Source organism: Chiloscyllium punctatum, chromosome 1 (assembly GCF_047496795.1).
Source record: "Chiloscyllium punctatum isolate Juve2018m chromosome 1, sChiPun1.3, whole genome shotgun sequence".
In the NCBI taxonomy this organism is placed as follows: domain Eukaryota; kingdom Metazoa; phylum Chordata; class Chondrichthyes; order Orectolobiformes; family Hemiscylliidae; genus Chiloscyllium; species Chiloscyllium punctatum.
In genome coordinates this window covers 146,179,755-146,251,843 of record NC_092739.1, presented here as the reverse complement: position 1 = coordinate 146,251,843, position 72,089 = coordinate 146,179,755, and the positions used below count along the sequence as shown (strand labels likewise).

At 41.2% G+C, this 72,089-nt stretch overlaps 1 protein-coding gene across 1 annotated transcript; it reads right to left on the bottom strand.

Annotated features, from left to right (window-relative positions):
* Positions 1-12,981: 12,981 nt before the first annotated feature.
* Positions 12,982-45,120, bottom strand: LOC140481095 (pantothenate kinase 3-like). Its single transcript, XM_072576758.1, has 7 exons — positions 44,654-45,120; positions 27,752-28,104; positions 25,007-25,260; positions 21,226-21,402; positions 20,668-20,791; positions 17,840-17,965; positions 12,982-14,297 (listed from the first exon to the last, which is right to left on the bottom strand). The coding sequence occupies exons 1-7, from the start codon at positions 44,955-44,957 to the stop codon at positions 14,247-14,249; spliced, it is 1,389 nt and encodes a 462-aa protein (XP_072432859.1). The 5' UTR covers positions 44,958-45,120; the 3' UTR covers positions 12,982-14,246.
* Between the last annotated feature and the right edge of the window lie 26,969 nt (positions 45,121-72,089).

The following is a 72,089-nucleotide window of genomic DNA, read 5'->3' as shown; positions in this document are numbered from 1 at the left end:
AGGCATGGTACATTGGGGAAACCGAGCAAAGGCTATGGCAACGGATGATTGGGCACCGCACAACAATCAACAGACAGGAGTGTTCCCTCCCAGTTGGGGAACACTTCAGCGGACCAGGACATTCGACCTCAGACCTTCGGGTTACCATCCTCCAAGGACCTTGGGTTCATGTCACACTACAGGGGACACCATTGCACTATACACACACACAGACACACAAACAGGCACTCCTAAAAACACACACATAGACACAGACACATGTATACACACACATACTCCCACATGCACCCTGTCACAGACTTAGACACTCTACACTCACATACACACACATATATACTCTCTCTCACACACTCACAATCCACCACCCCAGTCAGACAGACAGACACACACAAACATATACATATATGTTTGTGGGATGAATTTGTACTTGCAGAGTTATTTGTACTTTGCTCAAAAACTGCATGAATCCATGTCAGACTCTGTTAACTCACTTTTTAGGTTAGAATCAGTCTAAACATTATGGCACAGACAGAGAACACAGGGGGCTAACACCTTCAACATATTGTCTAGCTAACACCAATTGTTACAGTTAACCTGAAAATGTAACTTTTAAAAAATAGTTTTGCGATTTACACATGAAAGAAGTGAAACTATCATGGTATTCGAACAGATGAAAGACTCAATAGACAATCAAGGTATTTTTCACTGTATAATTTCAGTGACATCACACTGTAAACTTTTGCTATAAATTCTGTGTCTTACATTTGTGTCCTCCACAACTACCTGATGAAGGAGCGACGCTCCGAAAGCTAGTGCTTCCAATTAAACCTGTTGGAATATAACTTGATGTTGTGTGATTTTTAACTTTGTACACCCCAGTCCAACACCGACATCTCCAAATCATTCTGTTTGCAATCTTTGCAATATGTAATCTAGTTCACAGACAAATCAACTCTAGATTACTTGTAACTTGGGTTTCAACTTGGATGCATAAAGCCATAAGCATTTTTGTTGCATCTGGCACCTTTCAATCAATAACCTTTAATGAAAAGATCACAAAGAGATTGAGGATTTCTGGTTTTGACCTGTTTATACTCTGACATCTAGTGGCAGTGTGTACCTTCTCGTAATCTGAGGTGATGGGAAGAAAATAGCACATGTCCAATTGCCAACGCAATAGTTGAATGTGCAAACACTGCAGTAATATGAGGTTAAAGTAAGTGAGTCATGCAAAAGAGTTAGTAAAGCTCCTTGGGTCGTTTAAAAGGAATTCTAGAACTAGCTCTCCCTATTAAAACTGACAGGAAAAAGTTGACAGGAAACTTTGAGAAATGTTTACAAGTATTTCTCTTATATTCTACCTCAGACTTGAATATTTTAAATACAAAGCTACTGAGTTATTTTTAGATCCAGCCTTAAAAAAAAACAATTACATGTGCCTCTGACTTCGGCCTCCTAATGTTCTACCATCTGCTTTGAAGGAAATTAGTAAGAGGTCAAAGAAACAACAGAGCACAAAATGCTCAACTTGTATAAACAGTTCTAAGACATTCAAAGTAACCAAATGTCTGTGCAGTCCTTACTGTAAACTTGTAATTCAAATGAGTACATAGGAAGTTGAAAAGGAATTTGCATTCCACATCAACCTCCACAACCACAAAGTTGTTCCTTCCACTGAGAATTTAAAAGTTTCCTTGTTTCATCAATCTCCAAGTTGCTGTTGGTGTTCGTTACTGAAACTTCCCCAAGCTCTGCAGAATTGAAAATTGAAAATTGGCTGTAATAATCCGAAAATTAAAAACATATGGAGCTGCTGGATCACTGCCTGCAGCCACTTTTTTTTCTGGACTGACAGGTGGTCTCCTTTGCCGACAATTTGATCAACTGACTTTTCCCTCCAGGGAAACTGGCTTTTAAATTCACTGCATGAGCATGTCATGCACTTTAGCCAGAGTTCCACTCAAGCATGTAAATAATGTGCGTGGATCACTTATATCCACTCACATTCAGAGGTGGGACAAGAAGAGGCACAAAAGAGAACATCGGTTCCTCATGGTTCCAAAGAAGGGCCACTGACCTCGAAATGTTAACTCTGCTTTCTCTCCACAAAGTGACGATGCTGCTCCTTTAACACGATTATGCTGTCTTTGGCTTTTTATCCCCCCAGCGGGATCGCAAAAGCAGCGATTCCAAAAGGTCTAGGTGAAGGGTTTTAGGGCCAGTTTGATTATAGCTAACAGATACGGCAAAAGGCTTTCAAGTTTAAAAACAAACACTTCTACAATGAAAGGAGAGTGGGTCAGATCTCCCAGCTCAGCTTTTCTCTGGTTTGGTCTGGTTTGGTTTGTTTATAGCAGTCTGGCTGTTCATTGAAAGCAGTCGGTCAGTTTTCAGGCTGCAAGTTCAAGAAACAGCTACATGGACGAGGGTGTTCCATGCTGCCACCTCTCTGTCTCCTGTAAGATCCTATGTTTGATTTCACCTTTTGTGCTAAGGGGTGTTTATGAGGATTGTTGCAAATATTTGGAACAGCATCATGAAGTGGGAATAATCTGTTGGGTTTTCGGATCGGTTTAGTTATTCAATGTTCTGTTCTCTTTTGCCTATGTTTCATTTGGTAATCTTGCAAAAAAAATGCAGTTTAGTTTAAAACTAAGAGGTTTAACCAGTTATATCACTCCTGGAAAATCCACTTCACATCAGCTTAAAACAACTAGCAAAGTTAGGGTCCAGGCTACTTTCTTGAAATGTTTTGAGGGGGTCTGGCCTGGTCCATAACAGACTAGGGTCTCATTCAGGATTTGTTCTATAGTTCCAAATTGGGATTAAGGTTGTTGGACTCAAAGGCTGCGATGTTAGTGTTGGGTGTTAGTGTTTTTGCTCTGGGTGTTGAATTTAGTTAGTGTAAACAGTACTTGGGATAGCAATGGCTCTTTCAGTCACTAAGTTTCCGAGGGGTGGAAGAAGTGACTTTGTTGGTTTTGTAAAAGGTGATTAAGGCCAAGCTGTTGGAATTAGCAGACAAGCTGGAGGAAAGGACAGATAATCTGTGAGGAAAGGAGAGATAATTACAGCAATAGCTCAGCATTTAGATTTGCTGGAAACTCCATCAAAATCTTTGGAGATGGCTAAAATTCAACAGAAAATGAAGCAGCTTGAGTTAGAGGCAAAAGAAAAGGAAAGAGCAACAGAAACGAAACGGTTTGAATTTTGATTTAAAGCAGACAAAGGAGAGAGAAGGGAGAGGAAAGGAAAAAAAAAGGGAGTTTGAATTTCAGAAACTGGCACCGAGACAACAGTTCAAAATTCACTTCCTGAGGTATTGAGAATTCATGTGGAAAAGCAGAGAGTGAAAACGGCAAGATTAGCTGTTGAAATGGCTGATGATTATGAATTGGTCCATAAATCAAAGTTTGGCTTCCAAAATCAATTTCAATCCATGAGAGATAGAAACTGGGGAAAAGAGAAATCCTCATGTGGAAAGGGAAAGGTAGATTTTGGTGAAGATCAAAAGGAGAACTTACCAGAGGGTAAAAAGGAGGCTAGAAAGCTGCACCAGAATGTACAACCTGGCTGGAGGTTGGTTAAGGAGGAAGTGCCAGCTCTTCTTAAACCATATACCTGTGGAGGTAAAGTTTACTCGAAGATAAGGAGCAGCAGGTAAAGAGGTTCCAATATTAAGAGATACAGGATCCTCTCAATCTGTGATGTTGGAAGATGAGGAGGTATTTGCCTCTGAAGGACTGTTGCCAGAATGAGTACTAGTAACGGGAATTCATGGTCAGGCAAAAAGCACTCAATTATGTGAAGTGAGGTTAGAGTGTCCAGTGAAGACTGGAGAAGTCATGGTAGGAGTACTGGACAAACTATCAACTCCAGGAATACAATTTGTCCTTGCTAATGATATAGTTGGTTCATGGATAGGAGTGCTGCCTACTGTGGTTGAAAAGCCAGTGGAAACTCAGGCAACTGAACTATTTTGGGACACATATCCTGGGAATATTCCTGACTGTGTGGCAATGAGATCACAAAGTCATCCGTTGAAACAGGGAGATCAAAGAGTACAGATAAGAAAGATGAAATGGAGTTAGCAGTGACCCTGTTTGACCAAATGGTTGACACAAAGGAGGAGCAGATAGATGACAAAGCAGATATCTTTCGCTCAGATAAATTAACAGAGTTACAGCAGAAAGATGAAAATTCAAAGCAATTGTATCAGAAGGCATACACAGAAAAAGAATCTGAATGTATCCCTGAATGTGATTAATGTCTTAAAATAAAGTCTTAATGGAGTAATGGAAACCATCAGACATTCAGGCAGATGAGAAATGGACAGAAGTTCATCAAGTGGTATAGAAAGGAGATGTTGAGAGTAGCACATGAACCATCTGTAGGAGGTCATTTAGGAGTGAGAAAAACTCAAACTAAAATACAAAAACATTTTTACTGGCCTGGACTGCACAAGGATGTAGTTGAATTTTGTCAGACATGTCATACATGTGAGGTAATTGGAAAACCACAGGCAGTAATAAAACACATACCTTTAATACCTATTCCTGCATTTCAGGACCCTTTAACAAGAGTCTTAATTGATTGCATAGGACTCCTACCTCAAACAGAAAGTGGGAATCAGTATTTATTAACAATAATGGATGTGTCCACTAGATTTCCGGAGGCCACTCCATTATGCAGTATCACAGCAAAAAGGATTGTAGAGGAATTTGACAAATGTTCACTAGATAGAGTAATAGAATCATAGAGATGTACAGCACAGAAACAGACTACCCACATAGATACAATCAAATCAAGGGTCAAACTTCATATCAAAATTATTCAAGGAAGTTCTGGAAAGGATAGGAATAAAACAATTCAAATCCACTGTATACAATCCAGAGTTGCAGGGAGTATCAGAAAGATGGCATCAGACATTAAAGACCATGTTGAGGGCTTCTATCCAGATGATAGGGGTAAGGGAATTCCGTTTGTACTTCTTGTGTTCAGAGATGCATTGAATGAATTGACTAAATTCAGTCCATTTGAGTTAGTCTTTGGGCAATAAGTGAGAGGACCGCCAAAATTGAGTAAGGAGAAATTGGTAAGTCAGAATTCAGAGACCATTTATTTGGACTATGTGTCAAATTTTTGGGAATTATTAAATAGAGTGGGGGAGTTGGCTAGACAGTATTTAAATGTATCACAGCATACAATGAAACAGGAAGCAGACAAGAAATCAAAACCTCGCAATTTTGCAATTAGAGATAAAGTGTTAGTGCTACCTCAAGTGATAGGTGAACCTTTAAAAGCACGGTTTAGTGGACCATATCATGTTGAAAGGAAATTGAGTGATGTGAATGAACTATTTGATAAAAACTCCAGATAGAAAAACATCTTACAGAGTGTGTCATGTGATTATACTCAAAAGGTATTTTAACAGGGAAAAAAAGCCAAAGGAGATTGGTTGTAACACAGAGTGAAGAACTGAGTTCAGAAGATTCTGAATTGGACATTCCTCAAATTAAGTTGGACAATGAGGAAGTTTCAAAAATTGGGACAAATTATTGAGTTACCTTCCAGGGGAAAATTGAAATGACCTGAAAGACTTATTGCAATTGCATGGGGAGATGTGTGAAATAAACTAACCTAATTCTGCATCATGTAGATATAGGAGATGCTGTTCTAATTAAGCAACATCCTTATAGGCATAACCCTCGAAGGTCGTTACAGGTTCAAAAGGAGATTGAACGCATGCTCCAAGACAGCATAATTGAAGTGAGTTACAGTGACTGGAGGTCACCCATAATAATGGGGCCAAAACTAGATGGTACCCAATGGCTACATGTGGACTATCGCAAAGTCAATGCAGTTACAAAGGCTGATATATATCCGATTCCACATTTGGCAGACTGTGTTGAAAAAGTGGAACAAGTAACTTATATTTCTAAGTTAGACTTGCTCAAAGGATACTGGCAGATATCTTTGTCCAAAAGAGCAAAGGCAATTTCGGCTTTCGTAATGCCGAATGGAATGTATTGTTTAATGCCATGCCATTTAGAGTCATACAGTCATAGAGACGTACAGCATGGAAACAGACTCTTCGACAGACTCTGTCCATGCCGACCAGATATCTCAAACTAAATCTATTCCCACCTGCCAAAACCTGGCCCATAGCCCTCCAAACCCTTCCTATTCATATACCCACCCAGATGCCTTTTAAATGTTAATTGCACCAACCTCCACCACTTCCTCTGGCAGCTCATTCCATACCCATACCACCCTCTGAGTGAAAATGGTGCCCCTTAGGTCCCTTTTATATCTTTCCCCCCTCATCCTAAACCTATGCCCTCTAATTCTGGTCTCCCTCACCACAGGGAAAAGACTTTGTCTATTTATCCTATCCATGTTCTTCATGGTTTTATAAACCAAAACGCACCAGGCATATTTCAGAGAGTAATAAATAAGGTCATTTCCAGATTATCCAATTGTGTCATATATATTGATGACCTGGTGACTTTTAGTCACACATGGAAGGAACATTTGCAACATTTATCATCCCATGGAGCCATTTGTCCATGTCCAATAACTGAATTGCTAAAGAAAGTCAATAAGCTTCACTGGACAGCACACTGTCAAATGGCATTTGGTAGCCTGAAAGCTGTGTTAACCATTGCCCTAGTATTAGTCACACTTAATTATGCAAAACCATACAAGGTGCCTATTGATGCAAATGATGTGGGTGTCCGTGCTGTGCTCTTACAGGAAGACGACAAGAAGATTGAAAGACCTATTGGGTATTTCTCCAGGGAATTGAACATTTATCAACAGAAATGTTCGACAGTTGAGAAGAAGACTTTGAGCTTGGTGTTGGCATTACAACATTTCAATGTTTATGTTACCAATAATGTATCCGAGACAATCATGTACACTGATCATAACCTACTGAAGTTTGTGGAGAAATTTAGGAATGAAAATGCTAGACTGTTCAGATGGAGCTTATTGTTACAGCCATTCAATTTGAAAATTGTGCATGTAGCACAATGAGAAAAAGTGCATTGTTGAGGCTTGAATGAGAAATGGAGGCATTCGGTGGCAGGAGTAAAACAGAGTGAAACAGCATGTTTGCATGATTATTGTCAATGAAATGTATATGGGTGTTGTAGTGTACTAACAATTTAAGATTAAGGGGTTTCAAAATGAAGCCATCTTTGGATATTGATGGTTCTTTTTTTAAAGGTGGGGAGATGGGATGATGCTGCTCCTTTAGCAAGGTTATGGTGTCCTTGGCTTTGTTTTCAGTGAGGTTGTGAAAACAGCAATTTTGAACAGTCTAGGTGAAGGGTTTTAGCACCAGTTTGATTGTAGCTAACAGATAAGTCTCTGGAAAAAAACGTTCAAGTTTTAAAAAAAAACACTTTTAGTAGTCTGGCTTTTACTGAAAGCTGTCGGTCAATTTTGAGGATGCTGATCCAAGAAACAGCTGCATGGAAGAGAGTGTTCTCTCTCTCTGTCTTCTGTAAGGCCGTGTGTTTGATTTTACATTTTGTGCTAAGAGGTGTTTATGGAAATTGTTGCAATTATTTAGAACAGCATCATTAAGTTGGGATAACCTGTTTGGGTTTTTGGATTGGTTAAATTATTCTATATTCTGTTCTCTTTTGCTTGTGTTTCATTTGGTAATCTTGTAAATAAATCCAGTTTTGTTTAAAACTAAGGGGTTGGGCTAAATGCATCCCTCCTGGAATGTCCACTCTACACTGTCTTAAAACCACAAATAAAGTTAGGTTCCGGGCTACTTTCTTGAACTGTTTTGAGGGGATCTAGCCTGGTTCTTAACAACAGATGCTGCCAGAACTGCTGAGTTTGTTCAGCAACTTTTTTTGTACTAGTATTAACTTCCTGTGCTTGGTTTTATGCTGTTTGCAGATCTCATGTACCAAGGCTGGGGGAGGTAACGCTGTTTCCAGGACCATTTAAGGCCACTCTCAGTTAAAGCTGTACCAAGCTTTTTGAGTCAATAAAACTTCAGTAGCTTCAATCACAAAAGAATGAACATTCCTTTTGGTGTCAGCCCTCTAATGCTGACGTGAATGATCCTGTGCATTATTTGGGAAGAATAGCAGGAAAGGTCTCCTTGTTTTCCTAGCCAACATTTATATCCCAAGTCAAATCAGAAAAATGAATGGCTGTTAACTATCAGATTGCGTGTTTATGGACCCTTACTGGGCACTAATTGACTATTGTGGTTCCTACATTTTAAAAGTGACTCACTTCCAGTGTAGTTCATTGGATTCAATGTCATGCAAAACATTACAGAAATATAAATAAACAAATCATTTCTTTTCCCCCCCTGCCTACCATGGAGGCTGACTGATAGTGTTGCCTCGTTAGGCACATATCTGTGTACCTGGCTAATGGCAGCTCTCGAGAATCCATATTCAGCAGTGGAACTCTGCTGTCAGAAGTTCAGTTTCAGCATGCACTGTTGAGTCCTCAAATGATTCTGATTCCTAGACAATCTGAACTTTCCTCTAATAAAGTCCAAAAACATCCCCTATATTTGCTACTAGCCACATTTGTTTCAAATTGTAACAATAAAATCATAGAATCATAGTATAAAAAGGCCATTTGACCAATCAAGTCTGCACTGACTCCCAGCTTGTCCCATTCGCCAGTCCTACCTCTGTAGCCCTCGAAATTCATCACTTTCAGTTATATATCCAGCTTTCCTTTGAAATCTCCTATGGAATCCATCTCCCCCACTCTCTCAGGCAGTTAATTCCAAATCCGAACAACTCTCTGTGTTTTAAAGAAGATTGTCTTCATTGCACTCCTAGCTCTCTCGCTCACAATCTCGAAATTGTGACCCCTAGTTACTGACACACTAACTGTGAAAACAGAATGTCCTTCCTTAAACTGTCAAAATTGTTCATAATTTTGAATATCTCAATAAAGTTGCCACTTAATCTTCCATGTTCCGAGAAGAATAAACCCTATTTCTCTAAACTTTCCTTGTATATAAAATACCTAATTTATGGCGTCATTCTTGTAAGTCTCCTTTGAACTCTCTCCAGGGCTTTAACATACTCCCTTAAATAAAGGTGCCCAGAACTGAACACAACACTCCAAATGTGGTCTGACCAATAATTTGTGGAGGTGTAGCATCATTTTCTTGCTTTTATATTCTATGCCTCTATTTATAGATCCAAGGATGCCATAAACCACTTAACAACTGTTTCAACTTGCCTGGCCACTTTCGGTGAATTAGGCACTTGAATCCCAAGATCTCTCTGCTTCTGTACTCGCCTCCAATTTGCACCATCGAACCTGCATTGTCTGTCTGCATTTCTTCCACCAAAATGCACATCACATTTCTCTGCACTGAAAAGCATATGGCAGACGTCTGTATGTTTGGCCAACTTGTCAGCTTCTCTCTGGTTTGGTTTTAGCAACCTGGCTGTTCACTGAAAGCAGTCAGTTCAGTCTGAAGCTGCTGATCCAAGGAACAGCTACATGGAAGAGGGTGCTCCATGCTGCCATCTCTCTCTCTCTCTCCTGTAAGACCCATGTGTTTGATTTTACCTTTTGTGCCAAGGGGTGTTTACAGGGATTGTTGCAAGTAGTTGGAACAGCATCAATAAGTTGGGATAATCTGATGGGTTTTTGGGTAGGTTAAGTTATTTGGTTTTCTGTTCTCTTATTTATTTGCAAGATTACTGATTGCAACATAAATTGTTTTGTTTAAAACTAAGTGGTTTGACCAGCTGCATCTCTCCTGGAATATCTACTGTACACCTGTTTAGAACAACTAGCAAAGTTAGGGTCCAGGCTACTTTCCTGAAATGTTTTGAAGGGGGCGGGGGGGGGGGGGGTCTAGCCTGGTCTATAACATTGCTATCATTAAACTGTTCTCCCATTCTCATCTCAAACACCTATCTGGCTTCAGAATTAGGTCCAGCACTTTGAGCAAAATAGTACATCCGTGGCATATTACATAATGTTCACTTTAACTGCTTAACTTTTGATCAGAATAGGTTTTGGCTGACTTGAAAACATTGAGATTTATTACTAGTTTCATGATTTGTCAACCATTGTCATTAGTGACAATACAGTGAACATTTTGCTATAGACAAGGAACACCATTTCACACATATTACAACTTAGCTTTATCAGTTTTCTAATGTACTTCACAGGAACATTATTAATACAGTAACATTTCAGCTCTATAATCAGTTCAATTAAAAAAGGTATCCAGGGATTCTGCCTCCAACACTCTGTATGGAACTCCAATCCACTTACCCATCTGCCAACTCTTAATTGTCTGACACCCTCAAAGCTATGACTCCATTAACACATCATCTAAGTACAAAGTAACAATGTCATTCTTGCCATGATCTAAAATTTGCCTCATTCCCTTCTTCTAACATTTGTTTCAATATCAGTATGATCCAATATTCCTCATTTTAACTATCTCAGACTCTTGACATGTAAAATGGCTCTGCTGATACACTGTCATTTTAGTCTTGCTATGACTTTCAGAGAAATTATAGATATATTAGGGGTGGCACGGTGACACAGTGGTAAGCACTGTTGCCTCACAGTGCCAGAGACCCGAGTTCAATTCCCATCTCAGGCGACTGACTGTGCAGAGTTTGCACGTTCTGTCTGTGTCTGTGTGGGTTTCCTCCAGGTGCTCTGGTTTCCTCCCACAGTCTAAAGATGTGCAGGTCAGGTGAATTGGCCATGCTAAATTGCCTGTAGTGTTAGGTAAGGGGTAAATGTAGGGTATGGGTGGGTGGCGGGTCGGTGTGGACTTGTTGGGCCGAAGGGCCTGTTTCCACACTGTAATGTAATCTAATCTATTTTCTGTCCCGTCAGAGACTTTGTGGAGTACACATTGAGTGGTTCAAGTGCTTATGGTGGTCAATATCCAGTGCAGTCATTTTGCAAATCATTAGATCGTGAATGGAGAGAAGCGAGAATGTATGCAATCCCACCATGGTTGTCAAAAAAGTATCTCATGATAAAAAGATACAAGCCCTCCATTATGGTGTCTGCAGAAATCCATGGGCAAAAAAAAAAGCCCCGAACAAGTTTCTTCCTGCACTAAAGTTAATGCTTTTTTAATTGAACATTGCCTTCTACCAACATAGTAACCATATGAATATGAAATGTCTATAGCTTCCAAGGGAAATTTCACTAAATCATTATAGTGCTCAGGAAAGTTGTCTGTCGAGACTCAAAATGAAAAACGTCCACTTTTGGTATTAAGTATTAAATCGATCATCAGATCTAAAGTGGCTAGCATCCTTCTACTATCCCCATACATACTTGGAGAATGTTGTGTGGCTTAAACACCCTCAATTATGCAATAGCAAGGTTTACAATCTAATTATGCATACCTGTGGAAGGTCATCTCTAGCAGAGTTGACGGCCTACTGGTATTATCACTACACAATTAATCCAGCAACCTGGGTAATTCCCTGGAACCTGGGTTCAAATCCTGCCCCAGCAGACGGTGAAATTGGAATTCAGTAAAAATCATGACCGTGAATGCACTGCCAATTGTTGGGGAAAAACCCATCCGGTTCACTTTGGAAAGGAAACTGCCATCCTTACCTGAGCTGGCTCATCTGTGGCCAGTGTGGTTGACTCCCAACTGCTGTCTAGGTTGGACAATAAATGCTGGCCTAGCCAGTGAAACCCTTATTCTGTGCATGAATTTTTTAAAAATACTGTGTGACCACTTGCTCATCAGTGAGCAGACTGGCAATTTGGTAGACAATTATATGCCAGTAAATGCAGAGTTTGTTCCAAACTGAATTTATTAAGATTATTCAGCTTGATTCTGGTTCATACTGGTGCAAATCTATGAGCTGGCCACACATAGCATAAATAACTGCAACTGTACAAGATGCTGGTTTGACCACATCTTGATTATTGAGAGTCGTTCTGATTCTTTAATCTGAGAAAGGATCAGATGAAATATCAATGAAATATCATTTCATTGGAGCAAGTTTAGTGAAGGTTCACTAGGATAATCCCTGGTAAGGAGGGACTATCTTATAAGCAAAGTCTAAACAGGTTGGGACTCTCTCACTGGAGTTTATAAGAATCAGAGGTGATGTCATTAAAATATATAGGAGTCTTAAAGGACTTCTCAGGGTAAATGCTGAGAGGATGTTTCACCTCATAGGACAGACTTTATTCTGAGACTGTGTTTCTCTGAATAAAGGGGGACCAATTGAAGTCTGAAATGAGGAGAAATGTTATTGGAAGGTTGAGAGCCTGCAACTTGGGCGGCACGGTGGCACAGTGGTTAGCACTGCTGCCTCACAGCGCCTGAGACCCGGGTTCAATTCCCGCCTCAGGCGACTGACTGTGTGGAGTTTGCACGTTCTCCCCATGTCTGCGTGGGTTTCCTCCGGGTGCTCCGGTTTCCTCCCACAGTCCAAAGATGTGCAGGCCAGGTGAATTGGCCATGCTAAATTGCCCATAGTGTTAGGTAAGGGGTAAATGTAGATGTAGGGGTATGGGTGGGTTACGCTTCGGCGGGGCGGTGTGGACTTGTTGGGCCGAAGGGCCTGTTTCCACACTGTAAGTAATCTAATCTAAATCTAATCTACTGTGGAAGCACCGCCCTTCTATATATTGAAGTTGGGACAGACAGATTCTTATCGGTAGTTGTAATGGCCATTATGGGCAAAGAGCAGGAATGTGAATGTGAGGAGTACCTGATCAGCTATGGTCCTACAGAACAGTGGAGCAGGATCAAGGAGCTGGATGACTGACTCCTGTTCTTAGTTCTTATGGTTTTATGGAAATTTACAGCAGCAAAGACTGCTATTTCCCTGCATACTCAGTGGATTCATTCATAGACCCTTAACTAATTCCCACTTCTGATAGACAAACACCACATTAGCAATTCACCAGAGGTGTAAAAGTTGCCACTCTCAAAGTTTAAAAAAGTTCACTGCATTCAGTAGCTTCTGTGTAAAATATATTTATTTTTACATGTGCAGTACAAATAAATAAAGATGTTGTAGAATACACAGCATCATTTCAACACATGTTTTAAACATCGGGATTTGTTAAATAGTATTTTTTTTAAAATAAGCAAATTTGAATAAAGATACATCTGCAACTACAGTATAGTAACAACAGAGATCACATTGTCATAAACTATGAACACAGAGCTCAAACAGTTTACAGTGTTTCTCAGATGTGTTACTGTTATAGTCTTGACATGTTAATTTGAGATTGCCTCTACCACTTATACAAAGAAGAACTTGTAATATATTCCACACTTTCTATATACAAATGATGTTAACACAAGAAAGCTAAATAACTTGTGCCCATATTGCATGTCTAAACAGCAGTAACTCAAAGTTACTGATCAATTCTTTTTCATAGAAAAAAAAAGGATAAATGAAGCACAGTAGCATGGCAGCACAGTGCAGTTCAACTTGCTGAAGCCTTGTTTCTCTACATGAGGTTTAGACCTCATCATCCAGTAAAGTGGGTCCTACATATTCATACCATTAATGCCAAGATTTTACTGTATCTAGTGGGGAAAAAGAAGAGTACGAAGTGGTGGCAGGGAAACTTCGGATCAGGAGACAAGAAAACTGGAAATATTAATGAACAGAAGCATGATAAAAATTACAGGTAGACGAGCTTATTTTTCGTACATCTACAAAAATAGATTTCCAGTTTACATTCTTCATAAATTACACAGATTCATTAAAACTTCAAATTTAGAAGAAATACTGTAAAAATCTTAATTATCAGTTAATGGATTAAGGACTAAAATGGCATTGCTCCCGCTCCACAAGACTTACTTGAATTTTAAAATTATTTTAATCGTACTAGGACTTCCTTTCACACAAACACATATGCTTGCAATATAATGTTTAAGAAATAGCTATTTTTAAAGTTCAGAAAAATAATTCTTACACAAACATAAAAAGAAAACAAATATTAAGACATACACAACGTTGAGTTAGAAAAGCTTTGGGGAATAAATAAAGGCAGAGAAGTGCAATTGTTTTCAGACTATTTCTTATAAAACATGCTCATCAAACAGCCCTTACCTCCCATTCCTCCCTTAAAACAAGAGATTTCAGAGGGATCAAATTACATTACAATTCTAAAATCTTTTCTTTCGTGGTTTCTCTTCAATCTGAAACCATGTTGTATGAGCCACACAACCAAATGAATGTAAGGCACGAGAATACTTCTCTTTTGAAGGTTCAAACAGAGTTGACAAGCTCCAACAAGGCACCCACTGCTCCAAAATAACCCTGAAACAAATCAAAGAAGCAAAACATATTTTCAACTCAAACTATAAGGAGGGACATTTTGCCCTCCACTCCAAAACAGAGACATTGCAAAAATCATTGAATACACTGATTTAAAAAAGACGTACACAGAGAGCTAATATCAACAAAACAAATTATACTTAAACAAAATTGGATTAATGCAGTACAGCATACAAGATTGTGCTATTTTGAAGCCACAGGGCATTTGACAATGGTGAAGCTAATTAGTAATCATGGTGCCATATGAACTTTTTAAAAGGTGTTGAATATTGGTCATTTGGCCCACTGAGCTACTCCACCATCAATATGATTATGGCTGATCTGACTGTGGCCCAAACTCCATTTTACTGCCCACCCTCAAGTTGTATGCTAGAGAATCAAACATTTAACTCAGTCTTGTATACATTCCATGAGCCTGCCTCCATGCACTCTAAGAGAATTCCAAAGCCTAGAGAACCTCATTAAAAATTCCTCCTATATGTCTTAAATGAGATGGCTAATTTTAAAAATTGTATCTCCCCCAGTCCCCAATTCTAGATCTTCAGGCAGGTAAAAAACCTAGCTATGCGATCAAATTCCCTCAGGATCATGTGTTTCAATAAGATTACCTCTCATTCTTTTGAAGTCCAAAGAATATTGGCCTAAATTATGCAACCTTTCCTCAAAAGACCCTTTAATCTTACAGTCAGTTCAGCAAACTTTCTCACAACGGATTCTAACACAAGTATATTGCTCCTCAAGGAAAACAAAACAAAACTGCAAGCATAATTCCAATGCCCTGTACAGCTATACCATGATTTTCCTATGTTTATGCTTTATCCTCCTTACAATAAAGAGAAACCAGTTGTTTGCCTTTCCAGCTTTGTGCTGTTCCTGCATGTTAACTTTGCAGTTCACAAACAAGGACACCCATACATTTTTCAGATTACAGTTCACAAAATGTACATAGTGCGCTCACCATTCAAATAAAACATGTTCCAAGAGAAGCAAAATGTTTCAAATCACTGAATGTCATGAATCTGTGGAATTCGCTACCCCAGAAATTGAATAAAATTTGAGGAGAGGCAGATATTTTTATTAGTAATGGCTTGACAGCCTGCAGCAAAGTGGTGCTGAGGTTGAGGAGGTCAGCTATGATCATATCAAATAGCAGAGAAAGCTTGAAGGGCTGAATTACCTACTCCTGCTCCTAGTTCTTATGAAACATTATGTAACAGAAAAAAAAGCTTGAAAATACATATCTACATTTATTGCAAATGTATTCCCTCATGACTAGAAAACTGGACAAGTTTACATCTAAATTACACCCAATTTTTAAAGTTTTGGGCAATTCTACACAATTAAACAGCACAAAGTAATCTAAATAAATGAGCTGTTCCAAATTTGGACAGTGTGAAAGGCTGTATTCACAAAAACTTTAGGCTGCAAGTACCAGACAGAGACAAGCCTTTGCCTGCTTCAGCACTGTGATTAAGTTCAAAGCAGCATGATGTTTTATTAACTACTTGATGCCAAGATGTCAAACACTAACAAGACCAGGAACCTTGAAACAGAATTTGTGCCAAATTTCTTGAGAGCTACAAATGTAAACAAAACTGAAAAGATGCTTAAACAGGTGTCAGCAACATGTGATTAACATCTTCACTGAAGATCAACCAATGAGGTCAATGTAAAGTAGCCCATGATGTTCCAACTTCTTCATCTGGATTTTCAAGTTGCAACTTGTGCAAACCGGCTAACGACTTTGCATTAGAAATATCACTTGTATGGCATGATTGGTGCTTCTACATTATGAAGCGAATATAGGGTTACTAAAGAAGGCTGAATTTAAGTAGCACTATTTTTTTTTTCTGATGCCTTCATGCACTAGCCACAGCAAGGGCTGCCAAACACCAAATGCAAGGAATAACCAGCTAATCAGTGTCTTCAAACATCGTTGAAAAATGATGCCAAAGGAAATCTCCACTCTTCACATTAAACCACAAATCTTTCATCTGAGAGACAGCACTTCCAGCACTGTGGATCTCCCATGTAATATGCAAGAGCACATTCAAAACCTGGAATTTCGCTCTAAGCCATTACTTCCTGACATATTATCACATTATCAATGAAGCCAAGCTACAAAAATGCAAGAATCTTACCCATCAAGTTCTTTTTGGTATAAGGAGATATAAAAATGGAAAAACATCAGGTTCACATTTTACATTTGTTCCAAGTATTCTCGCATTTTCAGTTTTTCTTTTGACCTTTTGCTTTTAATGGATTTAGAACTAATCTCAGCCACATCTTCCAAACAAGACAATAGCCTTCACACAAAATGAAAAGACTAGGTGCTAGAGCAATAAAATTGGCATCGAACCAGATAGTTTGCACAACATTAAGGATGTTGCTATCTACAGAATTATACTCTCATGCTATGTAATATAGTACATCGTGTTTCCTTTGGTCTAACTTATCCCTCTGTCCAGATATCCTAGATTGATCTAGTCCCATTTGCCAGCATTTGGCTTATATTCCCCTAAATGCTTCCTATTCATGTAGTCATCTATATGTCTTTTAAATGTTGTAATTGTAGCTTCCGCCACCACATCCACCGTGTGTAAAAAAAGGTGCACCTCATGTCCCTTTTAAACCTTTCCAATCTCACCTTAAACTGTAGCTTTGGGCTTGCTTACCCTGGGGAAAAGATCTTGACCTATTTTATGCCCCTCAATTTCATAAGCGTCTATATGGTCAGCCCTCAGCCTCCAATACTTCAGGGAAAACAAATCCCCAGAATATTCAGCCTCGCCCTATAACTCAAACCTTCCAATCCCAGCAACATCCTTACAAATACTCCTTGCACCCTTTCAACTTTAACATCTTTCCTCCAGCAGGGAAACCAGAACTGAACACAATCACCTGATGAAGGAGCGTTGCTCTGAAAGCTAGTGCTTCCAATTAAACCTGTTGGACTATAACCTGGTGTTGTGTGATTTTTAACACCGTATTCTAAAAGTATTCTCACAAACGTTTGTACAACCACAACATGGTGGTTAGTACTGCTGCCTCACAGCGCCAGAGTCCAGGGTTCAATTCCCGCCTCAGGCAACTGTCTGTGTGGAATTTGCACATTCTCCCAGTGTCTGCGTGGGTTTCCTCTAGGTGCTCGGTTTCCTCCCACAGTCCAAAAATGTACAGGTTAGGTGAATTGGCCATGCTAAATTGCCCGTAGTGTTAGGGGAGGGAGTAAATGTAGGGGAATGGGTCTGGATGGATGCTGTTCGGAGGGTCGGTGTGGACTTGTTGGGCCAAAGGGCCTGTTTCCACACTGTAAGTAATCTAATCTAATATGACCTCCCAACTCCTACACTCAATGCACTGGATCAGTGAGGACAAGAGGATCAAATGCTTTCTTCATCACCCCTTCAAGGAAAAAAATACTCGTATATCTCAGGCCTTTTTGTTCAGCAACACTCATTAATAAAAATAAATTAGTCTTTGAACAATCGAAACAACTACAACTTATCAAAAAAAAAACTCACTTCATGCTCCATGAAGAGCCCTTTCAGTTGTCCCTTTGACCAGTAGTCCAATGCATAGGCCAGTAATTTCATGGCCAAGGTGTTGATTCTTAGGAAGTTTCCAACAAACACCACCCTGTTAATTTTCTAAACCATAAGAATTAATGAATTACAACAGTTAAGAATGGCACAATAAATGCATTAGATTACAAAATACATGAAAAATATGAAACACTGGTTTAGACCTTCACAATAAGCAGCACAATCTAGCTAATTTCTCCAAAAACAATTAGTTCTAAGCAGTATAAAAATATTGCTTACTTTTAAACACAAGTTTCCGATAAATTCTTAGAAAAAACATTTTTCAATTACAGTTTTCCAACACAAAGACATAGTAGAATGGCCACTCAAAGATATTAGTAAGAGTTAAGAATGATGATGGAAAGCAAGTTGGAGTGAAAAAGAGGTTTGAGTATAGGACAAAACAGAGCTGTCATTGAATTTATCACTACCTAAGGGACTCTTGTGCAATGGTTCCTTTCTCTCACATCCAATGTTGGAATCTAAGGTTTAAAGGCTAAAAGTAAGCTGTGTGTTTGCAGAAAGAAAGCATAGGATTAGCCTGAACTGAGCTAATAGATTAATACATAATGAAAGATATGTGCACAAAGTTATTCTAATGGAACGTAAGCAACATAAACTGCTTAGACATTACTACTGCATATTAAAATGAGTTTAAAAGTGTAAACTTTATGTATAACTGCTTTGTTTCTGCAAAGGAGGCTTTCATTTTGATCTGCCAAAAGTATCATAGTATTCTGGGATTAGAAACAGAAGCATGCCTGGACATTAGTGATCAATAAATGCAGCATGATCTACAAATCTATTTCTTAAATATACAACTTTAAATTAGCAACTTCAAAAGCAATGAATAAAGGGGGTAAAATAACATTGGATGAAAGCCAATACTGTGGATGGAAACTGGAAATTAAAACACCAAGAGCTTGAATGGAATTCTGCTCATCTGGCAGCACCTATAGAAAGCAGCAGCATTTCAAGTTCAATAGGCTACTTCTCACTTTGAACATATGATTCATATGGTGTAGGGATAAACGCACTGCTGATATGACTTCTAGCATTCTGTCACAGCATCAGTGAAGAAGCGATAATGTAGTTTCATTCATGATGTGCATGGTCTGAAGGGGAACTTGGAGGTAATATGCCCATGAACCTCTTACCCTTGCCCTTCTATGTGGTAGAGAATGACCATAAAATGATAAATAAAATCCAACCAGCAGTTTGACAGGAAGACGACTGAATCAGACACTACTGTGTTACAATGGAGTAAAGGTAACTGCAACCACATTGAGGAAGGAGCTGGCCAGAGTTGACTAGGAGGGAAGCCAAGCAGGGAAGATGGAATAGCAGCAGTGGCAGGGATTTCTGGGGATAATTTAGGAAGTATACCAGAAACTCATCACAAGGAAAAAAAAACAGATGAAGTAGAACCTGAGAGAACTACAGCTGACAAGGGAAGTCAGAGACTTGATGGGTCAAATGGCCTAATTCTGTTCCTTTGTCTTATGGTCTTAAAGAATTAATACTTGGTTTTCAAAAAGGTTTATATTTATTTAAGGCAAATATACCCAACAGGAAAGGTGAGAGGACCATTTCTCACAAAAGTTAAAAACAGTATTAGACCAAAGGAAAAGGTTAGTAAAAAGAGACCAAAATCTGAGAGAGCGAGAGAATTGGGAAAGTTTTAGAATTGAGAAGGAGAACATAGGAATTTATAAACAGAATATACATGCAAAACATTGCAAGGAACAAAAACAGATTGTCAAAGTTTAGTTTTGTTTAGCAAAGACAACTGTTCATTAAAGGCAGAAACAGAAGAATGCCTAATAGGAAATAGAGAAACAGCTGAGAAGCTAAGTAAGTAACTTGTGCCTGCCTTCAGATGCAGACACAAGAGGTCTCCCTGAAATAATTCAGATTGAAACATCTAGTGAGATTGTGGAATTAAAAGAAATAAGTAGTTAATGCAGTGTAACAGAGATTTGCAATGTTTCATCTTCTCCTTTACTCAACTCCACTTTTTAATTTGCCAGTTTTTCATATTGTGTTCTCTTTCCTAGATGCTCTCTTTCCATCTGGAACCATCTAACTAGCAATTAGATGGGGTTAAAAATCAGAGGTCTTCATGCAAAAACAAAAAATTGGACAGCTGAAGATCTATGTGGTTAGTTATTGCAAATTTAATTAATGGAGTTAGTAAGACAGTCTTCAGTATGTTATAAGTTTATTGGACTACAATTATGCAGGTTCATGCAGTATGTTCATAGAAAATTGAAAAGAAAATCCTTTGGTACATTATTTAGTGCTTTTCCTTTACAGTTTCATTAAAGCTCCTGATCTGTTTATCAGTACGTACGAAATGCCCAACTGCATATATGAAATGCTAACAGGGGAAAAGCCATTTACATCTGCAGTAAATGTCTTGGTGCTTTCATAGCCCTGTACAATGCTGCTTGATTTGGATGCTACAAGGCAGCACTGTAAAGAAGCTGAAAACACAAAGCATTACTTCCTCTAATGTGCTTTTTCACAAGGGAGCTGCTGGATGATCGGAGCAAGCCATCTGAACTTTCTGCATGGTTAAACATTTCCGTTCTCCTATCTGAATAAAACATTTTTAAAAAAACATTATAGAAGCATTTACCATTAATAGCCTTCTTTCAACTGTGACAAACAAACTAAAGTCTGATATAAGCCAAGTCCATGCATATTACAAACAACTTGCACAAACTGTCCTTGGAATTACAGGATTTCCAAACAAAAGTTCCAACCTCATTCAGTGCACACATCCTGGCTATGGAGCCAATGTTGTTTGTGATGGTGACCAAAGTAGCTCTGGCCAGATCCTCTTTGTTCACCGCTTCCCGCTTTTCTTTGCTCATCATATTCCCAAAGCTGAAGGAGAAAATAATAAAGTTATACATCTAGATCAAAACAGATTTACTTTCTTGGAAAAAAAACCCATTAATATTTAGTCCCTCTTGCATTGCCAGCCCCTCTCTCAGTTGAGTAACCCATTTTCACTCCATAATTACTGTGCAAGGCATTTAGTTTAATCTGTCATTTCCTGGATAAATGTTTCTAAAAATTAAAATAGACAATGGATGAAGCTAATGTTAGCAAAATTCCTTTCAAGGCACAAATCAGGAATTTCATTTCAAGACCACAATGATCGTTAACATCTCAAACAGTTACAACCAAGACCCAACATCAGCACGATTATTGCACTCCTCCCAGAAAGGTCAAGAAGTGATGCGACTTTTAAAAAAAATGCACATCACATAATTAAAAAAACAAACGAAAAAGGTGAGTAACAAAAATGCTCTTACCTGGAGGCTACAGCCCAGCCTGGAAGCCCAAATCTATCATAGTCTCCGCCATAGATATCTCTTACTAACTTATCCACCTTGGTACTCTCTCCACGTGATGCCATCTCGAGGGCTTCTTCAAAGGTTGAGCAACTGGTCAGCAGGCAGCACAGACCAAGAAAGGTGCCACCTCCAAGACTGAAAGGACATTTTCAGAAGTCAGGTTATGGGAGCAGCTAACTGCTTCCCATTCTTGTACATTTCACAAACTACAGTTGAAATCTAAATCACAACATACAGTAGTTAACTGTATCAGCTACTAAATCACTTGCACCCCCTTGTGGCATACTTTCCGTTAACAGAGGGTGCTATCATTTAGCTTAATATTTGACTGTGGTTGTGAGATATGCATCAGCAATTATGCAAAAATTACTTCAAATTAGCCTATGAGGAACAAGAGAGAAAGCAGAGAAACTTCTAATACTAGATAGACAGAATAAATGAATCACAAAATGGTTACAGCACAGGAGGCCTGTTGTGTCATTGTTCACTCACTGCAACAGCAACTAGACTTGGCCCCACTCATTTCCTTGCTCTGTCAGACTGAGAGTTGCCTCTTTATAGAGGTTTATCCAGTTCCCTTATGAAAACCACAATTGAATGTGCCCCTGCCATACTTAACAGTATGATAAAGACTTTAAGCGCTTATTTCACAAATAGTTTTTCATTTCAATACTGGCTCTTTTGCTGATTGCTTTGAGACATTAACATTCTCGTCACCCTTCCAGACTTGGGAATAGTTTTTCTCTTTGTATAGAACCCCTTAATTTTCAACCTTCTATCAAACCTCCTGCCAGCTTCTCCAAGCTACATAAAATGAACTCTTTCTGGGAACTGGTACTATGATTTTTTTCTGTATCCCTTCTGAAGCCTTCACGTGGTTCCTTACTTCAAAACGAACCTAAACTACAACAGAGACACTTCTACTGCATAAGAGCCAGAGGACAGTAAAAGAAGATAAATTTGTGCATATAACTTCTTTATGCAAATGTTATCCAATGTGCCTCATAGAATATTTGAATTCATGTCCAAAGCACGTACTTTGAACAGCGAGGGTTGACGTATGAAGCAACATAAATAAGGTTTACATAAATTTTAAAGAACAATTGCAGGTGGAGATCTGAAACTAAACAAAAAAATTGCTGGAGAAACTCAGCAGGTCTGGCAGCATCTGTGGAGACAAAGTTAATGTTAACATTTTGACTCGTGACCTTTCTTCTTTCTGAAGTCTAAATAAATTTTCCACCTTTAAAAGGTTTTTTTTAAAATGTCAGCTATTATCTTAGTACTGTAGATGATAAAGTATTCAGAAATTTAGATAACATACCTAATGTAGAGACTGCACAAACTATTTCATCGAAGAGAAAAGAACAATAGTAAGAGTTATGAGAATTGCAATGGTCAAATATGGGTTTTTAAGAGATACTGCAAAGCAGAAAGTCAGAGTTATATTGGGCAGGGCTGAGGTAGCTTATGATTATTACCATTAATGGGTAGAGACTGAAGCTGAAAGTTATGGGCTGGTACGTAGAAAAGTTTCAAATGATGCAAAAAGGGAGGGCAAACACATACAGGATTAGTCAAAAGCATATTTTATTTAAAATGGTGGAGTCAGAGTCATTTATGACACAGTCGGAAGTCACTCAGCCAAACAAGGCTGAGCCAGCTATTTTTACAGCAATTTAGTCAGCCTCACTCACCTTGAGGGATCATTTCCTTCAAGTATCAATCCAATTTCCTTCTGAAATCACTGATCGATTTTGCTTTCTGCACCATCTTGAGCATTGCCAATTCACTTATAAAAAAACATTCTTCGTCTCATTTCCCCAGGGTTCCAGCAGACTCATGAAGGTGGAGTTCCAGGTTACCAAAGTGGAAAACTGTTTTCCACACATTTCTACTACATATGTTCCCCTACATTTCTTTGCCAAACTTTAAAGCTGTGTACTATTAGCAAAAGGGTACAGCTTTTCCGTGGCATTTTATCCAAATCATTAATAATCTGATATACTACTATAAAAATTTATCTCAAATCTCCTTTGCTCAAAGGGATCCTTACAACCAAAATTCCTCCATCCTGGCATAATTCTGGTAACATTTGCACCACACAAATGCCAGGCAATGACCACCTCCAACAAAAAGGCGATCTAACTATCTGTCCTTGATATTCAGTAACATCACCACCTGGATATCCCACTAACTGAAATCCATGAATTACCATTCACCAGAAATGGAACTGGCCATTCCATACAATTAGTGGCTATAACAGAAGGTCAGAAACTAAGAATCCTGAGTAAGTAACTCCCCAAAGACTCTCCACCTTCTATGAGACACACGTCAGACATGTGATGGAACATTCCCCACTTGCCTGGACAATGCAGCTCCAACAACACTCAAGAAGCTTAACACCATCCCAAGGCAAAGAAGCCCACTTGTTTGGCATCACATCCACAAGCATCCAATCTCTCCACCCCCGAGATTCAGGAGCAGCAGTCTGTAACATCTACACGATGCACTGTAGAAATTCAACAAGGCTCCTGAGGCAGAATCTTCCAAACCCACAAATCCTTCCACCTCAAATGGACATGGGAAGCAGATACATGGAAACACCAATACCTGCAAGTTCCCTTCAAAGTCACTCATCATCCAGAGCTAACAAATGGACTACATCCATTCAAAATGCAGCTCATCAGCACCTTCTTAATAAATACTAGCCCAGACAGTGACATCCATACCCCATAAATACATTCTCAAAAATTAAGTAACCCAGTATTCATTGTACTTAGAACTCTGAAGTACAACAATTTCCTACCATTTGAGTAAGCATCAAATATCAAGTCAGAACTTCAGCAAGATGCAACATATTCATCTAGCTGATTATCTTACTGATTTTCATTGAGATGCACCACAGCTAACAATGTTCTTGAAGCAGCCCAATATAGTTTCCAAAAAATATAATTTATTGGGACAGTTATTCTATGCTCAAGATTAAACAGGTCTTTGTACTCCATTGAGTGGTTATTTATTTTAGCAAAGGCCAACATAAATTTTGAATCTCGTCAAGAAAAGTAGCATTAGGAAGCTCTGGAGGATGACAGGTTTCCATCAACGAATGCTTCTCCTGCTAATGTTTTTAAACAAGCAGGTAGCCAAAGAAAAAAAATACAATGGGAAACATTTTACTGCTTTTAAAAACACACTGAAAATGGTAAACATAGGGAAACTGATTGAAGAAACTAACCACAATCTAAAAATAAAGGATCCTAAAAACCACACACCAATTTTGTGAAAATAATTGAGCTACATTATATTTAATATATTACATTTAACAGAATGGCAAAAAAAGCAATTAAGATGTAAAAGCACAAAGTTCTAGAGAAACTCAATAGATCTGGTAATAGGTGTGGAATTAGAAACCCCATTAATATTGAGTTCAAGTTTCCAAGCAGACTCTTTTTAATAAGGAGTGTCATTGGACTTGAAATATTAATTCTGCTTTCTTCCTGATTCTGTCAGACCTCCTGAATTTCACTGCAATTTATGTTTTTATTTCAGATCACCAGCATCTACAGTATTTTGCTTTTGAACAATTAAGACATCCATTTTCCATGTCCATGTCCAATTGGTGGATTCCAAGCTGTAGGAAACCATGCACAGTTGAAAATAAAAGTCTTGTTGCATAATCTTTAAGCTTTCTTTATTGCATAAGCTTTTCAAGATGATTGCTATATATATCACTCACCTGGTGCCAGTTACCCGTTTATAGTTATCTTTGGAGTACACAGCAAGAATACTGACTCCTGATCCGATATTCACCAGCAACAGTGGATATGGATTATCTAAAGCACATGTCTTCTTCTGACACCTTTCAGGATCTGTAGGATGTTCGAAGTAATAGCATTCAGCACGCCCATTGAAACCTATCGAATCAATATACATTGTCCCATGGATAAGACAGTCAAGTTCATCCAGTTTTCGAAGTTGCAGATTAACAATCTACAAAAATTAGACAAACCACTTTTAAGTATAAAGTCAAAAATACTACCATTAACATATCCCAAAATAACACAAGTGCCAATCCAGACTCTGGTAATCCCATCAATGTATATAATAATGAATCAATACTAAATCAAAATGTCAAAATTAATGAATTAATTTTTGAATGATAGATGGTAATTGCTACTTGTGCCAAAGAAATAGAAGACAACTTCCAGTAACAAAGTCTAATAAGTGCAATAATAAATTCCCTGGATCAATACACTGGGGTTACTACTTAAAGTGAACTAGATTAGCCATACAAATATGGTGTGACAACGTTGCCTCTTTAACAAGGTTACGTTGTCCTTGATTTTTATCAAGAAGGGTTATAAAGTCAGTGATGCCAAAACGAGAACAGAAACTGCCTAAGTCAACAATCAGAGGAGGCCTTTAGGTTTGTTTTTAAACAGAGTGGCCAGTTCTCCCAATTCAGGTTTTGTTCCAGTTGGATTTTGTTTTAGCATGCAATCAGAAACTGCTGGGGGCAAGAGTGTGGTGCTAGAAAAGCTGAAAAAATTGCTGAGGACTTAGAGAAGCAGCTACAGTGAAAAGAGGTTTCATGTTTCAACAGAGGTCTTGACTGAACTTACTTTCTGAAACCTCTCCTGTATGGAAGAACCTGTGTTTGAATTGACCATTTGCTAAGGGGTGTGTTTATGGGATGTTGCAGGAATCCGAACAGCTTTGTTAAGTTGCTATTTCAAGTCAGTCGTGTTTTCGAATAGGTACGTTAATCTAAATTGTTTTTTTCTGTTCGTGTTTCAACCATGGTGTGTAAATAAATTGTTTTACTTGAAACAGAATGGTTTGATCAGCTGCATCACTTCTGGAATATGGATTTCACATCTGCCTTTAACAAAAAAAAAGTTAGGGTCTGGGCTACCTTCTTAAAAAGTTTTGAGGGGGTCTGGCCTGGTCCCTAACAATGGCATTGACAAGGGCAGGTTTAAGAACAGAAATTCTGCAGTGAGTAACTTGCCTCCTGAATTTCAAAGCCTGTCTCCATCTATCTACAAGGAACAAGTCCAAATTGTGGTATAATATCTCCCCACTTGTCTGGACAAGTGCAACTCCAACAATACTCAGGAGGGTTAGGGTTAGGGGCGGTCCTCTCAAGTATGTGGATCCGTCTGTAGCCAATCTGTATATAATGAAGATTAAATGTAGTTCCAAGGCAAATTTAAAATTCAAATTCCCATTTAAAAATATATTAACAATGAGCAATAAGACCTGTGATTTTCTCTTGTTGATAGAAGACAAGACAAAGTGATAATTGATTGTTGTTTATTGCTATTAAATGTACTGAATATAACATTTCTAAACTATTTAGATTAGATTACTTACAGTGTTTCCACAGGCCCTACGGCCCAACAAGTCCACACCGCCCCGCAGAAGCGCAACCCACCCATACCCCTACATTTACCCCTTACCTAACACTACGGGCAATTTAGCATGGCCAATTCACCTGACCTGCACATCTTTGTGGGAGGAAACCGGAGCACCCGGAGGAAACCCACGCAGACACGGGGAGAACGTGCAAACTCCACACAGTTAGTCACCTGAGGCGGGAATTGAACCCGGATCTCTGGCGCTGTGAGGCAACAGTGCTAACCACTGTGCCACCCACGAATTGTTATTGAGATAACAATCTTATATTTGCACCTTGAAATGACTGTCAGTGATTTTAAAGGAAAATAGTATTCAGTAAATTGGTATAAATGAACAAAGCAAGAAATAAAACGTTTTTTAAAGAAGTAATTCTAAACTTGTGCTACACAAAAGGAGTAACAGTATATTATGCAAAGGGAAAAAATGAGGACTGCAGATGCTGGAGATCAGAGCTGAAAAATGTGTTGCTGGAAAAGTGCAACAGGTCAGGCAGCATCCAAGGAGCAGGAGAATCAACGTTTTGGGCCCAAGAAGGGCTTATGCCCGAAACGTCGATTCTCCTGCTCCTTGGATGCTACCTGATCTGCTGCGCTTTTCCAGCAACACATTTTTCAGTGTATTATGCAAACCCAGCTTACACATTTTGCACTGAACATTGCATGTATAAATGCTTTTAGGCTTTAACAGAAAACAGGAGAGAAAAGTGAATGAGGAAGATGGTAGTATACAATGGATATGTAGCAGTCAGCAGAGGAGGCTGATAGAAGTGCAATGGTAATTTAAAAATTCATGACTTTGGTCACATTCTCATCAATCCAAAACTTTGTAAATACTAAGACACCATCTTTCAAATCAAGACATTAACACATTTTTAATTAACTCAAGTATCAGAATGGGTCCCTAAAACAGAAAAACTTGTATATATGAATACAGAGTTCATTTCTAAACTGATCATTTCAATCCTGAAATGAGCCATGAAAACAATTTAACAACAAATGCCCATGGTTCTGCAGTCCCAAAAACTGTTGAAACTTGAAAAACAAAATTAAAATATACATACTGTGCGCAAGTCTGGTTCAAATTTGTATGCCCCACCTCCAGTGGCACACAGGGTTGTATGCAGGCTTGAAAAGTGTTTGGCTTTGCCCATTTGAATAAATGCCGGCATGTTCTGAGTAGGAAACCTTATGAAGTGCAAATTGCCTTTGCGTCCACAAATAGTCAAATCTTTGAGTTCAAGATGAACATCACGGATGCCTGTGGATCCATAAGCCACATTAGAGGTCAAATATTTCCGTATACTTCTCAGATTTTCCACTTCTTCTTGTTCTTCCTCAGTAGTAATGTCCTTTGGTTCAAAATAAACCAATTTCACCAAAGTTCCACCAATATCCATGCCAAACCAGGGAAAAGCTACAAAGAAAAAGTTAAAATAAATTCAAAATTCCTTGTGAGGATAACATCTCAAAACATAATAATCCAGCTCAAATCTACTGTTCAGAAACAAGTGAAGTCAGTTGAGACAAACATGTTTAGAACTATTTGTTGAAGGTATACACAGACAGCTGGATGGGCACCAGTGGGATTCAATGACTTAGAAACTATCTCACTCAAATAGTAATCCAAAGGCCAAGCTAACATTCTGGGGACATTGCTTCAATTTCAACCACAGTCAATGGTAATATTTACATTAAAAATATTTGGGACTAAATGTTATCATTATTGACTGTCATTTTGAAAACACACTTGCTCATGAACGTCTTCATGAAATTTGCTGCCCTTATCCTATCTGGCCGATATGCGATTAAAGACAGCAGTGTGGTTAACTCGCAACTGTCCTCAAAGTGCAACTAGAAATGGCCATAAATACCACTCTTGCCAGCAATGCTCATATCTCATTTGGGAATGAAGAAAAAAAAATCTCTAAAATAGTAAAAGGCCCCTAGGCAATTCACAGGAGCCTTTCAAATTGACTTAGCATTGAGACACATTCAGGTTTTGTTTAGGGCAGATTACCAAGAGCTTGGTTTAATAGGGAGAATACAGACACAAGAGTTTAGGATGAGCTCAGGTATATGGAAAATGGAAGTTCAGTCAGGAATTCTCCAAACAATTCTCAATAGCTAGCTATCTTTGTTTAGAAAGAGACTTAAAATGATTTTTAAAAAAATTGACCTATACTGAGATGGGGAGCGAAAATAATTTGTTAAACTCTGAATTCCTTAATTAAAGTTGTTCCATTCACTGCTCTTCTCTGACTGTCACAAGTGTCTTTTTATTACTCCTCTCAGACTACAATAAACTGGCTTGTGAACAAATCAAAAATAAGACACAATTATCTGCAGATGAGGGAAATTTACAGACTGTCTGCCTGGTGCCATGGTTTGAAATACCTGCTTGGGTCTACACAGAACCTGCCGTTGTCGTGATCCTGGAGGTACCAACAATAGTGATAGAACTCTAAAGAGGTTCTGCTTAGACAGTATGAACAATGAGGGACCAAATTAAAAAGCAGAATAATGCACAATCTCTGCTTTATTTACTGATCCACAAGCAAATTGGCATTGGCTAAGCAAATTTTGGCTAAGATGAATGCGGCTTAAAGACTGGCGAGGGAAAAATCGGTTTATATTCTGGGGCACTGGAGCTATACTACAGGACAGTCTTCACCCGAACTGTGATGAAACCAGTGTTCTGACAAGTCACAACTCATGTGGCAGAGAAGCTTTTAAACTGAACAGAGGAGAGGTGGATCTAGTTTGGTAAATTGTACAAATTAAGAGAAATTAAATAGAGCAAAGTAGCAATAAGGTAAATAGTGATCAGAACATGGCAGAAGGGGACAGTGTCCAACAGTACATGGGGTTAGAAGTCACAAAATAGAAAAAAGACAGTAACAAAGGCTACTTTTTAAAATTCACTAAGCATTCATATTAAAACAGATGAATGAGGGCGCAATTAAGAACTGGACATGTATGATTTGATAACCATTAGAGTCAGTGTTGCAAGATAGCAAATTCTGGAACTTGAATACTCAAGGGTACATCATATTTAGGATGAACAGGAAGCTACAATGATAATCACAGATTATTTAAGTCAACAAATAAATTGGATGCGTCAGATTATAAATTCAACCTCAAGACTACACTTGTATTTCTCAGAGCAGCAAATTCAGGAGTTAATCGGGGAGCAGGCTACACTAGACCAGGTACTATGCACCAAGATGGGATGAATCAATTGCCTCAGAGTGAAAGCACCCTTAGGTATGATCATAATAAGATTGAATTGCAGTTTCTGTTTTTTGGGGGGGAGGATGTTGAAAAAGAGCAGGAGTGGATTTAAGAATAGCAATAAAAACTTAAAGAATGGTAAATTCGAGGGTACAGAAATAGAGTTGGCCAAAGCCAACCGACCACAATGTCGAAGAGTGGGTGAACATGGATACAGTGGAAGATAAATGTGGTGCTGGAAAAGCGCAGGTCAGGGAGCATCCAAGGAGCAGGAGAATCGACGTTTCGGGTGTAAGCCCTTCTTCAGGAATCAGGCTTATGCCCGAAACGTCGATTCTCCTCCTCCTTGGATGATGCCTGTCCTGCAGCGCTTTTCCAGCACCACATTTTTCGGCTCTGATCTCCAGCATCTGCAGTGCTCACTTTCTCCTACAGTGGAAGATATTAGGGAGATAGTTTTGAGTATGCAAAATATGCATTCCAGTGAGAAAGATTCTCAAAGGACAGAAAACTGTGTGTGGAGTTTGCACATTCTTCCAGGGTCTGCGTGGGTTTCTTCTGGGCGCTCCAGTTTTCTCCACAGTCCAAAGATGTGCAGGTTAGGTGAATTGGCCACACTAAATTGCCTGTAGTGTTAGGTGCATTTGTCAGGGGTAAATGTAGGGGAATGGGTCTGGGTGGGTTGCTCGCTATACAGAGGGTCGGTGTGGACTAGTTGGGCTGAGGTTTCTACACTGTAGGGAATCTAACCTAACCTAACCATAAAAGAAAGTAGTATCAAACTGAAGGAAAAAATATATCCAATTCATCATAGTTCAAAGATTGGAAAGAAAAGGCTGGGAAAATAGTAATGGAGGATAAAAATAGCATATGAATTGAACAGATATTTTCATCAGTCATCACTAGAAAGGGTACAGGTAGCTTCCCAGAGATAGCTGTGAATCTGGAACTGAAAGGGAGGGAAGAACAAGAAAATTAGAATTAAACAGAGAAATACTGAGTCAATTGTTGGAACTCCAGGTTGACAAACTCCTGACTACTAATAGGTCCTAGGGTTTAAAAGAGAAGTCAGACGTGGGAAAGCTGAAGTGTTGATTTTAATTTTCCAAGACTCATTACATTCAGGGAAAGTTCCTTTAGATTAGAAAATAGTAAATTCTTTACTCAAAAAATATAGGGAAGCAGAATGCAGAAAGCTAAATGCCAGTTAACTTAACATCAGTTAGAGAAAATATTAGAAACTTGTATTAATGATGTTATAACAAGGTAACGCAACATGCTCAAGATAATAAGGCAATGCCAACATGGTTTTGTCAAAGTAAAATAAAGCTTAACTAAGTTATTGGAGTTCTTTGAAAGCGTTCGACAAGTTTCTCCATGGGAGACTGGTTAGCAAGGTTAGATCTCATGGAATACAGAGAGAATTAGCCATTTGGATACAGAACTGGCTCAAAGGTAGAAGACAGAGGGTGGTGGTGGCAGGTTGTTTTTCAGACTGGAGGCCTGTGACCAATGGAATGCTACAAGGATCGGTGCTGGGTCCTCTATTTTTTGTCATTTACATAAATTATTTGGATGAGAGCATAAGAGGTACAGTTAGTAAGTTTGCAAATGACACCAAAATTGGAGATGTAGTGGACAGCGAAAAAGGTTGCCTCAGATTACAACAGGATCTGGACCAGATGGGCTAATGGGCTAAGAAGTGGCAGATGGAGTTTAAGTCAGATAAATGCGAGGTGCTGCATTTTAGGAAAGCAAATCTTGGCAGGACTTATATACTTAATGGTAAGGTCCTAGGGTGTGTTGCTGAACAAAGAGACCTTGGAGTGCAGGTTCATAGCTCCTTGAAAGTGGAGTTGCAGGTAGATAGGATAGTGAAGGCGGCGTTTGGTATGCTTTCCTTTATTGGTCAGAGTATTGAGTACAGGAGATGGGAGATCATGTTGCGGCTGTACAGGTTATTCGTTAGGCCACTGTTGGAATAGTGCATGCAATTCTGGTCTCCTTCCTATCGGAAAGATGTTGTGAAACTTGAAAGGGTTCAGAAAAGATTTACAAGGATGTTTCCAGGGTTGGAGGATTTGAGCTATAGGGAGAGGATGAATAGGCTGGGGCTGTTTTCCCTAGAGTGTCGGAGGCTGAGGGGTGAGTTTATAGAAGTTTACAAAAACATGAAAGGCATGGATAGGATAAATAGACAAAGTCTTTTCCCTGGGGTCAGGGAGTCCAGAACTAGAAGGCATAGGTTTCGGGTGAGAGGGCAAAGATATAAAAGAGACCTAACGGGCAACCTTTTCACACAGAAGGTGGTACGTGTATGGAATGAGCTGCCAGAGGAAGTGGAGGAGTCTGGTACAAATGCAACATTTAAAAGGTATTTGGATGGTTACATGAATAGGAAGGGTTTGAAGTGATATGGGCCGGGTGCTGGCAGGTGGGACTAGATGGGGTTGGGATATCTGGTCGGCATGGACGAGTTGGACCAAAGGGTCTGTTTCCACGCTGTACATCTCTTATGACTCTATGACTAAGTCACTTGTACAGTTGATATAAATGATTGAACAAAGTGGTCAAAGGAATGGTCACTAAATTTGCTGACGAAACAAAGACGGGTACCAAAGTGAGTTGTGCAGAGGACTTAAGGAGCCTACAAAAGGATATAGATAGATTAAGTGAATGGGAAAAGATCTGGCAAATGGAATATAATGAAATTGTCTATCTTGGCAGAAAGAATAATAAAGAAACATTACCTAAATACTGACAGGCTGCAAAGGTATCAGGTTTGCTTGTGCATGAATTGCATAGGTTTAGTATGTAGGCAAAGCAAGTAATCTGGAAAGCTAACAGGATGTTATATTAAATCGCACAGGGAATTAAATGCAAGAGGAGGTACATTATGCCTGTTATACAGGGCACCGTTGAGACTCTGGAGTATTGAGTACAGCACTTAAGTACAGGCAACTATACTTGCAGGAGGACATTAATGCATTGGGAGCAGCTAAGAGAAGATTTATTAGAGTAATGCCTGGAATGAGCCAATCTTATGAAGAAAGGCTACATCAGGCTAGGCCTGTATCCCCTTGGAGTTTAAGTCACTTCTGAGTCTCCTAACATAAGATTCTAAGGGACTTGACAGGGTGGATTTCAAAAGAATGTTTCCTTATCTGAGGGTTGAAAGTCTTTGGAAATCCCTTCTTAATGCAGTGGATGCAAAATGTTATTTACTCTTAATTACTGAGGGAGTTTCAAATTGTTTGAAGATATGCAAGAGTGTAGAGTTGAGGTTAAAATCAGATCAGCAATGATCATATTCTTGTTCCTTGTCCATACATTCATATGGCCTTCTCAGTGATGCGCTGGGGAAATAGGGCAACAGCAAAAGAAATGAACAGACTGTACTTTTGTGTTCACTGAACAGGATACAGATAACATTCCAGAAATCAGAGTGCAAACGATGGAGGGGAACTTAAAACCATCACAATTGCCAGGGAAAAGGCACTGAGAAAAGTAATTAGAACTAAAATCTCACAAATTCCCATTTATCTCTAATCACCGCTCCCCTTCCACATTCCTCACGAAGGGTTTATGCCCAAAATGTTGGCTCTTCTGCTCCTCGGATGCTGCCAGATCTACTGTGCTTTTCCAGCCCCACCCTTTGTGACGTTGACAAACTTCATCCTTGGGTGTTAAAAGCAGCAGCTATTAAGGCAATAGACACATTGATTTCAGATTTCCAGAATTCCCTAAATTATGCAAAAGTAGCATCAGACTGAAAAACAGGAGAAGTGACTTTTATTCGACAGGAGGGAGAAGATAGAGATCATGATCTATAAGTCAGTAAGTTCGCCCAATATTTGCCACAGGGAAAATCCTGGAATCTATTCAGGTAGTTCTGGCTTGGAACTTAGAAAATCATAGAACAAGGGAAACTCTAGCTGATTGCATTATTGAAGTGAAATCATGCTTGACTTATTTCTTGAATTCTTTGGGCAAGTGATTGACTAAATAAAAAGGAATCAGGGAAGGTAATGCACTTATACTGAGAAGGCATTAGATGAAGTGTCTTAAAGATTACTAGCAAAATAAAACCTTATGGTGTAGGCAGTGAGATGCTTTTCTGGGCAAAAGATGCCTGAAGGAACTTAACTGAGGAAAGAACAAACAAGCGGGGTCAGTAAAAAGAACAGAGGAGTGAGGGAAGAGAGAAAAAGAGAGGAGAAATAAAATGGAGAGAGGCGGGTAAAGGATGACCAAATTAGCAATCACAAAAAAGTTGCCTACTGGGACACCAAATTCTGCTCCTTAAAAGTCAAGGGGTTTAGACATGTGGCGGCATACCTTTGGAGCCTTCTGGACAGACACAGGGATACTACCATTGAACCACAAGAGACCCAAAATGTTCACCTTTTAAAAGGGACCTGCATTTCTAACACCTACATTTAATTGCAAAAATTCAGGTCATTCAGGCGTCTGTTAGCCAAGCATTATGACAAAATGGACAGCAGCAGCTCTGCAAAATAGTGAGTTACGTTCTATACTATGAATCAAACATTTTCTGGATCTATCGTACAACAGTGGAAACAGAAGTTATTTCAGAAGATTGCTTGGCTACAATCACATGTGTCAGAGCGGAACACGTGAAGGCAATTCCACTCAGCAGATAATAGAAAAGGAAATAGAAAAAATAAAGAGCCAACAAACAAAAGAAAGGGTGTACAGATCTAAACAGTCTTGATAAGACAGATGTTGAAAAGATGTTTGCTCTTATGAGTCAGTCCAAACCTTGGGAAGACAGATTTAAAATTTGGGGGGGGGGGTTTCACCCTTTTAGGACAAAGTTAACGGGAATTTTTTTCTAAGGTTGTGCGACTTCACAACTGTGCCTCAGAAGATGGTGGAGGCGAGGTAATTGAATATTATGAAGTGGTGGTAGAACAAAAGTCCAAGGTGGAGATGGTAATGTGAAATTCAGAAATCAAGCAGATCAGCCATGATCATATTGAATGGCAGAGTTAGCGTGAAGGGCAAGTGTCTTACTTCTGCTCCAGATTCACATGTTCTTAATTCTGCTATTATTACAAAAGCCACTCTTGCCTTCCTGATATTCATTTAATCTTTCCCCTATTTATATTTATTTACGTTTTATTTATACACCTTGTGCAAAAATGTGCAAATCTATTTCTTTGAAAGTGAAGTCAGCTCCTTCAGGTTCTAGGATCTGACTCAGCAGCCACAGAATCAATGGTCAGTGACACTGAATTTCCTTCATGGACATTCATACTCATTAGTGAATGATTGCTGATTAAACTGATTCTTCTGGAACATACTACCATGCCAACAAGTCAGGATAGGCTTAAGAATAAAAGCAAAGTACTGTGGATGTTGGAGATTTGAAATATAAGCACGAAATGCTGGAAAAACTCAGCAAGTCTGTCATCTATAGAGAGGTGCAGAGTTAACATTGAGCTCAATATGACTTATTATGGAACTCAGTTTTAAGAGTAGCTAGCGTGGTATAGTACCAGTAGAGCAAAATACACGAAAGGGGAAATAAGTTTGTTAAATATTAATTTAGAGGCAGAGTTATAGATAGTTATTTACTCAACTGTGGTTTTTATATCAGAGTATTGATCATTTCAGATATTTGTTCCAAATTCAAAAGAAACTCCACGTTACTTGCACATTTATGCTTTAGAGACAAAAGAATGCTGACTCAACTTTGGGAATTATCCCACATATACGCCTTCACAAACACAAAATAATCAGGGCTGAAAATTTTCTTTGTTTGAACAAAAATGGAGTTGATCATGTTTTCAAACATTTCAAGAGTACACAATTTGCAAAATAAATTGCACTTGATTTATTACATTTTTTCTGTTTCAGCAGTAAAATAAGTAGTTTTTATCCAAATATTTGCCCACCCTCTAACAGTGGATGCAGGAAGCTAAATTAACTACACTTCAATATATTCTGTTAACTGACTTGGCGCAAATTTGAGAGATTTTCATAGATTAATTTCTCTTCATAAAAGTTAGAAAACACACACTAAATTTTATACAGAAGTAATTTCTACAACAGAATTTCTCCAATTCCCAGGAAGAAGCAGAGAAACAGTTAATTTAAGCATCTAATTGCACTCTTTCTGCCCCTACACTCAAACAATTCTGAAATTTGTTTTGGCTCAAATTTTCTCCAACTCTGTCAAGTATTGAAAAAAAGTAAAGGCATGATTGCAGAATTAGATATTACACTCCTTCCCATCAATCAAATGAACTCTGGCTTTCAAACTTTAAGCATATCTTTCTTCTAGTCCGAACCAGCAGTCACACCCTTTTTAAACACAGAAAAGGATAATCACTTTCAAAAGCAACTCTCAAGCCAGCAGCTTCCTGAGCGGCACATTAAACCTTCAATTCTATTTGGAGTTGGCAGTACCTGCACAATTGCTTTTACACAGGTTCAACGTATAAAACTCTGTACTGGCAGATAAAATTTAAAATTGAAATTTCTAACCTCAATACAGGTAAATAGGTGACAATTGCCTAAAGCTCTTGAAAACAGCTGGCAATGTATTGATGAAACTACAACTCAACATGTTCAAGATTTCACATCAAGTATGTGACTGAAGGTCATAAGAGAGGCACCATTCAGGCCTCACAGTTATGCTCTGGAAATATTCCACATTCGGATTAGAAAACATGAACAAAAACAAATGCCAGCTACAGCAACAAACAATATTCTGCAAACAACTGAGCCTCCCATCCTCACAGTCAATGCAGCTGAGTGGACATAGAACGCTGACTGTTTACAAAATTGTAATGACTTAGTTCAAGTTATATTCTGCACAATAGCCCTCTTTCTAGCACGTACTAGAAACAGGAAATGATCTTGTGGTGCAGCCATAGTATCCCTGCCTCTGAGCTGTAAGGCATGGGTTCCCACCTGCTCCAGAGCTGTATCAGAACAGGCTTTCCAGAAACACAGGATGGTTTGCCCCACTTTTCCATGGGACCACAGCTCATATGCAGTTTAACTCAATATGCTACATTTGCTCCATACACCTTAAAATCTTTGACAAACAGGTAAAGATCAACTTAAGATTTAACATGAAGAAATTGAGGACTGCAGATGCTGGAGGTCAGAGTAGAGAGCTGGGTGCTGGAAAAGCACAGCAGGTCAGGCAGCATCTGAGGAGCAGGAGAATCGAGGTTTCGGGCAAGTGCTTCCGCCTCCACTGACGCCACTCACCTCAATATTGCCAACAGAATTTCACACGACATGTGTTCCGCCACTTCACGCCCTTGTGGATCTCACACTCACCACCACCACCACCATCCCCCCCACCCCCAAACAACACTGAGTGAGCGTCATATAAATGATATCACCCTCTGTCTCCACTACCACTCCCATTCCAGTTACAGTCTCCACACCACACGCAGCTCCAGCCCTACACCAGTCCTATATCCCAGCCCTGCCGTTTTTTCACCACCCCCCAGACCTCCCCCTCACTGAGGACAAATAACCAGCCCTCAGTAAAGGCCTCACCTTCATCCCCCTCCTCTTCCAGATCAACGAATTCAACACCCGTTGCGACATCGTCACCTCTGCCTCAGGGCTTACATTTTCCACCAAGACTCCCGCCCACCTTCTCCAGCCTCCAACACACCCCATCCACCTGGACATCATGTGCTGGTCTGTTACCCGCCCTCGATCTCTTTATTTCCAATTGTTGCCGGGACATTGACTGCCACAACTAGCCCACCACTTTCACCCACTCCGACCTCTCAGCCTCACAACACGCAGCTCCCCACTCCAACCCCAACCTCACCATCAAACCAATGGAAAAGGAGGAGGCACAGTGACAGTTTAGCGCCTTACTGCCCCGGTCAACCCATTGTTTCAGCCTGCTCCTGCCTCACCAATCTCATCTCCACCTACCTCGATGCTGTCCTATCCCCACTGGACCAGGAACTCCACACATATGTTCGGGGCACGAACAATATCCTCCATCTCCTCCAAGACTTTTGTTTTCCCAATGCCTCATCTTCGTCATAGACATCCAGTCCCTATATACCTCTATCCGCCATGATGAAGGCCTCCAAGCCCTCAGTTTCTTCCTCTCCAGGCGTTCCCATCAGAACCCCTTCACTGGCACTGGTGGTTTCGTTGAACTGGTCCTCACCCTCAATAATTTTTCCTTTGAATCCTCCCACTTCCTCCAGGCAAAAGGGTTACCCTTGAGCACCCACATGGGCCCCAGTTATGCTCATCTTTGTCAGTTACAGCGGCACCATTCCCTACCTTTTCCTTTGTTATATTGATGACTATATTGGCGCCAACTCGTGCTCCCATGAGGAGGTTGAATAGTTCATCAACTTCAACACATTCCACCTCTGACCGCAAGTTCACCTGGACATTTCACATACTTCACTCTTCTTCCTGGACCTCTCCATTTTCATCAACGGTGACCAACTCAACACAGACATCTTCTACAAGCCTATTGACTCCCACAGCTACCTGGACTGCACCTCCTCCACCCTGCCTCCTGTAAAAATGCTATCAGTTATTCCTAATTCCTCCACCTCATCAGCTTCCAGGAGGACCAATTCCACCACAGAAAACAACAAATGGCCTCCTTCTTCAAAGATGACAATTTCCCCTCCCACGTGGTCGATGATGCCCTCATCCACTTCTCACACCTCCATCTTCAAACCCCACCCCTCCAACCACAGCAAGCAAAGAAACCCCCGGTCCTCACCTTCCACCCCACCAACCTTCGTATACATCGCATCATCTTCCGCATTTCCACCACCTACAGACGGATATCACCAGAGATATATTTCCTTCCCCTCCAATTTGCATAAAGAGCATTCCCTTAGTGACTCTCATGTCAGGTCCATGCCCCCTCCTGGCACCTTCCCCTGCCACCGCAACAATTGCAAAACCTGCACCCACACCTCCCCCTTCACCTCGATCCAAAACCCCAAAGGAGCCTTCCACATCCATCAGAGTTTTACCTGCACTTCCACATGCTGTCCCGTTTACCTCTTCAGTCGAAGCAAAAACGGTCAGAAATACAGTATAGTTTTACCTCCTTCATCTTTATTCAGGGCCCTGGAGGGAGAGAGAACGATCGCTCGTGTGTACAGGGACATGAGTTCACGGTCTTCTCTGGATCAGCAGTTTCTCAATGAACTATATAGTCATTTTACAGGGAGAAGCATCCAGACAAAGCAACATACATATTAATTGGGTGACCATTACAATCAACGAGTATCAATAGCAGAGATCAAGCCCTTTACTGTTACACAATGAATTTTCTTAATCTTGTTAACTGGATTCATACAACGGATGTTTCCTTGTTGGCTGACCTTGCATACTGAATGCTTCCAATCTTGTGAAATGGCTCTACATAATGACTATTTTTCCACCTTGTTAACTCATTACCCTTGCCTCCAACACCCCATTGTTAACTGTAAGTTCTTATCTGATCTGAGTCATGATCAGCTGAACCTCTTGTTTCACAAAACTCAGAACTTAACTCTTTCCCTGCCTGCTCATACCCAATACACATTCTCACACACGTCATTTGCTATATCCATTGCGCCCGATGCGGTTTCCTCTACATCAGGGAGGCAGGACACTTACTTGCAGAACGCTTCAGAGAACATCTCCAGGACAGCCGCACCAACAATCCCCACCGCCCCGTGACTGAACAATTCAACACCCCCGCTCACCCCCCCACCCCCCCCCACCCACAACTCGGCCAAGGACATGCAGGTCGTGGGGCTCCTCCATCGCTACACCCTAACTACCCGACACCTGGAGGAAGAACGCCTCATCTTCTGCATTGGGACCCTCCAACCATACGGCAGCGATATGGATTTCACCAATTTCCTCATTTCCCCTCCCCCCACCTTATCCCAGTTCCAACCTTCCAACTTCAGCACTGCCCTCATGACCTGTCCATCTTCCTTCCCACCTATATGCTCCACCCTCCTTGCCAACCTATCACCATTATCCTCTCTGCTGTCTACCTATCGCACTCTCAATTACCCTCCCCTAGCCCCACTCCCTTCTCATTTATCTCTCCTCCCCCTCAGCTCACAAGCTTCATTCCTAATGAAGGGCTTTTGCCCGAAACGTTGATTTCGCTGCTCATTGGATGCTGCCTGAACTGCTGTGCTCTTCCAGCACCACTGATCCAGTCACAAGCTTCATTCCTGATCAAGGGCTCTTGCCCGAAATGTCGATTCTCCTACTCCTCGGATGCTGCCTGACCTGCTGTGATCTTCCAGCACCCCACTCTTGACTAAGATTTAATATGTTCAATTCATCAAAAGTCAATACTCGTAGACAGGAGTTCCAAACTGCCTAGTCACATTCTTTGTACGTACAAATGTTTCCCAGTTTCACTCCTGAACATTTTGGCTCTAAGTTTGACTGTGCCCCCTTATCTGGAAAAGAATAGCCGGTCAGGCTGTATCCGAGGAGCAGGAGAGTCAACGTTTCAAGCATAAGCTCTTCATCAGAGTTTTTATTCGAAATGTCAACTCTCCTGCTCCTCAGATGCTGCCTGACTTGCTGCGCTTTTCTAGGATCACATTTTTTGATTCTGATCTCCAGCATCTGCAGTCCTCACTTTCTCCTATGCCCACTAATCTGATATACCAACTTGGTGAAGTAGTTCCAACAGTTGTTTCCTTGATATGCTACTGTATGGAACAAAACTGCATTTGTGACAGCATTTGAGAGAGATTTGGTTTATTAGTAAAGTATATTTTTGAAACTAAAGGTATCTCAATTTCTTAAAAGCACTGATCAAAATTTACATTGAACAAACACCAGATTATTGGTTATCTCCTCAGTCTTTTTTTATTCTGAGGAAAACAATCTTGCTTCAAGGCTGAAACACTCCAGAATATCTTGGTGAATTCCTCTCTGCACTTTCTCGAACGCAATCAAAGCCTTCCTAACGTATGGCATCCAAAATGGCACACAGTACTCCAGTTGTGGTCTAAATAACACTAATATCTATCATAACCTCCTTGCTTTTGCATCAATACCTTGACTAATAAACACATATCCCATGTCTTAACTACCTTGTCCACCTGTCCTGTTACCTTTGTGGATCTATGGCCACGCACAGTAAGGTCCCACTTTCTAGGGTCCTACAATTAATCACGTAATCGCTTGGCTTGTTAGTCTTCCTAAAATGCATCACTTCACACTTTTCAAGATTCAATTGCATTTGCCATTTATCTGTCCACCTGACCAGTTCATGCATATTGTCCTGCAGTCTAAGGCTTTCCTCGTCACTATTTACTACACTATCAATGCTCTTCTCATCTGCAAATTTACAAATCAAACCTCTTACTTTCAGATCGTTCATGTCTGGATCAACAGCAAGGGACCCAGCACCAAATGCTGCAGTATGCCACTAGAGGTAGTTTTCTAGTCACAAAACATCACCTTCAACTGTCACCCTCAGCTTCTTGCCACCGAGCCAATTTGGGATTCAACTTGCCCTTTTCTCCCCATTGGGTGTTACCTTCTTGACGATTCTGCCATGCAAGGTCTTGTCAAAAGCCTTAATGAAATTTATGTACAGTACATCATTGGTACTGCTGTCATCCATACATTTAAGTTTTTCAGGAGAGTCTAACTTGTAAGATAGCACTGCTTTATAATGGTAACATGTATTTCTTGATTAATCCTTCAGGGAGAAAGTGAGGACTGCAGATGCTGGAGATGAGAGCTGAAAATGTTGCTGGAAAAGCGCAGCAGGTCAGGCACCATCCAAAGAGCAGGAGAATCGACGTTTCGGGCAAGAGCCCTTCTTCAGGAATTAATTTCCTGAGGAAGAGCTCATGCCCGAAACGTCGATTCTCCTGCTCCTTGATTAATCCTTCCCTTTCCAAATGGAAATTAATTCTGTCCACAATTTATTTCAATGGTTTCCTTAACACTAATCAAACTCACTGGCCTATATATTTCCCTGCTTCTTGAATAAAGATACCATATTAGCTGTCCTCTAGCCCTGTGGCAACTCTCTTCAATGCCCAGAGAAAGTATGAAAGTTAATGTCAGGACACCCAGTCTCCTCCCTTGTCTCCCACAATGTGGGATACATATCCCCGGTCATAGGGATGTATCCAATTTTAAGCCTGCTAAACTACTGATATTTCTTCTCTTGATTGCAATTTGTTCATATTACAGTCCTCTTCAATTTTAATATCTACATAAATTTTTCTCTATCATGAATGAAGATGCGAAGTACTAATTTATAACCTCATGTATATCTTCAGGCCCTTGGATTTTCTTTTATGTTATCCACCAGTGCTTTATTATCCTCCTCTTAGTTTTCTAAGTAACCAAATGCAGTTTTTCTACACCACCACGGCTTGTGGTTCTCTGAACACTCAGGATCTACCCTTGTTCAATCCTGTACATTCTTTGAATACCCACAGTTTCATGGAATTTTTGGTCTCACTCTTCACCTTCACAGGAAAATATTAGCCCTGCAATTTCACTATTTCCTTTTTGAAAGATTCCTCCTGCTCCAATATAGATTTTTCTTTAATCCACTTTGGCCAGATCCTGATTTAAAATCTGCCTTTGCCCCCAATTCAAAATATTGATTTCTGGTCCATCTTTGCCCTTTTCTATGACCACCTTTAATTTTATTGAGTTATGATCACTGTGACCAAAATACTCTCCCACTGAAATGGCTCCTGCCATTCATTACTAGTTCAAGAATTTGCCTTCATTTCAAACTTAGTTTCTGACAAAGGTCTTTCATCAAAGTCTCTTCCAAGTTCACATAAATAGCTTCCACATTCCTATGACCACTATTCTACTCACAAATTAAAATTCAATCAGCCTAATTAGCTATAATTGACCCACTATAAATCCACAACGGTTATTTGCAGGGCTGACGCTGTCGTCCTGGGGAGGTGGCCGGTAGGTGTGTCGGGGTAGCCCACTGGCCGGACGACGCATTGGGGTGGGTGAGAGCCCAATGGTATGTCGGGGCAGACCGAGCGCCAGAAGGTGGGTAGCTGCCCTCAGTGCTATCACCCCAGGCGGGCTGTCCTAGAGGTGGTCGAAAAGTGTGTCAGGGCGGACTGAGAACTGGAAGGGCATGGGGTGGACCGAGAGCCAGGTGGTGTGTTGGGGCGGGCTGCATTAGAGTGGTTGGAAGGTGGGAGGGAGGGGGACTTGCTGGGTCTGTATCGTATGCACTGTTTTTTAAATATCAGGATTGTCCTATGTATAAATGTCATTGATGTTTTTTTCATATTTGAAACTAGGATTTGTGGTTTGTCCTCAATTCCCTGTCAACTGGTTGAACGGTAGGGTTTGAAGCCTGGTTTTGCTGCTCCTCTTCCTTGTAAAATTGCTATTGTATACAGCTGTAAATGTTAACTGTTTTTTGTAAACTGTGTTTTGTAATTGCTTAATAAAATTTTAAAAATCTGCAGAGCTGAAAATTTCAAGTCACACTTCTGTAGATTCTACTAAAGCTCTTTATAACAGATCTTAGGATAGTAGGTGTACATTTCCCTAGTTCCTCGCTGTCACCATCTTAAGTAACAGAATAACACACACAACATTCAGCATTGAACAGCAAACACAGGCAATTCAGAAAATGCAAATGGGTTTAATTGCTCCAGTAATCCAAGCCTAATCCCAGTGCCGCACTCCTGACAATGAGGTTTACTGGTCTAACTACTGGACCAAAACATTACCAACAACAAAAACAGAAATTGCTGGTAAAGCTCAGCAGGTCTGGCAGCAGCTGTGGAGAGAAAACAGAGTTAACACTTTGGGTTGAGGGTCATCGGACCCGAAACGTTAACTCTGATTTCTCTTCACAGATGCTGCCAGACCTGCGGGGCTTTTCCAGCAATTTGTTTTTGATTCTGATTTACAGCATCTGCAGTTCCTTCATTTTTTTTTAAATTGACCAAAACATTATATTCTATTGATGTGAGGAATGTCAGATAATTTTACAGACGCTTGCAGTCCACAATTGCTAAACAAATGGTGAAGAAATGTACAGTCAAGGTGCCTTAAGATTTCCATAAAACATTCTAATCACTGTATCTTTAAGGAGCCACTTGGGTTGAGCATGAACCTACGCCGAATAACCACTGTTATATTTTCTCCCAGCGGTGCAATTCTCTCAATTCACACGCTAATCAGTACATGACAGTGAACTGACAGTCCTGAGAATTATAGGTTGACAACTCCAACAGAGTAACAAAAATAAAGCAAAACCTAAGTTGCAAACACAGTTAATATTTATTCTACACTCTGCGATTGCGAAGATTTGTTTTTCACTGTTGCGTGGCTTGAATTTTTTTTAAAATTCACGAACAGGATTTGAATGATGAAGAATCATCATTCACCCATCTAAGATTAAATGAATTTTGTTAGATTTGCTTTTTTTCGGGGGTGGGGGGGGGTTGGGGAGGAGATGTTATATTAACACATCAGCAATTTCAAACAGCGATTTTCCAAATTAGATATGACAGCATTTACACAATGAGCAACCTCGGCTACGGCACCTACAAAATCGAGCGCGATCTTGAAACGTTGATTTTCAAAATTAAAAATAACACATACAAACGCACTGTTGAACATGCAAATGCTTCCCTGTCAATTTGCTCCCGAGAACGAGCAGATTGTGATTGCAGTGACACTAATGAGTGCACATTCCGACTTACGGGGCCTGTTTTTCTTGACGGTCTCCCGGCGCTGCTGCAGCCGCCGGCTCGTGCTCGGAGCCGGATCTTTGGTGACCGGCGTCCGGCGCCCATCCGAGCAGCCGGCTCGGTGCCTTTCCACCTCGGGCTCCGGTGGCTGTCGCTGCTGCTTCTTCTTCTTCGGGCGGCAGGCAGCCTTGTCCCCCCGGTGCGGCTGCGGCTGCGGTTGCTTCTCGTCCGATTCCTCCTGCAGGGCGCAGCCGCCATGGTAACCGTTCACTACCGCCCCGTTCATCATCGCCCGGCCGCTCTGCACCGGTTCCATCGCCGACTCTTACCAAACACAAACGTATCGTTCGCAGGTCAAGTTTATCCAGATGGTTGTGTAGAGAGACAGCCGCTATCTTTAATTTTTTTTAAAAATAAAAGGAGCAATCGCGGCCATTCAGCCACGGCCCCTGATCGCTCTTCTCCTCCTCATCGTTAAACCGCCCCCTCTCCGCCGCCGACAACAACAACAACGAACCGGAAACACCCGCTGACGGACAGCCGCCTTGCCCAATCAGCAACCCCCGGTTGTCGCCACCTCTCCAATCCGGCGAGGGGGCGGGATCACCCTGCCGATTAATCCGATCTTGCTTTGATCACTCGAGTGTTTGCCTCCCGCAACAGTGAGACGTGAATTGCGGGCATCCCGCCGCGCCTGGGGTCGCTTCGCTTGGTTCAAACCTCAGCCTATTCCCTTTTGCATTATTCGGATTCCGTCACCCGCAGACCGGAAGTTGGACGCGTTCCCTGATGGACGTGGCAAGGGGACCAATCGGCGAAGCGATTGTGGCTCCTTTACACCCAACCAGAGCGCAGGAGGGGGGCGGTACATCTGCGGGTTGATGGGCAGGCGGAGGACGAAAGCCTCACGAATGTTGGTAATCTTTTAATTTATCACTGTTAAGTAGATTCATTGTTTTTGAAGAGCGGTTCTGTTGGAGTTTTAATGTTCTTTTGCTACGTTTTATGTGGTACGTGCGATGGGAGCTCTTGGTGACGTTTTTTCTAACGGTCTGTGGATGACGTCATGGACCGCAAGAGGTGGGGACTGATGTAATCTCCAGCTGAGTGACAGGGGAGGTGGGTAAGTCATGCAACAGCACAGCAAGATCCCAGTCCTTCCCCTGGATTCTCCAGCTGAGTGACAGGGGAGGTGGGTAAGTCATGCAACAGCACAGCAAGATCCCAGTCCTTCCCCTGGATTCTCCAGCTGAGTGACAGGGGAGGTGGGTAAGTCATGCAACAGCACAGCAAGATCCCAGTCCTTCCCCTGGATTCTCCAGCCATTACTGCGGGGCTTTGATTGCCGTGTGGAGCGCAGAAACGTTTGACATGAGAAATAATTCAACAAATAAAATTTAAACCCGAAACAGTGGCTCAGTGGTTAGCACTGCTGCCTCACAGCGCCAGGGTCCCAGGTTCAATTCCAGTCTCGGGTGACTGTCTGCGTGGAGTTTGCACATTCTCCCCGTTTCCTCCGGGGTGCTCTGGTTTCCTCCCGCAGTCCAAAGATATGCAAGGTTCGGTGAATTAGCCGTGCTAAATTGCCCCATAGCGTTAGGTCAATTAGTCGAGGGAAGTGGGTGTGGGTAGGTTGCTCTTCGGAGGGTCAGTGTGGACTGGTTGGGCCGAAGGGCCTGTTTCCACACTGTAGGGAATCTAATCAAAAATTTGTTCTCCCTTATTTTGCAAGAGCACAGGAGGATGTTATTCGGCCCGTCGTGTCTGCACTTTCACTTTTTAAAAAAATAGTCCATTTGTGGGGTGTGGGTGTTGTTGGCTGGGCCAGCATTTATTGCCAGTTCCTAGTTGCCCTCGAGAAGGGTGCTTGCTTCTTGAACCACTGCAGTCCACCTTTTGCGCACTGGCCCACAATGTCATTAGGAAGGGAATTATTGGATTTTGAAACAGCGACAGAAACACTGATGTATTTCTCAGTGGGAATGGTCAGTGGCTTGGAAGGGAACTTGAAGGTGGGAGTTCCCACATATCTGCTGCCTTTGTCCTTTTGGATGGAAGTGGTTGTAGGTTTAGAAGGTGCTGTCTGAGGATCTTTGAATTTCACTCCACATGAGGTTCATGACTCAGTGCCATTCTCCTGCATTATCCTCAAAAGCTGGAGTATCGTTTGTATTTAAATTAATTATCTCGTACCCTTTTGATTGCCTCAACTGAACCTTTCGACCAGAAAAATTCCATTATGTGAAAAACAGTACATTTAAGGCATGGAAACAAGAGGGGACAGGGGTAATAGTAATGTGGTCAAACAATCTAAAATCCCAGGTCTGGAGCTCTCTTACTGCATAGTGATAGTGTCCCTGCCCCAGGACCAGGGAAGCCAACTTTAATTCCATTTGCTCCAGAAGTGTGTAATAACATTTCTGAACAGATTGATTTTTTAAAAATAAGTAAATAAAGAAAAAGATCTCCGGTCAATGCTCATGGAATCCCGACAGCATGGAAACAGGTCATTCAGCCCAACAAATCCACACCGATCTGCCGAAGAGTAACCCACCCAGACCCCTTCCCCGACTACTTTACATTTACCCCCAATAATGACTGAACCTACACAACCCTGAACACTATGGGCAGTTTAGCATGGCCAATTCACCTAACCTTTGGATTGTGGGTGGAAACCAACGCAGACACAGGCAGCCATGCGAGGCTGGAATCGAACCTGGGTCCCTGCTGCTGTGAGGCAACAGTGCTAACCACTGAGCCACAGTGCCACCCAGGGATATGGGAATGTGAGTTCAAATCCCACAATGGTGGGTGATCTGAAACAATTTGAATTCAAGAAAAATCTGGAATAAAGAACTGACTTAATAGTGACTATGTATCTGCTGTCAATTGTTGTAAAAACACATCTGGTTCGCTGTTATTCTTTAGGGAAGGAAATCTTCTGGCCTTACTGGAAAAACTATGGACCCTTTACAATGTGGCTGATTCTTAACTGCAAATAGACCATAAGATATAGGAGCAGAGTAAAGCCATTCAATCCATCAAGTCTGCTTGCTGTTCAATCATGGATAATATATTTCTCAACTGCATTCTCCTCATTTCTCCTTGTAGCCCTTGATTCCCTTACTGATCAAGAACCTCTGTCTTAAAGACACTCAATGACTTGGCATCCACAGACCTCTATGGCATTGAGGTGACAAATTAGTGGAACATCTGGCTAAAGAAATTCCTCCTTATTGCAGTTCTAAAGATTGACCTTCACCCTGAGGTTGTGCCAGGGTCTTGGCCTCTCCTACAAATGAAACATCTTGTCCACGTCCACTCTTATCAAAGCCTCTCAACATTCTCAAGTTTCAATCAGATGTCCCCTCCTCCTAAACTCCACTGAGTACAGAACCAGATTCCTCAATCGCTCCTTATATGACAAGCCCTTCAACCCTGGGCTCAACCTCTGCTGAATCCCCTCCAAGGTCAACACATCCATCCTTAGATACAGGGTCCAAAACTGCTCACAATATTCCAAACATGGTCGGATCAGAGCCAGATACCGTATATTCTTGCTTCATGTCCTAGTCCTTTCAAAATGAACACTAACATTGTGCTTGCCTTCCTAATTGCCAACTGAGCCTGCATGTTAATCTTAAGAGAGTCCTTTTCTGCTTCAGTTTTCAAAGCCTTTCCCTATTTAGAAAATAGGCTATACCTCTTCTTCCGATCGAAGTGTATGACCTCATACATCCCACATTATATTGAATCTGCCACTTCTTTGTTCACTTTCCTCATATCCAAGTCTTTCTGCAGCCTCCCTACTTTTGTCTTCATGAATGTTTCGCTGGAGCCAAGTTGACTGGTCAACTGAAGGGGCAGTTTCTCTGCTCAGAATTTGGCCAGGTTTGTGGAGACAGAACTGGGCAAACGGTTCAGGATTATATCCAACACCCTGAAAAGATTCAATGTTTCGGCCTTAACTGCATTCTGTAGCAGAGAATTCCACATACACCCACTGCTCTCTTAGTGAAACTAAAACTTTTTACATCTCACTCCTAAATAGCTTACTGCATTTTCTTACTCTGTGACTCCCAGTACTGTACTCCCTGGCCATTGGGAGCATCCTTCCTGCATTTACACTGTGTCTAGTCCTGTTAACAATTTACAGGTTTAAGACCATAAGAGAAAAGGAATAGGAGTAGGCCACTTAGCCTTTGATACTGGATTAGTGGTGCTGGAAGAGCACAGCAGTTCAGGCAGCATCCAAAGAGCAGCGAAATCAACGTTTCGGGCAAAAGCCCTTCATCAGGAATAAAGGCTAGTCTGCCAGTCAACAGAATTACAACAATTATCGCTTCCACTTTCCTGCACTGTCCCTGAAATGCTTGCCTCCTGACTGATCAAGGTTCCTGACCTAGATTGTCCTATCAGGGCAAACATTTTCTGAGCATTTACCCTACCAAGCCCCGAAGGAATCCCTCCTTTCTTATTGTTCTAAATTTCAAGATGGGGCACCAGTATGGTAGATTTGGGCTGAGTCTGTCTGCTGTAGACCGGCTGCATTCTTTTTGTTTAGATTACTTACACTGTGGAAATAGGCCCTTCGGCCCAACAAGTCCACACTGACCCCCCGAAGCAGAACCCACCCAGACCCACTCTCCTACATTTACCCCTTCACCTAACACTACAGGCAATTTAGCATGGCCAATTCACCTGACCTGCACATTTTTTTGGATTGTGGGAGGAAACCGGAGCACCTGGAGGAAACCCATGCAGACACAGGGAGAATGTGCAAACTCCACACAGAGAGTCGCCTGAGGAGGGAATTGAACCTGGGTCTCTAGCGCTGTGAGGCAGCAGTGCTAACCACTGTGCCACCGTGCTCTCCTTTTAGTCTTTTTCTTTCCTTCATCTTCCTGATGTCGCAGGGACACCAGAGCAGTGTTGGCGGTGACTCCTGAAATGGTGGTGGAACATCAGCAGCAGTGACGGAGTCAAGATTCCTGATTTCATAGGCCTGGACTGTGGACTCTTGCAGCAGCAGCAAATTGTCAACTGCAGTGGTGTTGGTGCCCAGAGTGGGGGCTTCTGGCTGCAGTTGGCCAGAAGTGGGAACCTTGCAGAAGCCCTGGTGCTGTGTTTGGGAACCTAGCAGATGAAGATGAATTCTATTTTCCCCTCTCACCCTTAACCTATGCCCTCTAGTTCTAGACTCCCCCACCCAAGGGAAAAGACCTTGTCTATTTACCCTATCGATGTCCTCATGATTTTATAAACCTCTGTAAGCTCTGTCAGGCTCTGATGTTCCAGGGAAAACAGCCCTAGCTTTTACAACCTCTCCCTGTAGCTCAAACCCTCCAACCTTGGCAACATGTTTGTAAATCTTTTCTAGTTTCACAACATTCTTCTGATAGGACTTGACATTGTTCCAGCAAGCATCCTGATTTAGAATAGAGTCAGAGTCACAGAGATGTACAGCACGGAAACAGACCCTTCAGTCCAACTCGTCCATGCTGACCAGATAGCCCAACCCAATCTAGTCTCACCTGCCAGCACCCGGCCCATATCCCTCCAACCCCTTCCTATTCATATACCCATCCAAGTGCCTTTTAAATGTTGCAAATGTACCAGCCTCTTCCACTTCCTCTAGCAGCTGAGTCCATACACGTACCACCCTCTGCATGAAAAAGTTGCCCCTTCGGTCCATTTTATATCTTTCCCCTCTCACCCTAAATATATGCCCTCTAGTTCTGGACTCACCCTACCCCAGGGAAAAGACTTTGTCTATTTATCCTATCCATGCCCCTCATGATTTTATAAATCTCTATAAGGTCACCCCTCAGTCTCTGATGTTCCAGGGAAAACAGCCCCAGCCTGTTCAGCCTCTCCCTATAGCTCAAATCCTCCAACCCTGGAAACATCCTTGTAAATCTTTTCTGAACCCTTTCAAGTTTCACAACATCTTTCCGATAGGAAGGAGACCAGAATTGCACACAATATTCCAACAGTGGCCTAACCAATGTCCTGTATAGCTGCGAAATGACCTCTCAACTCCTGCACTCAATACTCTAACCAATAAAGGAAAGTGTACCAAATGCCGCCTTCACTATCCTACCTACCTGCGACTCCACTTTCAAGGAGCTATGAACCTGTACTCCAAGGTCTCTTTGTTCAGCAACACTCCCTAGGACCTTACCATTAAGTGTATAAGTCCTGCTAAGATTTGCTTTCCCAAAATGCAGCATCTCACATTTATCAGAATTAAACTCCATCTGCCACTTCTCAGCCCTTTGGCCCATCTGATCAAGATCCCGTTGTAACGTGAGGTAACCTTATTCGCTGTCCACTACACCTCCAATTTTGGTGTCATCTGTACACGTACTAGCTAAACATCTTATGCTCACATCCAAATCATTTATATTAATGATGAAAAGTAGTGGAACCAGCACCAATCCTTGTGGCACTCCATTGGTCATAGACCTCCAGTCTGAAAAACAACTGTGCATCACCCCCCTCTGTTTTCTACCTTTGAGCCAGTTCTATTTCCAAATGGCAAGTTCTCACTGTATTCCATGAGATCTAACCTTGCTAACCAGTCTCCCATGAGGAACCTTTCAAACACCTTACTGAAGTCCATATAGATCACATCTACCGTTCTGCCCTTCTTCAAAAAACTCAATCAAGTTTGAGAGACATGATTTCCCACGCACAGTCATGTTGACTATCCCTAATCAGTCCTCGCCTTTCCAAATACATGTATATCCTGTCCCTTAGGATTCCCTCCAACAACTTGCCCACCACCAATGCCAGGCTCACTGGTCTATAGTTCCCTGGTTTGTCATTACCACTTTTCTTAAACAGTGTTGTGATCTGAATGGTTAAAGACACATAATTGTTGCTCAAATCCTGATTTGCTTGAGAGAGTGCTTGCCTGTTTGTATATGTATCTGACAGCAACGTGTTGTATAAATCCCCAGAGCAAGAATGTGAGCAGGTGCAAAGTCCAACAAAATTGCTGGTATCATTTGTACATTGCTTTGGTTTGAATGTAGTGATTTTTGTTTTTCTCACTTCACACAAGTTTTTGATTTTGAAAAGACAGGAAACATCTGTTGCCAATAGTGGGAGAGTCCGAAATTGGAAAACATAGGTTTAGGGTAAGAGGGGAAAAATTTAAAAGGAAACTAAGGGGCAACTTTTTCACATAGGGTGGTGTGTGTATGGAATGAGCTGCCAGAGGAAGTGATGGAGGCTGGTACAATTACAACATTTAAAAGGCACCTGGATGGGTATATGAATTGGAATTGTTTGGAGGGATATGGGCCAAATGCTGGCAAATGAGACTAGATTTATGTGATCAGCATGGGCAAGTTAATTAAAGGGTCTGTTACATCTCGATGACTCTATTAACTCTCTGTCATCAACATGCAGTGGCAACAGTGTATACCATTTCTGGGGCAATAAATACTGCCCTAGAATACAATCAAAGAAATGCCTGAATCATCTTCAAAACCTGTGACTTTGACCCTTAAATAGTTGCATGGGGCATCACCACTTCGTAACTTCCTTCTCTGATAGGAACTATAGCACTATTTCTTCACTATTGCTCAAAATCCTGAAACTCCCTTTCCATTAGCATTATGGGTATACTTACACTACATAGACCTCAGTATTTCAAGATGGCCACTCACCACTACTTTTTAAGGGCAATTAGGGATGGTAAATCTTGCCAGCAGTGCCCAAATCCCATGAAAGAAGGTAAACAAATGGACATGCTTATATTCAATGGTGAAGTAAGCTCTAAAGCCTGAATGGCCTACTTCTGTTCCTGTTTTTTATGTGCAGTTAGATTAGATTACAGTGTGGAAGCAGGCCCTTCGGCCCAACAAGTCCACACTGACCCACCGAAGCGCAACCCACCCATACCCCTAACCTAACACTACGGGCAATTTAGCATGGCCAATTCACCTGGCCTGCACATCTTTGTGACTGTGGGAGGAAACCGAAGCACCCGGAGGAAACCCACACAGACACGGGGAGAATGTGCAAACTCCACACAGTCAGTCGCCTGAGTCAGGAATTGAACCCGGGTCTCTGGCACTGTGAGGCAGCAGTGCTAACCACTGTGCCACCGTGCCACCCTAAACTGTTCTCCTAAACTGCTCCTTATAAAGAGTAAGTTCCGTATTTTAGCCACTCTCTGGATAAAGACGTTCCTCCTGAATTTTCTCTGGACTTGCTAATGTGTCTCTTACACTTATGTCCACTGGTGTTATGCAGATGCACTAAGAATTAAGATTGTCAATAGATTTATCTTTAAATTAAACCTCATAAAGCACATCATAATCTCAACTGCTTTCTTTGTACTATGCTAAATATAACGAAACTGCTGATGCTAAGTGCACGTGCCAATCTTGAAAATAAGCAAAGGTTGACCAAAAGCTTCAAAATCGCTGACAGCTTCAGAAAAGCTGACCAATTGTGCAATGGCCCTGAATATAATTTCTTGACTGATTCAGCAGCGAAGCAGGAGTTGTCATAAATTAAGCTCTACTTTAGTTGACATCCTAATGATATGTATCCTGACAAATGCTATACATATTCAAAACAACCTGAGGCTTTTCACATGGTGAATATCAAATCATATTGCAGACAATTGGGGAAAATTTGTAGGTTAGTTGGTTAGGTATTCAGGAATTTGAAACCAAGAATACTGGAAATACTAAGCAAGATAGGCATAACCTATGGAGAGAGGAAAGCAGAGTCAACATTTCAAGTCAAAAACTTTATAAATTTATGTTCTGTCTTTCCAGTAAGCCTTTCAGTGGTCACATGCAGCACTTTTGCAACTGTGTAATGTCATAATCGCTAAGACCACAGGAAATTTGACAATTAAAGCATATACTTTGTCAAACTTCATAAATTTATTTTTGATTTTATCAATAATTAGTATTTATTTTTACAGTTACTTCTGTTCTATCCATATCAAACCTTCACTTCAATGGTTTTGTACTATTTTGTAATAACTGCACTGTGTAATAACTTGTAAAATAACTAATGCTGTGAGCAATATCGTGCACTGACACCCAGGTTGAGTACCACCAAGGCCATTCAGCTCCTGACCTCATTATAGCTTTGGTTCAAACATGGACAAAAGAGCTGAATGCCAGAGATCTGATGAGAATGACTGCTCTTGACATCAAGGATACATTTGACTGAGTGTGACATCAAGGAGCCGTAACAAAACTTAAGTCACTGTGAACTGGGAGGGGAAGGGCTTTTGTCCGAAATGTCGATTTCGCTGCTCGTTGGATGCTGCCTGAACTGCTGTGCTCTTCCAGCACCACTAATCCAGTGGGAGGGGAAGCTGTCTGCTGGTGGAAGTCATACCTGGCACACAGGAAAGTGGTTGTGATTATTGGGAAGATTAGTCATCTCAACTCCAGGACATTTCTGCAGGAGTTCCTCAGAGAAGTGCCCTAGGCCAAACTATCCTCAGTTGCCTCATCATTAAGCTTCCCTCCATCCTCAGGCTGGAGAATAACCAACGTTATTCCTTTGTTCAAGAAAGGCAACAGATATAATTCAGGAAATTATAGCTCGTGAGGTAGTGGATATTGTCTACATGGACTTTAATAAAATATTTGACAAGGTCCCTCATGGTAGGCTGGTCCCAAAGATCAAATCGCATAGAATCCATGTTGAGTTTGCTAGTTGTGGAGACATGTTTTTCTGACTGGACCCATGGTGTTTCACAAGAGCAGTGCTGGGACCTTCCTTGTTTGTAATTCACATAAATGATTTCCATGAAAATATCAGTGGTCTGATGTGTAAGTATACAGGTGACATGAAAATTGGTGGAGTTGTGGATAGTGAGGAAGGATATCAATGGTTGCAGCAGGATATAGATCAGCTGGGAAGTTGTTTGGAGAAATGGCAGATGGAATTTAATCCAGACAGGTATGAGGTAATGTATTTTGGGAGGTAAAATTCAAGAGGAAAGTATACTGTAAAGGACCAGACTCCTAGAAGTATTAATATCCATAGGGATCTTGGGATACAAGTCCAGAGCTCCCTGAAAGTGGCTACATAAGTGGATAAGGTGGTAAAGAAGGCATAAGGCATGCTTGCCTTCATTGGTTGAAGCAGTGAGTATAAAGGTTGGCAAGTCATGTTGCGGTTGTGTAAGACTGTTGAGGCCGTGTTTTGAGTACTGTGTTGAAGTTCTTGTTGCTGCACTATAGGATAGATGTGGAGGCTTTGGAGAGGGTGCAGAAGAAGTTTACCAGGATGTTGCCTGGATTGGAGTGTATTCACAATAAGGAGAGATCGGAAAAACTGGAATTGTTTTCGCTCGAGCATTAGAGACTGAGGGATGACCTGATAGAAGTATAGAAAGTTATGAGGGTGAATAGGCAGAGTCTCTTTCCCAGATGGAAATAGAGGGCATAGGTTTAAGGTCAGAGGGGGGAGTTTTAATGACTTGATAGACTGTGACTTTTTTCACCGGAGCTTAGGACATTGAGGGGCAGCGTTTCAGATATCTAAAGTTATTGGTTGGTTCGCTGAGCTGGCTGATTTTCCTGCAAGTGTTTTGTCTCCCTCCTGGGTGACATCATGAGTGCTGTGTCGCCTCTGGGTGAAGCACTGTTGTTGTGATCTGCCCCGAATTTGTACAGCTCAGTCTGTTGTGGCAGGTGGTTCTACTTCTGGTTTTGTGTTGTAGTGGCTGTAGATGGGGTCTATTCCAAAGTATTTGTTTATGGAACCAGGCCTCCAGGAATTCCTGAGCTTGTCTTTATTTAGTCTGTCCCAGTATCATAATGTTATCCCAGTTGAGTTGGTGTCTTTCATTATCAGGTGTGTATTGATATGAGGGAGGACTGGTTGTGTTATTTTGTTGCAAGCTGATGCTCATGTGTTCTAGTGGTGAGTTTCCTGCCCGTTTGTCCTATGTAATGTTTCTCAATGTTGCTGCATGGTATTTTATGTATCACATTTGTCATGATGTGGGTATGGGCTCTTTTGTCCTGGATAGTAGCTGGCGAAGTGTGGCTGTAGGTTTATGTGCTATCATTATTCCCAGAGGATGTAGAAGCCTCTTTGTTAGTTCTGAGACATTTCAAATGTTGGGTAGGGTGGTCAGTGTGTTTGGGGACACAGTGTCTTCTTGGTGATGTTTGTATGCCAGACATTGGCAAATTAAGCTGATAGGGCTCCCATTATTAGCAAAGACTTTGTATAGGAGTTCCTCTTTTTTGCGGAGGTCTAGCGTGTTGCAGTGTGTTATGGCTCTTTTCTACAGGATGTTGACACAGGTGTGTGGATGTTGAGGTGGTTACTGTTGTAACTGAGGATCTGTTTGGATGTGTAGCCTTTCTGAGCACTCTGCTAAGGAATTCAACGTTGGTTGTTCGTTCAACCACTAAGTCTATAGGCCACTACAATACAAAACTGGAAGTAGAACCACAAGCCACAACAGACAGAACCGTATAAATTCGGGGCAGATCACAATGTCAGCACTTCATTCAGAAGTGACACAACTCTGAAGATGTCACCCAGGAGGGAGATGAAACATTTGCAAGAAAATCAACCAGCTCAGCAAACCGACCAACAACTTCAACCACAATCCGAGGTGCAGATCTTCACTCATATAAGTTTTTAAAATAAGGAGTGGTATAGATAGAGTTAATGGTGATTGTACTTTCCCTAGGATGGGGGATTTAAAGGCTCAGGATCATATTTTTAAGGTGACAGAAAAGAGATTTTAAAAAGACATGGGGGCATTTTTTGTAACACAGTGTGGTTTGTGTGTGAAATGAATTTCCTGAGGAAGTGGTGGATGTGGGTACAATTACAAAATTTAAAAGACATTTGGATAAGTTACATGAATAGGAAAGGTTTGGAGAGATATGGGCCAGGGACAGGCTTGTGGGACTAGTTTAATTTGGCATTATGTTTGGCATAGACTGGTTGTGTTGTATGCGTCTATGTGTGAGGGAAGTATTTTACGCAGAGGGTAGTTGGTGCATGGAACACGTTGCCAGGGAAGATGGTAGAAGCAGGTACGATAGCAAGGTTTAAGAGGCATTTAGACAGATACATGAACAGGCAGAGAATAGAGGGATCTGGGACATGTGCAGGCAGATGGGATCAGTTTAAATGGTATCATGGTCGACACAGACATGATAGACCAAAGGCTAGATTAGAGTATTGCTGGAAGAGCACAGCAGGTCAGACAGCACCCGAGGAGAAGGAAAATCGACATTTCGGGCAAAAGCCCTTCATCAGGAATAGGGGCAGGGTGGCTGCAGAGTGGAGAGATAAATGTGGGGGTGGGGAGAAAGTAGCAGAGAATTCTCCTGCTCCTTAGATGCTGCTTGACCTGCTGGGCTTTTCTAGCACCACACTCTCGACTCTGACATTAAAACACATGCCTTGAATTATGAAGTCACTTCAATCAAAATTATTTACTGAATGGATCTCATCCAACATTCAGATTTCATTTCTGATTTGCATTGTGTTGAATCTGATGCTGTATTGCAACAGCAGCAGTCCCCTCCAGCAGTCTAATGGAGCATTTTCTCTGATCTTGGAAATCAAGCCACCGTTTGTAAATGTAGCTAACAATAAAAGGAATAATTAGGAACAGGAGAGCACCATTTGGCACATTGCAACTCATCTCTTCTGTGTTCATTCACAGTGTTTGCGTGCCTTCTGAATGTTCTAATATTTTTGGCTGAACTATGCTGATTAGAAAATAGTTCCAAGTATCTAGCGAAGATTCAAATTACTCAATGGTTAAGTTCTAAGATTTAAACATAAGTAGAATAAGTTCATAGAATACTCAGTCATAGAAGAAGGCCATACTGCTACAGCCCTACTCTTTCCCCACATCTCATCATTTGTTTTATTTTTCAAGTATACATCCCTTTTGAAAACTGGTGTTAAATCCATCTCCAGCATTCCATCAGGCAGTGCATTCCAGATTCTAACTACTCATTGCATAAACAGATGTTTGTTTTGTCTTTTCTGAGCTATCATAAATATGTAGACTCTTGGTATCTATGCTCCAGCCTTTGGAAACAATTTCCTTTTTATGTATTTGTGGGGAGGTAGTGGTTAGTAGTAATGTCACCAGATATTACATGTAGTTGTCAATGAGTAAAAATATAAAGCAAATTGTCAGGAGTGCAGCCTAATGACTTCTTTATAGTCAGAGAATATTAAAGCCCAATCAGATCAGTTTTCTCCAGAATTGAAAAGACAGGTTTACACCTGATGGACTCAGTATTATTCAATAAACATCATATATTTCCTTGGAATCAGCCTGTTATAGTTTCAGGACCTGTCATCAAGGGAAACACCTTCCTAACTATAAATTTTGTCCAGTGTTGAAGTACTTTTTTTAGTATTCAAGTTTTGTCGCAACATTCATTTCATGAGTTTTCTTTTGTGTGGTGTCGTGTCTGTTGGAGTTAGATTCTATGAAAATTCTGGAGGTTATGGACTATTATCATCTTTGTCTATAGGATTAACACAGATGCACTATTTTGCCTCACCTGGTAACCTTTTTAGAAGTACAGGTCATTCTGCTATAACGTGACAGTTGTGTTCATCTGCAACTTCGCAGTATAGAAAATCACGCTATGGGTAACCACTGTAGAAGATTGTACTGTGGAAAATTCATTATACCTGTTCAACAGAAAGTTTGCGTATGCAAACAACGTCCACAATTCATCAGTTGCATTATAGCCAATTCACACTGACGAAACATGTGTTATAGAAGAACTACCTGTATTTTGAAATCTAGAGAAGCTTCATTTTTATTCAAAACACAGCTTTCAGGTAATAAGTTACATTAACAGCATTTAACAATTACAGCATTTAAAAGGCATCTGGATGGGCATATTAATAGGAAGGGGGTTGGGAGAGATGTGGGCAAAGTGCTGGCAAATGGGACTAGATTAGGTTAGACTATCTGGTCGGCACAGACAAATTAGACTGAAAGGTCTTTTTTGTGTTTACATCTTTATGACTCTAAGTGTATTTAATCAAGTAATTGTTCCCTTCACTTTGCAGCACTTAACCTCTTCCAACGTCATCTCCCTCCTTCCATGCTGAACCAAATCAAGCCTTTCCACACACATCCCTCCCATCAATTCCATCTCTGATGGAAACCATTTCTCCAGCCAGAATAATTGTTGTTGGGCACCCCTTACCTGCCACAGTATTTGTTCTCCACTGATACCAACCCTGGCTCACATCCCTCACCCCACCACTGCTGTTACAATCAGCCACATGTGAATCATACGTTGTAATCCCCAGGCATTTCACGTGTGCCAAATACAATTTACCAGATAAACTCACCATCAGGTGTGGCACTTGGACTGACCAATCAAAGCAGTCGAGATATACATAAAACTCAATAATATTATTGTAGATTGTGTCTCCTCGTTCTATCGACAACAACAGCATCTTACATTTATATCATGCCTTTAAGGGAATGAAATATCTCCAGGTGTTTCACCATTATAAAATAAGGAATGACACTGAGCCACATGAGTTATTTCAGAAAGCAGACACCAAATAAACCAGGTTATGGTACAGTTAAGTAATACAGTTAATTCAATTTTAGAAATACAGCAAATCAAACTCCCCACATTTAAATCACCTACCTTTTGGCAAATGAGCTGAATTCTGGAAAGTCAATGTTTTTTACAGTTTGTCTTGTTTAAGTGAGAACTAGAAAGGATGAATCTCAAAATATGTAACACAAATTTGAAGGACTTTGACCTTATGAGCTGGCTATGGGTCTATCCAATCAGTGCTCTCAAGCCAGTGCCCTCAACTTGAATGAGGACAATAATGACCTAAGGCAGACTGGGAAAATAGACTAAGGGAAAGGTCAATGAATGAGCAGTGATAGATATTTAAGCAAATATTTCATAACCCTCATCAAAAATTCATTCTGTTTAAAAGGCATGAACCACCCATAATTACAAATGTGGTAAAAGAGAATGTCCAACCAAAAGCTAAGGTATACAAAGTGTCAAAAGTGGTGCAAGGTGTGTAAGATTATGAGGGACTATGGACAGCGTGAATAGAAAGCAGCTCTTCCCCCTTAGTTGAAGAATCAATAATAAGGATGTATAATTTAAAAGTGAAAGGCAGGAGGTTTGGAGGGTTAGAATACACTGTGTGGGGTTGGTGGGTGGTGGGGGTGGTAAATGAGGTAAAAAAAATCTCTCAACCTTTAAGAAGTACTTAGATGAACACATTCAAGGCTATGGGTTTAATGCGGTAAGTGAGTAGGAGTGTATAAACTCAATGGGCCAAACAGTCTCATCTGGGCTATATGATTCTAGGATTGGGATTTATTTTAGGGAACAACAAAAGATGATAAGCTTAAAAAAAAGGGAGAAAATTGATTATAAGATCAAATCAGCAAGCAAGATAAAAATGAAAAGCAAGAGCTTTCACATAAGAAAAGAGCAGCTAAAATGAGTGTTGCACCCTTGGAGGATGCAATAGAGGAATTAATAATAGGGAACAGAGAAATGACAAAGTGTAAATCAGTATTTTGTACTGGTATTCATTCATTGTGGAGGGCCTATAAACACCTCAAATGTATGGTTAAGCATACATGGGGAGGAAAGGCATTGAAGCAGTTTCTATCACAAGTGACAAAGTGTTACAGTTCAAGAAGGATTGTGGGCCACAACATTTAAAACAAATGCTTTTATCAAGGAGGTGTTCACTCCACAAGTCAACAAGTGAGACTGAATTGTTTCCCTCTACAGTGACATCATTATGTCATGTGAATGGACTCTTAAAGTGACATTCCAACATACATAAATACACTATACAAAGTGTTTGACAAACTAATGGAATTGAAGGCAGACAAGTCACCATGACTTGAGGCCTGAATTGAAGGGTTTTTGAGAAAGTGGCTGCAGAGAACGCACTGCATTCCTGGAGGGTTCCAGGTGTTTGGAACCCAATTCAGGAAGGGGTGGAGATAGAAATCAGGAAACTGCAGGCCAGTTGGCCAACCATGTATTGTTTAAAAAATGCTAGAGTCCATTTAGGAAGAAAGAAATAATGTGACATTTAGAAAAAAGTAACCCAATCAAACAGAGTCAGTATGGTTTTGCAAATGGGAAATCATATTTGACAAATTTGCCAGAGTTCTTTTGAGGATGTAACAAACAGAGTTGTTAAAAGGGAGTGGTAGCTGTATTTATATTTTTAGTGTATTTGGATTTCCTGAAGGCATGCAATAAGATGCCTCATAAAATGTTATTGCACAAGATAGGTGGGAGGGCATATTCTGTTCAAAGCTTGTGTGAGGAGTTCCCATACCGAGTGTGCAGACAGGTGTGTAGTCAGACAGGTCTCTGTGGTCCACGACAAAAACTCAGAACAACTGCCATAAATACTTAATGGGGAAAAGCCACAGTCTTCCCAAGGGTCTAGAACCTGTGGAAAATAAATTGGATATAATGCATCAAAAATATGTGAAATAAAATATAAATATCAACTGTGAGGCATCAAATGGAATGTTGAAAGAAATTAATCTCTATATTGTTGTACATAATGCCATATTTGAACTGTTTTGTAATACACTGCTATAAGCTGTATTTATTGAAATAAAAATATATGGGGACTTTTACAAGCAGGTCTCAGGTCTGCACACTCAAGAATAATTGGCAGTGGAAGGCCATCAATTCAGTGGACACTCTTTGGTTTGCCTGTAACCTGCAATCCTACAGTGCCAGGAGTTGTCCATGATTGGGTTTTGTAGACTGAACTACATGCTTGTGGGTGCACTAATGTTTGAGGTAGCTGAAGAGTGATCAGCTAACTAATCAAGGTACAATGGTACATGAAATCACTCTGTGAGACAAGGCAGAATATTGTTGAAATAGGGACAGTATAGTGAGGGTGATTAACACTGTTACCTGCAGCAAAAAACAAGAGTCCAGACGGCTGCATTACCTACTTGGTGCATGGGTTTGGGACATCTGCTTAAGGCTGGAGAGGGAGAGGAATTTGAAGTGAGGGGGGGAGGATCCAGTTGTTGTGGTCCATGTAGGTACCAATGACATTGGTAGAACAAGGAAAGAGGTTTCACATTGCCAGTATGAGGAGTAAGGCACCCAATTTAAAAAGCAGAACCTCGATGGTAATATTCCCTGAATGTGGTGTGGGTTCTGTTTTACAGTGTATTGGCATCAATCCTGGAGAAAGTGGGATCTATACCACTAAATATCTGAATCATATTGGGTCTGGTGTTCTTGCAGACTGTTTAACTAGGGAAATACAGCAGGTTTTAAATGAAATATTGAGTGCAAGAGCCCAAATTTGGGAAGTTTTGCTAAATCAAAAAGTGGGGAAGTGCATAGGAATTAATGAGGGAATTGATATATTGACAAGAACAGGAAGAGACAGAGAATGAAGATCTAACAGCAGATTAGCAGGTAAAACAAAAAGGTTACAAAAATAATAAAAGAACAAAGGTAAGGCACTGTATTTGAATACATGTAGCATTTGAAAGAAAATTGATGAACAAGTAGTATAAAGTAAGATAAATAAGTACAATCTGAAAGTCATAACTGAGACATGGCTGCAAGATAACTGAGATTGTGTCCTGAATATTGAAGAGTATGTGACATTTAAGAAGGACAGGAAGCTAGGATAGGGTGAAGGAGCAGCTCTGTTAATTAAAAATGACGAGCTCAATAGAGACCCAAATTCAGGAACCGAGGATAGCCAAGACTATGATGGAATGCCTGACACTTTCTTCGATCAATGCAGCCTTCAACAGCACTGAATCAATTTCACGCCATTCAGGACAAAGTTACAAATCACACAACACCAGGTTATAGTCCAACAGGTTTCATTGGAAGCACTAGCTTTCGGAGGGACGCTCCATCATCAGTGAAGTTGCGTGATTTGTAACTTTGTACACCCCAGTCCAACACCGGCATCTCCAAATCATTCAGGACAAAGTAGCCCACTTGATTGGTTTCTGATTCACTACCTTCAACGTTCATTCCCTTCACCCCCAATGCACAGTGGCAATAGTACCATCGACAACACAACAGGAACTCACCCAAGCTCTTACAAACCTTTGACCTCTATGAGGAGAAAGTGAGGACTGCAGATGCCGGAGATCAGAGCTGAAAATGTGTTGCTGGAAAAGTGCAGCAGGTCAGGCAGCATCCAAGGAGCAGGAGAATCGACGTTTCGGGCATGAGCCCTTCTTCAGGAGTCCTGATTCCTGAAGAAGGACTCATACCCAAAACGCGATTCTCCTGCTCCTTGGCTGCTGCCTGACCTGCGCTTTTCCAGCAACATATTTTCAGCTTTGACTCTACTGTCAATCAGAATAAGCACAGCAAGGAGATGGAAATATTATCACTTGCACACTTCCAACATCTTATCCTGGCTTGGTAATGTGTCATTGTTTCATTGCTGTCAGAGTCAAAATCATGGAACTCCCTCCCTGACATCTCTGAGTCTGAACTCCAGGTGAATTGCAGCAGCTCAAGAACGAAGGTCACCACCTCTTTCCCAAGGCCAATATAGATGGGAAATAAAGACTGACCTTGTCAAGTGAAGCCCACATCACACAAATAAGGTCAAAAGCTGGATTGCATGGTCTCTGAAATATCAGTAGTTATTTCCAGGACTGATTCATGGCATGTCAGATAATGGAGAACAAATTACGTAGTTTTAAAAAGCAAACATTGATAATTTATACAAAGTCCTTACATAATGCATCCGAACATCATAGAACAGTAAAAGTTTAACTGGAATATCAGTTCTTGCAACACCAACAAATCGAATGAGAATCATATTGCATATTAAATATTAACTCTGTTTCTCTCTCCACAGGTGCTGCGAGACCTGTCAAGTTTCTCCAGCAGTTTTCTGTTGATTTCATATTTCCAACATCTGCAATACTTTGCTTTTCAATGAGGAGAAATTAGTCTTTGTCTCCATTTCATGATATAAAATAATACTGTACAACGTTTCAGTTAAGCACATTCCGATGATGAATTCCCTGTTCCAATCAAATGTTCACTTCATTTCTTCAAGAAAATAAATAAAGATACGCAGATAAATTATGAATACAATTAGAATTCAATGAACTACATTATCAGGGAAAGAATCATTGCAAATACAGAAAAAACATCACTTTACTGATAATGGAGAGTACACTGATAGGGAGGTAATTGGCCAGGTTGGATTTATTCTGCTTTTTGTGTAAAGGACATACCTTTGCAATTTTCCACATTATCAGGTAGATGCCAGTGTTTTAACTCCTCGAACAGTTAGGCTTGGGTATGAACAAGTTCTGAAGGACAGTCTTCAGGATTATTGCCAGATTGTTGTCAGGCTGTATAACCTTTTCAATGTCCAGTGCCTCAACTATTTCTTGATGTCACATGGAGTGAATTGAACTGGCTGCAGACTGGTATCTGCAATGCTGGGACCAGTGGAGGAGGCAGGAATGGATCACCCACTTGGCATTTCTAGCTGAAAATGACTGCGATCCTTCAGCCTTATCTTTTGCACAGACGTGCTGGATTCTTCCATCACTGAAGATAGGGATATTTGTGGAGGCTCCTCCTCCAGCAAGTTGTTTAATTGTCCTCCAGGATTTCTAGTATGAACTTCAGTAAGGCGTTCACTAAGGTTCCCCATGGGAAACTGGTAAGCAAGGTTAGATCTCAATGGAATACAGGAAGAATGAGCTATTTGGATACAGAACTGGCTCAAAGGTGGAGAATGGTGTTGGAGAGTTGTTTTTCAGACTGGAGGCCTGTGACCAGTGGAGTGCCACAAGGATCAGTGCTGGATCCACTACTTTTCATCATTTTTATAAATGATTTGGATATGAGCAGATGACACCAAAATCGGAGATAAAGTGGATAGTGAAGAAAGTTACCTCAAGAGTACAAAGAGATCTTGATCAGATGGGCCAATGGGCTGAGAAGTGGCAGATGGACTTTAATTTAGATAAATGTGAGGTGCTGCATTTTGGGAAAGCAAATCTGAGCAGGGCTTACACATTTAATGGTAAGATCCTAGGGAGTGTTGATGAACAAAGAGACCTTGGAGTGCAGGTTCATAGCTCCTTGAAAGTGGAGTCGCAGGTAGATAGGATAGTGAAGAAGGCGTTTGGTATGCTTTCCTTTATTGGTCAGAATATCGGGTACAGGAGTCGGGAAGTCATATTGCGGCTGGACAGGACATTGGTTAGGCCACTGTTGGAATATTGCGTGGAATTCCGGAATCCTTCCTATCGGAAGGATGTTGTGAAACTTGAAAGGGTTCAGAAAAGATTTACAAGGATATTGCCAGGGTTGGAGGATTTGAACTACAGGGAGAGATTGAATAGGCTGGGGCTATTTTCCCTGGAGCATCAGAAGCTGAGGGGTGACCTTACAAAGGTCTATAAAATCAGGAGGGGCATGGATAGGATAAATAGATAAGGTCTTTTCCCTGGGGTGGGGGGAATTCCAGAACCAGAGGGCATAGGTTTAAGGTAAGAGGAGAAAGATATAAAAGAGACGTAAGGAGCAACTTTTTCAAGCAAAGGGTGGTACATGTATGGAATAAGCTGCCAGAGGAAGTAGTAGAGGCTAGTATGATTGCAACATTTAAAAGGCATCTGAATGGGTTTATAAATAAGAAGGGTTTGGAAGGATATGGGCCAGGTGCTGGCAGGTGGAACTAGATTGGGTTGGGATATCTGGTTGGTATAGACGAGTTGGACGGAAGGGTCTGTTTCCGTGCTGTACATCTCTATGACTGGGGCTGTTTTCCCTGGAGCGTTGGGAAGCTAAAGGGTGACCTTACACAGGTTTATAAAACCATGAGGGGCATGGATAGATAAATAGATAAGGTCTTTTCCCTGGGGTGGGGCAAGTCCAGAACTAGAGGGCGTAGGTTTAGGGTGAAAGGGGAAAGATATAAAAGAGACCTAATGAGCAACGTTTTCACGCAGAAGGTGGTATGTGTATGGAATGAGCTGTCAGAAGAAGTGGTGGAGGCTAGTACAATTGCAACATATACCTGGATGGGTTTATGAATAGGAAGGGTTTGGAGGGACATGGGCCGGGTGCTGGTAAGTGGGACCAGATTTGGTTGGGATATGTGGTCGGCATGGATGAGTTGGACCAAAGGGTATGTTTTCATGTTGTACATCTCTATGACTCTATGACTAGATGTGGCAGGACTGCAGACTGAAATATAATCCGGTGGTTGTGGGATCATTTAGCTTTGCCGATCACTTGCTGCTTATCCTGTTTTGAATGCAAGAAGTCCTACTTCACCAGGTTGACAAGTTCATTTTTTTTGGTATGCCTGATGACATGCCCTACTGCACTGAACCACAAGGTGGCAAGAGGCCAGATATTGGACCCATGAGGATACCGAGAAACTACAATGGCGTCAGGGGCCCACAAGATAAGAGATTGTGACAAGGGTCCAGGACCCAGAGTTGGACAGCAAATATAGAGTCAGGGACCATGAGATAGAGAGAGAGAGAGAGTAGTAAATTAAAAAGCAACAACAAGAGAAATGGCACATGGCCCAGAGGGGAAGGAGGTAATAAGAAAGAACCTCAACAAAAAGTGGTCCAGGTGAGTTGATCATCGCAGTGAACAAATGTTGCTTCTGCGACTCGTCAAAGGAAAGCATACATTAAACCTCAGCAAGGCTGTAGTTATAACCAGCTGCATGGAGCAGCTGAGAGGCAAAGAATTGGAGAAGACAAAGCCAAGAACCTGGAGGAAGTGAAGCAGGAACCGGAGAAACTAAGAGTCAAAGCAGCTGAACAGGAGCAGAGGAAGTAGTTGAATATGGTTCACTTGGGACAGTTTCAGACCCAGTGCAATAGAATGTACCAGGATGCAGCCCAAAAAGCCATGAATGACCTGACCATGAAATGTAAAACCTGACAGGTTGTGGTGAAAGTTCTCCACCAAATAGGCAAAGAAAACAGCCAACCAGTCAACCAACGCTGCTAAAGTTGCAGCATATATCTACTTCAGCACATATTCACTTAATACGCAGCTCAGGTACTGAAGGTAATGATTTGGCAAAAGGGAAAGTTTCCATATCACTTACCAGCCCCAGTCCACCAGGATTTTAGGGAGGATGAATCTCACCCTCAAAAGGGATGCTGTAAACAATCGTCCAGCAAAACAACTCAACCAGAAACCTTCGTCTTTGTGTTCATAAGGAAATCGCATTCAACTGCATTCACTCCTCGCACTCTAATTTCCAGATGCCCCTTGACAGGCATTAAACCTTTAATAGAACATGACTTGACAGAGTCCCCTGCCACGAAAAAACTAAAAATTCTATCAGAAAATATACAGGGTGCACACAAAGCATTGGCCATCAGGGTGGCGAAAAGGAAAAAGCGGAACATGGTGTACTTTGTTGGGGAGGTGAACCCGGTTGTGTATGAAGTAGGCCAGTGGATGATGTTACAAAGTATTGAGCCAGAAACATTCCTGTCCCCAGACGTACAGATATAAGACTGGTGCGGCTGCATCTGGAGTATTGTGTGCAGTTTTGGTCACCATACTATAGGAAGGATGTGGAGGCACTGGAACAGGTACAGAGGAGGTTTACCAGGATGTTGCCTGGTATGGTAGGAAGATCGTATGAGGAAAGGCTGAGGCACTTGGGGCTGTTTTCATTGGAGAAAAGAAGGTTTAGGGGTGACTTGATAGAGGTGTACAAGATGATTACGGCTTTAGATAGGGTTGACCATGAGAATCTTTTTCCACTTATGGAGTCAGCTATTATGAGGGGGCATAGCTTTAAATTAAGGGGTGGTAGGTATAGGACAGATTTTGGGGGTAGATTCTTTACTCAGCGAGTCGTGAGTTCATGGAATGCCCTGCCAGTAGCAGTGGTGCACTCTCCCTCTTTATGGGCATTTAAATGGGCATTGGATAGGCATATGGAGGATAGTGGGCTAGTGTAGGTTAGGTGGGCTTGGATTGGCGCAACATCGAGGGCCAAAGGGCCTGTACTGCGCTGTATTTTTTCTATGTTTCTATGTCCCCAATGGTGATGGACAAGGCCAGCCTGATAATGTACAGAAGTTTGCTGGCTACAGGAAAAAGTGGGTGGTATCACCCAACTCAGTGAAATGCCTTTGCTGCCCAAAGCAACAGCTACCAACTCCACATACTTCTAGGAGAACACGGAGAGATACAGAAACTAACCAGAGTCCCAGACCAGTCGTTGATCCAAACCTAATCCAAATATCCAATCCTGATCGAGGACCAGTACCAGTTACCGATCCAGCACCAGCCCTGGACACTGTCCTTCCTGAGGCCTCAATCTCCGGAACTGAACCGCAGCTGGCCCCACCAATCCCAGCCAGAAGAGACAGGCCCTCAGTGTACAGCAGCCCTGAAGTGAAAAGGACAGTTGGCCACATTTCGCCCAAGAAAGCATCCTATCTGACACCCGAGACGACCCCTATAGTAAGGAAGTCATTCTGACTCTCCCACCAAGATGTGGTGGAAGAGCAAGTACCTGGCAGCCAGAGCTCTACCACCTCAGCAAAGGACCCAATTCATGCTCTCTCTCTCTCTCTCACACACACACACAAAAATATGCACCCTTCAATCCACCACAACCCTGGTGCTGTGCTAACTTATCTTAGTCACAGGAGAATGTGATCATATACCTCTGTTACTGCTGTAGCCCGAATCTGCCAGTCCATCCTGGTCCTAAAGAACTACAGCAGTATATAGTATGAGAGATAGCCAACATCATTTTCATCTTTTGGGCCATAATCATCACTTCCCTTCATCTTATTCAAATCAAAGGCCATTTTGTTTTTTAGCCATTTTTCATCTCGTGTCTTAAATTTTAGTTATCTGGACCCCTGATGGTGCAAAGGCATTGACCAACTTCTGACTATCTCCCATTTTGATGAATCAGTGTTGGGCCTGAAGTGAGGGATATTGGGAGAATTTGATAAAAGCAAATTTTGGGGGCAGTTTGGCCAAGCATGGGGCAAGGCCAGACAGAGTTAGAAGGAAAATCTCCATAGTTGGTGTAGAGTGGGGAGGTATGTAAAATTTGTCAGATATTTCATAAGGACAGGAACAGATGCCACCTTGATTCCTCTCCAGGATGACAACATACAGCCTGTTGGTCTACATTGTCAGCTGGATTGCCAGGATGAGGTCATTGGAAGTGCCACTTGGGCAAGAGTACACACATCCCAGTTCTATGTGGTTTGACCCACTGGAGACAGGTGAATGGCAAGATGGTGTTTGTGGGCCCATCCCAATAAATCTGTGATGGTTCGTATAACAACCAGTGGGCCCTATATAGAAAGACAAAACGGGAGCTCAGATTATTGCTTCCTGAGCACATGGGTGACAGGTGGGGGTTTCCACAAATGGATGTACAGAAATGGGAAGCTTGGCTACAAGCCCAGGGAAAGAACTAGGAATTGGACAATAATTCCGCAGGAGGGTTGTCAAGGGAGCTATGTCCTTTATGAAATTAGAAATAGTCTAAAACCATCCAGAAGTGCACTCTAACAAGTTTCTTTGCAGACTACTCCAGGAGCACAAAAGGCCAGCATTGAAAACACATGGTCAAAATCCTATATAATACCATACACCGGAAATCGATACTACATTTTCCAGAAACCAGCTGCCAGAATGGTGCTCCTCCCAACCTCAGAAGTTATATTTGTATTTGACCCATCAGCTATTAGGTCAGAAAACAGAGATTGACATGAGGGAGGCAGACCCAGGCCAGTGAGATGTACTGAAAGAAATATGTTGAATGATTTAGCAACAGCTTATGGAGCAGAAGCAACTACATTCAGAATCCCTAATTTGGCTAATCTGGATAATTATTCAGACTTTAACCCAGCAAGTTAAACAGACCTTCGATAAAATAAAACTGAAGAGTCAGCAAGATACTAAAGGGACGAGTGAAAGGAAAATTAGGCAGAGTAGTACACAGAACGGCACACCAGGACCAGAAACAGGATGTCCAGGGAAAGATAGATAATAGGAATTAGAATAGGACCTTGTTCAGCCAATGGACAATCAAACAGTTGAAGGAGAAGCCAAGCAGGCTAAGCAATAATAGGAGAGAGTGAGGATGTCCTCCTGGCACCCTCCCCAGACATCGCAAAAATTGCAAAAGCTGCGCCCACCTCTAGATGAAGGAATTGAGGGTATTCTGGCTAAGTTTGCAGATGATACAAAGATAGAGAGTTTTGAGAAGATTTGTAGCTCAGCTTGAGGTTCTGAATGTAGGTTTGCTTGCTGAGCTGGAAGGTTCATTTTCAGATGTTTTGTCATCACACTAGGTAGTATCTTCAGTGAGCCTCCAGACGAAGCATTGCTGATGATTCCTGCTTTCTATTTATATGTTTGGGTTTCTTTGGGTTAGTGAAGTCATTTCCTGTGGTGATGTCATTTTCTGTTCTTTTTCTCACGGGGGTGGTAAATCGGGTCCAAGTCAAAGTTTTGTTGATAGAAGCATGGCATTCCAACCGGAACTCTAGGAATTCTCATGCATGTCTCTGTTTGGCTTGTTCTAGGATGGATGCGTTGTCCCAGTCTGTGTCCTTCTCTATCTGTATGTAAGGATATTAGTGAGACAGGGTCATGTTGTTTGTGGCTAGTTGATGTTCATATATCCTGCTGGCTAGTTTTCTGCCTGTTTGTCCAATATAGTGTTTGTTACATCCTTGCACGGTATTTTGTAAATAACATTAGTTTTGCTTGTTGTCTGTATAGAGTCTTTCAAGTTCATTAGCTGCTGTTTTAGTGTGTTGGTGGGTTTGTGGGCTACCATGATGCCAAGGGGTCTGGTAGTCATTTCCAAGATGTCTTTGATGTAGGGGAGAGTGGCTAGGGTTTCTGGACGTGTTTTGTCTGCTTGTTTGGGTTTGTTGCTGAAATCTGCAGACTGTGTTCATTGGGTACCTGTTCTTTTTGAATACACGGTATAAGTGAATTTACCCTGCTCTGCGTAGTTTCTCTGTGCTGCAGTGTGTGGTGGCTCATTGGAATAATGTTCTGATGCAGCTTCGTTTGTGGATGTTGGGATGATTGCTTCTGTAGTTCAATATTTGGTCCATGATCCTCTCTCTCAGGTAAACTTGCAGGTTGAGTCAGTGGTTAGGAAGGCAAATGCAATGATGGCATTTATTTTGAGAGGACTTGAAAATAAAAGTAGGGATGTACTTCTGAGGCTCTATAAGGCTCTGGTGAGACCACATTTGGAATGTTGTGCACAGTTTTGGGCCCCACATCTCAGGAAGGATTACTGGCCCTGGAGCGCATTCAGAGAATATTCATGAAAATAGGAATGAACAGCTTAACACATGAGAGACTTTTGAGGACTCTAGGTCTATACTCGATAGAGTTTAGAAGGATGAGGGGAAAAATAATTGAAACTTACAGAATACTGAATGGACAGGACAGAGTGGATGTTGGGAAGGTGTTTCCATTGGTAGGAGAGACTAGGACCAGAGGGCACATCCTTATTGTACAGGGAAAACATTTTAGTACAGAGATAAGGAGGAACGTCTTCAGTCAGAGAGTGGTGAATCTATGGAATTCACTGCCACAGAAGGCTGTGGAAGAAAGGTCATTGAGTGTATTTAAGATGGAGATAGATAGGTTCTTGATTATAAAAGGTGATCAAGGGTCATGGGGAGAAAGTGGGAGAATGGGGTCGAGAAATTTATCATCCATGACTGAATGGTGGAGCAGGCTTGATGGACTTAATGGTCTAATTTCTGCTCCTATATCTTATGGTCTTAAGGACTGTTTGCCTCTGTATGTTGATTCTACTAAGGTTTCTGCCATTTACTGTATATTTCCTTCCTGCATTAAATCTCCCAAAATGATCACCTCATATTTGTCTGGATTAAACTCTACTTGCTATTGGTCTAACCAAGAATCCAACCTCTGTCCTGCTGAATCCTCTGGCAATCCACCTCACTATCCACAGCTCCCCAATCTTTGCATGATCTGCATCAATTCAATTCAAACACCTGGTTATAGCACTAGTTTCCAAATAAACGTGCTGGATTATAACATGCTGGATTATAACATGCTGTTGTGTGATTTTTAACTTTCTATGACCCAGTCAGTTCTATATCTATCTATCTAACTGCAAATCCCATGTGTCTTCACCTTTGGTATTATGCACAAGGGACCTTGTCAAAGGCTTTACTAATGTCCACATAGCAACATCTGCCACCCTTCCTACATTCACTATGTTTGTCACTTCCTCAAAAAAAACTCAATAAACTCAATAGAGAGACATGACCCTCCCTGCACTGGACATGCTGCCTCACACTAATTCGTCCGTCCCACACTCTCTTATGAAGCTGAAACTGGACTACCTATAGTAGGTGCCTTAAGTCACT

Excerpts from the sequence above, each read along its gene's own strand:
- LOC140481095 (XM_072576758.1), bottom strand. The coding sequence starts at position 44,957 with ATGGAACCGGTGCAGAGCGGCCGGGCGATGATGAACGGGGCGGTAGTG. Across the intron at positions 17,966-20,667 it reads GGATGTGTGCACTGAATGAG|AAAATTAACAGGGTGGTGTT; the intron begins GTTGGAACTTTT and ends CTTATGGTTTAG. Across the intron at positions 14,298-17,839 it reads GGCTCTTCATGGAGCATGAA|GGTTATTTTGGAGCAGTGGG; the intron begins GTGAGTTTTTTT and ends GATTTGTTTCAG.